The 72,089-nt window shown below is 43.4% G+C and overlaps 1 protein-coding gene and 1 long non-coding RNA gene across 2 annotated transcripts; one reads left to right on the forward strand and one right to left on the reverse strand.

Annotated features, from left to right (window-relative positions):
- Positions 1-18,363: 18,363 nt before the first annotated feature.
- LOC143769251 (uncharacterized) lies at positions 18,364-26,217 on the forward strand. The gene is made up of 5 exons (XM_077257779.1): positions 18,364-18,520; positions 18,628-18,690; positions 18,866-18,950; positions 25,281-25,357; positions 25,590-26,217. Exons 1-5 carry the CDS (start codon positions 18,439-18,441, stop codon positions 26,117-26,119), a joined length of 837 nt encoding a protein of 278 aa, XP_077113894.1. The 5' UTR covers positions 18,364-18,438; the 3' UTR covers positions 26,120-26,217.
- A 362-nt stretch (positions 26,218-26,579) lies between these two features.
- Positions 26,580-51,188, reverse strand: LOC143766063 (uncharacterized). The gene is made up of 3 exons (XR_013213514.1): positions 51,163-51,188; positions 48,512-48,641; positions 26,580-26,988 (listed from the first exon to the last, which is right to left on the reverse strand). It is a non-coding gene; the product is annotated as an uncharacterized LOC143766063 (long non-coding RNA).
- Between the last annotated feature and the right edge of the window lie 20,901 nt (positions 51,189-72,089).

The following is a 72,089-nucleotide window of genomic DNA, read 5'->3' on the forward strand; positions in this document are numbered from 1 at the left end:
CTAGGAATGTCTCCTAAAGAGGATTCAGCCACAGGATTGGTTCAACACCAGTGCAGAGCTTGCTCAAAGATGGCAGCAGGCAGGTGTTAATGCATCTGCATGCACATTGAGCCTAAGGCTTTTGGATGCTCACCTGACATCAAGAAGGGCAGAAAAGAAGCTGAACTTTACAAAAAAAATCAAAGAACAGCCTTACAATCTGTAGAAACGTAAAGGAATTGAACTGCAGGGGACTGAGGCAAGGTTATTTTATCTGATAAAGCCCCTTCAGGCTATTTGGGACATCTAGAAGAATGATTGTCCAGAGAGGAAATGGTGAGCCCTACCATGAGTCCTGTGTCTGCCAACAGTAAATAAAGCGACCTGAGACCATTCATATGTGGGGGCTTTTTATCCTTGGAGGGGGATCACTCACAATTTCGCATAAGAACACTGCCATGAATTAAAACTGTGATCTAAGCATCCTCCGAAAGCAACTTCTTCCAACAATCCACAAGCAATTTGGTGATGATGAATAATGCTTTTTCCAGCATGATACACAAAGTAAAAGTGATAACTAAGTGGATCGGTGAAAAAAAATATTGAAATTTGAGGTCGATGGGAAGGAAACTCCCAGATCTCATAAATTACATGTATATTATTGACTATAAAACAGACACAGTTGGCATTGCATATATCAGCAGGACTCCTCTGGTGTAGTGAAGGATGACACTACACTGTTTTCGTACATAACATTTCAGATATTTCATCTTTGTCGAATGCTGTTTGCATAGGCCGATACATGCAGGTTATAGGCATGAAATCATAGAGTTCCAGAGGGTGTGACTGTTTTCACTGTATAACACGCTCTGATCACAATAAACACTCGCTGAATGGACTCGCTCACTGTGATGGACACATATGTTTGTCAAGTGCGGAAAAGTTGACGGGTCTCTCCGTTCCAGTTTCCTTCACTGAGTAGCGGTACGAGCGATACTTATCTTATATAAATTAAGTAAAAAAACCCACAATATCAGTGTCAGTATGTGAGAAGATGCCTGGGGCATATAACCTCGGGCAGTGAGAGGAGTGATTGTGGTAAGGGCCAGTTGGTGGCGGTGGATGAACAGCAACAACAAAAAAATTACTTGTGCCCAACCTAGTATCATTTACTATCTCACACTGAATATATATTGTCCCTTTACATTTGTTGTTGCAGAAATAAGGTGTTCCTGCACCTTTCACTTCCACATTGCATGGGGCTGACATGACATTGATGACCACTTGCCAGGTCTCAAAACGAAACCTGTTAAGTGGCTATCGACGTCGACATCAGTAGACCGTCTCCCCTCCCAATAATCTCTTTGACTATTCTGAAATTTAAAATTCTTGATCCTTTGTTCATGAAGGAGAGTCAGATATACCTGGCAGCTGCTCATCTCTATCTCCTTGTCGCAGCGTTTCTCAATTGAGGTACCTCTGAAATACCCAAGAGTTACCATGACATACCAATTAAAAATGGTGGTTGCAAATGATTTATTCAATTGTTTCCACATCTTCAGGAGACTGCAGTGTAGTTATAGCAGGTGAAGAGGTAGCAATTGTATTTTGACTCTATACACAGATGAGAGCACAAAGGTCCCTCTGCCACCAACATAGTAGTCTCTGTTCCAGACTTTGCATTGGGGCCTAGCAGCTACAACTTATGACCCCGTTCCTGGGAAGAGCTGGAGTTATGTTGGATTCAAGGCCCCTAGTTAATGGCCATTTTTGCCCTCACTATTGTCCAGTTTTACATGTGAAGGATACAGATTTCTAGCTTAGAAATGTTTGCCCTGAACTTAAAAATAGTAGCTGTCCTAAAGAAAACTTTGTTAGATAAAATAAGGATTGGAGCATATAATATCATACTTTTCCTGCCTTCTGATCCAGTGGCTGCCGTGACATATTATAATATTATAAAGCTGGCCATACACATTAGACTTATGTCGACAGAACCCGCTGATATTGACGGGTTCTGGGGATGGTTTAGCGTGTATGGGGGTGCCGGCCAACTGATGGTCGGGAGAGATGTCAATCAGGCATGTCCGATTTTGGACTGCATTGTTCTCTCTGAGATAAGCCAATGTGTGAGTTGGGGGCATTCTCATAGCGAACACTGGAGCGCTTGGCCGAACGAGTGTTGCACTACCATAGATTATTATTAAACAATGCTTACCAATAGTTTCAGCCTTACAAAACATCTTATATGTTATCATGAAAGCATACCAGGATGAAGAGCGTCCCACTCTGGACTCCACACATATGGTCATGTTGACCTTGTGTCCTACACACAGACCTGAAACTGAACAGGTTGCCAGGGCAGGAAATAAGTGTGTTTACATAAAGTGATCACATCCCCTCCGTGGACATCTCATTTCTAGTGCAAATAAATACTTTCTTCATAACTGAAATCTAAAATTCACTTGCATTAATCCCCACATGATTCAGTTTACGACATTCGCACATTTAAATTAGTAGGAAATTACAAAATTGAAAAATCATTTTTTTCCCTGAAATGGTCAGCAAATTTTACCTGAATTTTGCTTAAATCTATAAGGCAAATGAGTGTAAGGAACGGTGTAGCATATCTGAGAAATTTGTGTTTACCCCAAATCTTAACCACTTCTACCCCATCACCCTGCCTCCTGAATTCATCATTTACTTTGAAAAAGCATTCACTCTCAAAACCATCCTATATGCAGCAAGAACTGCTGGGTCAGGGAGGGATCATATTACAGCAGCTTATTGAAGTTTATGGGTAGGAGGAATTGAGAGATGGCGTTGCAGCTTTCTATTAAATGTTCATCTCACCCCAGTGCTGAATTCACAGATACACTGCTCTGTATCACTGTGCAATGTCCTTCTTGCTTCTACTGCTTCTGAACATGTATTCCTGAGGGACAGGAGAGCATGGATCCCTCATATCTGTGTGCACTGTGAATTGGAGACATCACAGCAGCTATTCTCCACTAGCTCAGAGACAATTAAAAATGATAGAACTTACAAAGGGGATGCTAGTTGCTTGTCCTGGCTTAAGCACTGGGCTTTGCTCCCTTCTTCTATGGTTGTCTCCCTCTGTTAGAGTCTGTGCTGGATTATTGTGGCAACCTGGCAAGAACTCCGGATGTCATGTGTCTAATATAGGTAAATAATTGTATTGAAAAGGGAAACAAAATGTAAAATCTATTTCAGTGGTCCTTTATGGTCACAAAAAAAGAAAGAAAGGAAAAAAAGGTGAAAAACAATAACATTCCTTTTAATTTCCCAATGAAATTGCCCAATATCAGCAAAAAGCAGATTGTGAAAATAACAAAAAAAATAAGCTCTATGTATCACGAAAAAAAAGAAGCAAAAGATGAGAAACTTTTAGAGATCTTTAAAACCCATGTTTGAAAGAAACCAAAAATATGCCTGTTCAGGAACGAGGGTAAATGGCTTGTTCTTCAACTGGTTAAGGAAGAGGTTTTCTTTTTTGGTGGTTTTACCTTATTACAATTGGTTGATCAACAGCCCATTACCACGCCGGTCAAGAGGCCATTATCACGCTGGTCAAGAGGCCATTACCATGCCAGTCATGAGGCCATTACCATGCCAGTCAAGAGCCTATTACCACACCGGTCAAGAGGCCATTACCATGCCGGGTAAGAGGCCATTACCATGCCGGGTAAGAGGCCATTACCATGCCGGGCAAGAGGCTATTACCATGCCAATCAAGAGGCCATTACCACGCCAGTCAAGTGCCCATTACCATGCCGATCAAGAGCCCATTACCACGCCGGCCAAAAAGCCATTACCACGCTGGCCAAGAGACCATTACCATGCCAGTCAAGAGCCCATTACCATACCGGTCAAGAGGCCATTACCATGCCGGACAAGAGGTCATTACCATGCCGGTCAAGTGTCCATTACCACGCCGGTCAAGAGGCCATTACCATGCCAGACAAGAGGCCATTACCATGCTGGTCAAAAGCCCATTACCACGCTGGTCAAGAGGCCATTACCACGCCGGTATAAGAGGCCATTACCACGCCGGTCAGAGGCCATTACCACGCCGGTCAAGTGCCCATTACCACGCTGGTCAAGAGTTTTGTTTTGACTAAAGCAATATTTCTAAGTAGTGAAATAAGCAGAAAGTTTCACAAATGTATACACTAAATACAGACTGCTTACGATGATTGCAAGGAAAGTTCATAACTGACTGTAATAAATTGCCAAGGATAAGAAACAAGAAATCTGTCCCCCTCAACAACATCACTCTTTTCATAGCTTGCATTTGGAATTCCAGCTCACCCCAATTTGCATCAAACAGAATTAGTTGCTGTACCAGATAAAGTTCTAGGACATGTTACCCTGTTTTTGTAAAAAAAAGTAGACCCTGTTATATAATTTTTTTTATAACTCCTTTAAATGACTAAATATAATTCCATATCTTTCCTATGGACCAGGGGTCTTGAACTCGGCAGGGTAAATGGGGCGCACATAAAAAAAAACTTCGAAGTTGATGAGCCTTATACTTTGCGGAACTAGACGATGTTTCCAGTGAAACCATTTTTTATATGACGTTTTGATCACTATTTATTCCGTTTTTTTTGTGTGTCAGTCTAAAGAAACAGCTTCACCTTTGGCCTGTTTTTTATTTATTTATTTTTTATGCTGTTCACCTCATGTGTTATAGGACAGTTTCACGACTGGGATTGTTCTAGTGTCGGTGATACCTAAACGTGTACTCTTATTATTTACTTTCGATTTTACATAACAATGATTTGAGTGGCAAAATATTTTTCCGTTATTTTTTCATACTTTATTTAGTTTTTTTTTTTAATTCATATTATTTTTCCCCAAATTTTACTTGCCTAATTGTTGGCGTAATATCCTGAAATTTTTCTGTACAGCAGGATATTAGATCTGTCAGTTGTACACTAACATTTCACCTGTTTGACACAGCTTATTGCAGGGTCTTACAGGTCACCAAAGCTGGCTGACCCCAAGGCGATTACTTGGCTTTGGTTTGCCGGGACAACAACCGGAACCCCTCGATCTCGAGATACCAACAGACTTAAAGAGTGAGACACCACCTTAAAAAAAAAATCTAAGGAAAACCCCTTTAAGTGGTGTTTTATAAATTCACGTGCCCTGTTGCAGTATCTGCAGAAGACTGAGCAATTAAAACAACAGTAGGGAATGAGCTGACTACGAGCTGTTAAGAGAAAACACGCAGAGAACTTTCCATTTCAAGAACAACATTAGAGAATATGAGGTCTGCTGAAATGTCCGGGAGAGGCTGGGGGTCTCTTTTATTCTCCTGCACCACTTTCATCGTGACCAAACAAACTCAAGATTCGTCTGTCGCAGGCCTTACTCCAAAACAAACATTTAGATCCAGTTTCAGGAAACTCAAGACCCTGGCGAGAAGTGTCTTCTTGGGGACTGATAGATGACAGAGACAGCGGGCCGGCAACCAATGCAGATCAGTATTGGATTGTGGAATTAATCATTCTGACAGGCGGCTGAGCAGTGGCAAATTACTGAGTGTTGGTCTGCTGTTTGCAAGGTCACTTGTTCACGTCCCTGGAGGGTACATACACGTGTGCAGTGGCACACCAAGAGTGGCAGGCTGTTAAAACAAACTGGGAACCATGAAATAGTCTCAGACTCCATGTAGTATTATTAGCCACACTGCTGTCTGCAGAAAACACTAGTATGTGGTCAGGAACAAGAGCGTCTTGCTACGATTGTAGAGGCTTTTTTATGTTTCAGATATGTGAAATAAAATCCACATAAAACTTGTAAAAACATTACCTATCCTGAACCAATCCTAAGTTACTATTAGTCAATGATCAATAAAATAAAAATGTTTAGGGACCCCTGTCTATCTGCAGCCTCCTGGACCTCTGCTACTAGTTTACCGCGTACTTCAACTATCTGCTGCACTGATGCTCATGGCCCATGAGCCCATCCAGAACTTGGGCTTTGAGAATCCACCTCACCTAGTGAGCCTGAGAGAATACCAAGACCATGGATCCCAAAGATGCAGCAACAACAACACTGTTCCCATGAGTTATGGACTCATTTGGGAGGGATCCTAGGAGGGTGGTACGGTTATGTCATGCTGGGTGAGGGAGAAGCAAGGTGCATAACAACAGGGAGAGGCAGGGTAAGCCCAAACACTAGGGAAGGGGGGAATTGAAGACCCCTAGGCATATCTCACAACACCCTGTCTGCCCTTAACATCCCTAAATAGGTTCCGCACCTATCGCCAAGCCGGAACCTAATCCCTGTCTGACTCTAGCGATAGGCCCTGGATAGGGAGGGGACGAGGTGTGCGCTAGTCAGCCCTCACTTCAACTAAAGACAGAGAGGGTGGACAAACTACGGGATACACTTAGCTTGAGAAGACTACTGAGATATCACACCAGCAATCCTTCAAGAATACTCTAAGAAGACACTAGCTTCCATTTGAGTTACACAACTGTTCCAGATCTGTGCTCTACTCCCCTCACCCTTGTCCGCTCAACTCTGTTGTGCTTCACATCAGGCTTAACAGATGGGCCGGTGTAATCCCATATGATCATCTGCCTTGTCCCATATAAGGCCTACCTAGACACACACCAAGGTCTTGGTTTTAACACTATAGGGGCTCTACGCCTGTACAGGCTGCATGCTACCGATTACGTATCCTGTACTGATCCTGAGTTACATCCTGTATTATACTCCAGAGCTGCACTCACTATTCTGCTGGTGCAGTCATTGTGTACATACATTACATTACTTATCCTGTACTGATCCCGAGTTACCTCCTGTATTATACTCCAGAGCTGCACTCACTATTCTGCTGGTGCAGTGATTGTGTGCATACATTACATTACTTATCCTGTACTGATCCTGAGTTACATCCTGTATTATACTCCAGAGCAGCACTCACTATTCTGCTGGTGCAGTCACTGTGTACATACATTACATTGCTGAGTTACATCCTGTATCAACCAACAAAGCAGTCTGTGATTAGAAGGCCAGAGGGAAATGAGGCTGGCTTTTATGTTGACAGGGTGAAGCCTTAAAGACTAACAATCATTTTATTATTTTTTTTTTTCAGTAAATCAAATAAATGGGATAATAAGAAACTTTGTAATATACTATATCAGAGAGATCCACTTCTTTTTTCTTTTGGACTGATCTTTCATTCTCAAAATCCTCAATTTATTGGTAAAATGTGTCTTCAGTGAATACAGACTTTCCCATTACCGAGATAGTAGTTGACAGTTAGTTCTCATAAAGTTCTATGGAGATTGTAACTGTCATTTCAGGAGAACTTGCAGCAGAATGTCTATGTCGGTCTCTAGCTCCTCCCCCTCCATAGAACTTTAAAAGCACCAACTGTCATCTCCTATCTCATTATTAGGAAAAATTGTCTTCATTGAATACAGATGTTACCCATGAACTGAGAATGAACAATCAGTTCAGGATGAGAAAGAAGCAGATTTCCCTAATAAGATATGTTACACAATTTCTTAGTTTTACGGTGAGGCTTTGTCCATCAGACACCTTAAATCATTCAGATCGAGATAAGGCATTCAAGGTGGCATCTAGTGAGTGTCTGGTGCTGTAGCTCCACATCTCCTGTAGGTGCATTCAAGGTGGCATCCAGTGAGTGTCTGGTGCTGTAGCTCCACATCTCCTGTAGGTGCATTCAAGGTGGCATCTAGTGAGTGTCTGGTGCTGTAGCTCCACATCTCCTGTAGGTGCATTCAAGGTGGCATCTAGTGAGTGTCTGGTGCTGTAGCTCCACATCTCCTGTAGGTGCATTCAAGGTGGCATCTAGTGAGTGTCTGGTGCTGTAGCTCCACATCTCCTGTAGGTGCATTCAAGGTGGCATCTAGTGAGTTCCAGACACTCCCTTGATGCCACCTCGAGTGCAGCTACAGGAGATATGGAGCTGCAGTGCAAGACACTCACTAGATGCCACCTTGAATGCCTTATCTCCATCTGGATGATTTAAGGTGTCTGATGGACAAAGCCTCACCGACCATGGCATTCAGCCATATGATGTTATTTACCCACAATTAGCGAACAGCAATAGAGGGGACTAATGTTATGCTGACAGAGGACTCAGCCGGATGGGTGTCATAAAGACGCTATTGAAGTTTCAGGTCTACGGAAAGAAAGACTCCTTTCAGACGTGTTTGGGACACAAGTACAAGTTCAGAGCTCTGTGCCCTGCAGCTGGGTATCTTTCATTGGCAAAAGCATCCAAGACTGGCGCCTCTGTCTGAATACTAACACTGAGGATCTAGTTAGCTCTGTGTTACAAGATCCACACAATATACAGAGAGGACGACCCAGGGGGAGGCCATTGTACCTACAATGGTATTATATATGCAGAAACATTTAAAGGAGTCTGCTTTAAGGACAGAGAATCACTTTAGTCTTATGTTATAATATATTTTAAGTGTATAAATGTTTATGAAAAGTTAACTAGAGCTCATACTCCGATTCATATGCGGCCTATTATTCAAGAATCATCACTGATGACATCATCACCAGTAGCCCTGTCCCCAGACTGTGCAGCCAACATGATTAAGTGTTTTGGTTATAGGACAATGGACTGTATGTGCCTTTGCATCTTAGATCCATTCACTTGCATGTCACTGACATGTTTAGGAAGAAATTAGCTATTTTTCTCTAATCTCATGAACCTTTTTATATTATACTAGCTGAAGAGCCCAGCGTTGCCTGGGCATAGTAAATATCTGTGGTTAGTTATAGCACCTCACTTCTCTTATTTTCCCATCACACCTCTCATTTTCCCCCTCACATCTCTCATTTTCTCCCTTACACCTCTCATTTTCCCCTCACTCCTCTTATTTCCCCCCTCACTCCTCTCATTCCCCCCTAACACTTTTCATTTCGACCTCACATCTGTCATTTTCCGATCACTCCACTATTTTCCCTCACTCCTCTCATTTTGCACTCAAACCTTTTCATTTTCACCTCACACCCCTCATTTTCACCTCACACCTCTCATTTTCCCCTTAGTATATACATGTTTGTCATCTCCCTTATATATAGTATACACCTGTATGTCATCTCCTGTATATAGTATATATCTGTATGTCATCTCCCCTGTAAATAGTATATACCTGCTGTATGTCATCTCCTCCTGTACATTGTATATACCTATGTGTCATCTCCTCCTGTATATAGTATATACCTGTATGTCATCTCTTCTGTATACACTATATACCTGTATGTCATCTCCTCCTATAATATATAGTATATACCTGTATGTCACCTCCTGTATATAGTATATAGCTGTATGTCATCTCCCTTCCATATAGTATATACCTACTGTATGTCATCTCCTCCTCTATATACCTATGTGTCATCTCCTCTTTTATACATTATATACCTCTATGTCATCTCCTCCTGTATATAGTATATACATATGTCATCTCCTCCTGTATATAGTATATACCTGTAAGTCATCTCCTCCTGTATATAGTATATACCTGTGTGTCATCTGCTCCTGTATATAGTATATACCTGTGTGTCATCTCCTCCCGTATATAGTATGTACCTGTATGTCATCTCCTCCTGTATATAGTATATACCTGTGTGTCATCTCCTCCTGTATATAGTATATACGTGTGTCATCTCCCCTGTATAAAGTATATACCTGTGTGTCATCTCCTCCTGTATATAGTATATACCTGTGTGTCATCTCCTCCTGTATATCTATATATATAACTAGATGGTGGCCCGATTCTAACGCAGGGTGGCCTGTGCTATATACTATGTGGCTGCTATATACATACATACATACATACATATTGTAGAATACCCGATGCATTAATACAGGCCACACAGTATATAACACAGCCCACGCAGTATATAGCAGCCTCGCAGTATATAACACAGGCCGTGCAGTATATAACAGTGGCCATGTAATATATAGCACAGGCCACGCAGTACATAACACAGCCCACATAGTATCTAACACTGGCCATGTAGTATATAGCAGCCACGCGGTATATAACGCAGCCCATGCGGTATATAACACTGCCCATGCGGTATATAACACAGCCCACATAGTATATAACACTGGCCACGTAGTATATAGCAGCCACGTGGTATATAACACTGCCCACGCGAGATATAATGCTGCCCACGCGGTATATAACACTGCCCACGTAGTATATATCACTGCCCACGTAGTATATAGCAGCCCACGCGGTATATAACACTGCCCATGCAGCATATAACACTGCCCACGCGGTATATAACACTGCCCATGTGGTATATAACACTGCCCATGCGGTATATAACACTGCCCACGTAGTATATAACACTGGCCACGTAGTATATAGCAGGCACGCTGTATATAACGCAGCCCACGTGCTATATAACACTGCCCACGTAGTATATAGCAGTGTGGGCACATATCCGTGTTAAAAAAAGATAATTAAAACAAAAAAAAAGTTATATACTCACCCCCTGGGATCCAGCGAAGCTGTACCTATGCGCGTGGCTGCCGCCATCTTCCGTTCCCAGGATGCATTGCGAAATTACCCAGATGACTTAGCGGTCTCGCGAGACCGCTAAGTCTTCTGGGTAATTTCACAAAGCATCTCTGGTAACGGAAGATGGCGGCAGCTGCGAGCGCATCGTCGGACTACGGAGTGAGTATAGCAGGTTTTTTGTTTTTTTATTATTTTTAACATTAGATTTTTTTAAAGCGCTTTACAACTTATAGAGGGCTTGACTCCCCGCAGTCAGTGCCCGGCGTCCGCTCCCTACTCCCCTGCAGTCAGTGCCCGGCGCCCGCTCCATACTCCCCTCCACTCACCGCTCACACAGGGTTAATGCCAGCGGTAAAGGACCGCGCTATGCCACGGGTAAAGTTACCGCTGCTATTAACCCTGTGTGTCCCCAAATTTTTACTATTGATGCTGCCTATGCAGCGTCAATAGTAAAAAAAATCTAATGTTAAAAATAATTAAAAAACAACAAACCTGCTATACTCACCCTCCGTAGTCCGACGATGCGCTCGCGGCTGCCGCCATCTTCCGTTACAAGAGATGCTTTGCGAAATTACCCAGAAGACTTAGCGGTCTCGCTAGACCGCTAAGTCATCTGGGTAATTTCGCAATGCATCCTGGGAACGGAAGATGGCGGCAGCCGCGCGCATAGGTACAGCTTCGCTGGATCCCAGGGGGTGAGTATATAACTTTTTTTTCGTTTTAATTATCTTTTTTTAACACGGATATGTGCCCACACTGCTATATACTACGTGGGCAGTGTTATATAGCGCGTGGGCTGCGTTATATACAGCGTGCCTGCTATATACTTCGTGGCCAGTGTTATATACTACGTGGGCAGTGTTATATACCGCGTGGGCAGTGTTATATACTGCGTGGGCTGCTATATACTACGTGGGCAGTGTTATATACTACGTGGGCAGTGTTATATACCACGTGGGCAGCGTTATATATCGCGTGGGCAGTGTTATATACCGCGTGGCTGCTATATACTACGTGGCCAGTGTTATATACTACGTGGGCTGTGTTATATACCGCATGGGCTGCGTTATATACCGCGTGGCTGCTATATACTACGTGGCCAGTGTTAGATACTATGTGGGCTGTGTTATGTACTGCATGGCCTGTGCTATATATTACGTGGCCACTGTTATATACTGCATGGCCTGTGTTATATACTATGTCGCCTGTGTTATATACTGCGTGGCTGCTATATACTGCATGGGCTGTGTTATATACTATTTGGGCTGTGTTATATACTGCGTGGCCTGTATTAACGCATCAGGTATTCTACAATATGTAGTATATAGCAGCCACATAGTATATAGCACAGTGTTATTGACCTGGTGGTTAGGAGCACCTGGAATGACCTGATGAGTAAACTCAAAAAACGGAACTAGCTCTGGGGAAGTGGGAACTCTGCTGACCGCAAACTCTACTCCTATCGCACACACTAGAAATAGCCGTGGAGCGTACCTAACTCTCCCTAGACGCCTCTTCACAGCCTAAGAGCTAACTACCCCTAAAGATAGAAATAGAAGCCTAACCTTGCCTCAGAGAAATTCCCCAAAGGTAAAGGCAGCCCCCCACATATATTGACTGTGAGTTAAGAGGAAAGTCACAAACACAGGAATGAAACAGGTTTTAGCATAGGAGGCCAGACTTACTAAATAGTCAGAGGATAGAAAAGAATACTATGCGGTCAGCATAAAAAAACTACAAAACCACGCAGAGTATGCAAAAAGACCCCCGCACCGACTCACGGTGTGGAGGTGCAACACTGCACCCCAGAGCTTCCAGCTAGCAAGGAAACATCATGATAGCAAGCTGGACTAGAATTTAGCAGTGCTAAGAAATATATTCAGGCAGCAGTGTAATGACCAGAGGTCCGAATAAGATCCAGTGAGTCACAAACCAAGACTAAGGCAGAAATCTCCAAACGGTATTTACTCAAAGGCAAAATAATAAAGGTAATATGGAGAATATTAAAGTAGATGCACCCCAAAGATACACCAGCTCAGCATCAGCTGAAATCACTGTGCCACTCCAAGGTCTCCTGAGAACTGTATGCTACAAAAGACTAGTAAGAAATTTACCTAACAAGGAAACTAAAACAGGAACAAGTGTAAATTGATTGTAATGTTATAAAGGGAGTCCCTGGAACGGCACACTGAGTATAACTTACACAACTCTAATATTAGATACACATCTAAAGTAACAATTAAACACTCTGCGCAGGGATACCCGGGTATCTATGACTATTGGTACCGTATCCTGAGATGGATCTCCTCTCAGGTAAGAATCCGCACAGGCTGCAGCCAGTCTATATCTTCAGCGCCAATAAGTTACAGCAAGCTCCTCTTGTCTGATCGGCGGATGCCGAGCCCAAACGCCGGGGACTTAGTTAGTGGCCTCACGATATTGTCTCTTCTTCTGTAGCTCCTAGGAATGCTTCCACGACAACCCGTCAGTCTCTGTATCAGCAATCGGTCAGACTTGTTTCTCCAATCAATGCACAGGGAATCACAGACTCTCAAACACGTAGTGGGTCTTTAGTCAAGTCTCAGTCTTTTTAGATAATGGATTAGCTCTTCTTCAGAATACGCTGGCAACGAAGTCTCTCAAAGGTTAACAAAAGATTGGCTCTTCTCCAGGGGAACGTTAGCAAGACTAAGTCTCTCCACAGCTTCTTTTCTCTACACACTCGCAGTAAAGTCCACACACTGACTCCTTGCAATATCACCGCAGCTTCTGTCTTCTCTTCCCACACTTTTTCTCTCACTTCCTTGTTTCATTTTTACACAGAAGACACCAGACCCCACCCACCAGCCCAGATTGTCTCCGGGATTCTGGCAGTATCAGAATTTGTCCCTTGCTGCAGCAGGCAGAAACCACAGGGTCCTAGTGCTCTCTCAGTGTGACTACAGTTCACCCTCTTACAGCAGTAACAACAAATGAACTAGCAGGGACTTAGCTTCTGCTGGAGTAGACAGGTCCTCAGAGAAGTCCAAGAGAGATCTGAACCAATTCTGATACATTGACAGCTGGCATCAGGTAACGATCTGAGTGGAGTTAAATAGGGAAGCAGCATAGCAAAATAACGAGAGCAGCTGATAAAGCCAACCTAGTGATCAGCAGTTCTGCTCGAAGCCACCAGAGGGAGCCCAAGAGCAGAACTAACCAAAGTACCATTCATGACCACAGGAGGGAGTCCGAGAACGGAATTCACAACAGCACAGGCCATGTAGTATTTGTCTGCTATATACTACATGGCTCCTATATACTACATGGCCTGTGCTATATACTATGTGGCTGCTATATACATACATACATACATATTCTAGAATACCTGATACGTTAGAATCGGGCCACCATCTAGTAGTATATATCTGTGTGTCATCTCCCCTGTATATAGTATGTACCTGTATGTCATCTCCTCCTGTATATAGTATGTACCTGTATGTCATCTCCTCCTGTATATAGTATATACCTGTGTGTCATCTGCTCCTGTATATAGTATATACCTGTGTGTCATCTCCCCTGTATATAGTATATACCTGTGTGTCATCTCCCCTGTATATAGTATGTACCTGTATGTCATCTCCTCTGTATATAGTATATATACCAGTGTGTCATCTCCTCCTGTATATAATATATACCTGTGTGTCATCTCCCCTGTATATAGTATATATGTGTGTGTCATCTCCTGTATGTATTATATACCTGTGTGTCATCTCCCCTGTATATAGTATATATGTGTGTGTAATCTCCCCTGTATATAGTATGTACCTGTGTGTCATCTCTCCTGTATATAGTATATATCTGTGTGTCATCTCTCCTGTATATAGTATATATGTGTGTGTCATCTCCTCCTGTATTAGACCTCGTTCACACGTTATTTGGTCAGTATTTTTACCTCAGTATTTGTAAGCTAAATTGGCAGCCTGATAAATCCCCAGCCAACAGGAAGCCCTCCCCCTGGCAGTATATATTAGCTCACACATACACATAATAGACAGGTCATGTGACTGACAGCTGCCGCATTTCTTATATGGTACATTTGTTGCTCTTGTAGTTTGTCTGCTTATTAATCAAATTTTTATTTTTGAAGGATAATACCAGACTTGTGTGTGTTTTAGGATGAGTTTCATGTGTCAAGTTGTGTGTGTTGAGTTGCGTGTGGCGACATGCATGTAGCGACTTTTGTGAGATGAGTTTTGTGTGGCGACATGCGTGTAGCAACTTTTTGTGTGTCGAGTTGCATGTGACAGGTTAGTGTAGCAAGTTGTGTGCAGCAAGTTTTGCGCGTGGCGAATTTTATGTGTGGTGCGTTTTGAATATGTGCAAGTTTTGTGTGAGGCAACTTTTGCATGTGTTGCAACTTTTGTGCATTTGGCAATTTTTCCGCGTGTGCAAGTTTTGCGTGTGGCAAGTTTTCCATGAGGTGAGTTTTGCACATGTGGCGAGTTTTGCGTGAGCCTAGTTTTGCATGTGGCGAGTTTTGTGCGTGGCGGGTTTGAGCGACGACTTTTGTGTTTCGACGTTTATGTGGCGAGGTTGGTGTATGTGTGGTAAAATGTGCGCTGAGGGTGGTATATGTGTTCAAGCACGTGGTAGTGTGTGGCGCATTTTGTGTGTGTGTTCATATCCCCATGTGTGGTGAGTATCCCATGTCGGGGCCCCACCTTAGCAACTGTAGGGTATATACTTTTTGGCGCCATCGCTCTCATTCTTTAAGTCCCCTTTGTTCACATCTGGCAGCTGTCAATTTGCCTCCAACACTTTTCCTTTCACTTTTTCCCCATTATGTAGATAGGGATAAAATTGTTTGGTGAATTGGAACGTGCGGGGTTAAAATTTCGCCTCACAACATAGCCTATGACGCTCTCAGGGTCCAGACGTGTGACTGTGCAAAATTTTGTGGCTGTAGCTGCGACGGTGCAAATGCCAATCCCGGACATACACACATACACACACACACACATTCAGCTTTATATATTAGATAATTCTCACTTCCAAAACCCACCACTAGGAGGAGCTCACTGAATACTGTTTTTCTTTATTGTGCTCAGTGTATACATGTATGCAATAGGATCCATCTAGTGGTGACAGCCAGACTTGGAATATTTTACTTTATGGCTTTGGTGGACATTGTGAGTTCAGTAGCAGGAAACTGAGTTCTGACCGCCACAAAGCTACAGTAAGGTCCACAAATATTTGTACATTGACACACGTTATAGCATTTAAGAAGTTTATCAAAAGACTTTCAAGATACAGTTCTATAATCAATATTGGCTTACTGTGCAGACCCTCAACTTTAATTTGAAGGTATTCACATCGTAATTGGAGTAAGGGTTTAGGAATTACAGCTCTTTAATAAGTAGCTAACTAGCTATCTCTTTTTAAAATGGACCAAATTAATTGCTTAGTTATCTCAAAAGTCCTTTAATAGGCTGCATGGGCTATTGCCTTGTTAATCCATCATCAATTAGGCAAGTTAAAGGTCTGGAGCTGATTCCAGGTGTGCCATTTGCATTTGGAAGTTGTTGCTGAGAACCAACAACATGAGGTCAAAGGAGCTCGCAATTTAAGAGAAACAGACCATCATTCGGCTGAGAAAAAGAAGAGATCCATCAGACAGCAGAAATGTTAGGAATGGCCAAATCCACAACTTGGTACATTCTGCAAAAAATAGAGCGCACTGGTGACTTTGGGAACTCAAAAAGGCCTGGATGTCCACGGAAGAAAACAGTGGTGGATGATCACAGAATCCTTCTCATGGTGAAGAAAAACCCCTCCACAACATTCACCCAAGTGAAGAACACTCTCCAGGAAGTAGGTGTGTCAATATCTAAGTCTACAATAATGAGAAGACTTTATGGGAGCAAATGCAGAGGGTTCACCAGAAGGTGCAAACCGCTAATCAACCTTAAAAATAGAAAGGTCAGTTCTGGAAAAGCATTCTTTCGACAGATGAAACTAAGATCAACCTGCACATAAATGATTGGAAGAAGAAAGTGTGGAGAAGGCTTGTAATGGCTCATGATCCAAAGTAGACCACATATCTGTAAAACATGGTGGAGATAGTGTGATGGCATGGGCATGCATGGTTTCCACTGGCACTGGGTCACTAGTGTTGAAAAAGCAGCTGTGAGAAACGCGCGTCGCAGGCCGCAAGTAGTGCTTCAGCGCTCCGGAAATATTATGGGTAAGCAAGTAATAATTTGAGACAGCTCATGTATTTAATGTGCATGGTGTACTACCTACCCATTAGGGACTTTGTCCAGTTACTTTTGAGCCCCTAAAATAAGGAGGCTTTGTAGAAAACTGGTTACAATTTCTAAATGTTTCACAGGATATTTGTGTTCAAACCCTTTAAAAATTAATTATATAAACCTATATAGAAAAGAAATACCAATGGTAAAAATAAGTGAGAAAATAGGATACTAAAAAGCACAAGAGAATCCCAAAAAAAGGAAATAAGTATCCAGAGAACAAAATTACAATATATAAACTTTATTAAATGGTGACATATACACAACATGGTTGTACAACATAGTAAAAAAGCATGTATAACATGCTACAACAAAATATAAAATCAATCAGTGAAAAAATAAGTGTGTGTGTGTGTGTGGGGGGGGGGGGGGGGGGGGGGTAGGCGTGTGAACCGGCCAGCAAAAAGATGATTATTCAAAAAATATAAATTTGATAATTATAAATAATCACAGAAACTCATAATGATAATAATAAATATCAATTATACTGGGTAGGTAATCAATGCATATGTGATGTATAGATACAATTCATATATAAATCTATATCTGATAGAAATTAGTTCAATGCATAGTGCAGTATAGAATAGTTTAGAAAAATAATATTAATTGTACCAACAAAAAGTTGGCTAAATATAAAATGGAAGCATTATTTTTCCCCAGTACATGATAAAAATAAATAAATAATGATTACCAGATAACATTAATGACTGTGGCATAGATGACAATAAAATAAATAAATATCAAATCCATATTTACAAAGTGAAACAATGCATAATGGAAATAATAATAATGGTTGCCAAAAAGCATTGATGAATGCAACACCAGATAACAATAAATTAAATAAATATCAATTCCATATTTGTAAAATGAAACAATGCATGACATGAATAATAATGTTCATCATATAAAATAAGGTAAGTAAGGTAAAGCTGGTGGAACAATATATCCCAATGTTACCATTATTCTAATACTGACCAAGGTGCACAAACCGCCCCCTCACAGCACTCCAACCTGCGTTTCGCTTTCACCGATTGATTTTATATTTTGTTGTAGCATGTTATACATGCTTTTTAACTATGTTGTACAACCATGTTGTGTATATGTCACCATTTAATAAAGTTTATATATTGTAATTTTGTTCTCTGGATACTTATTTCCTTTTTTTGGATTCCTTTAAAAATTAAACCTGAAAGTCTACACTTCAATTGCCTCTCAGATATTTCATTTAAAAAAAAAAAAAAATAGTGGCCTGCAGAGCTGAAATCACAAAGATCCGGTCACTGTCCAAATATTAATGGAGCTAACTGTATATTGATAAATTAACTTGAGTGCTATTTTGGACCAATTTAGGTGTGAAATATTATTTGTGTGCGAACAATCACTCTAAAGCAATGATAGAATGTATTTAATGTATATATGATTTCTCAGAAATATAACTAGAGGCTGAATGTCACTTTTATCATCTTCCCATATACGAGGAGTCAATCAGGCCATATCTCTGATGACATCACCAGTATCCCCGCCCCCAGTAGAATGATGACGCTGGGTGACATCACAGTGCTGTGTCCAGTGTTCTATGTATTAGAGTAACTAGCCTTTTGAGTGTTATGGAGGTGCGGAGATTTATTCTAACATTGTTGGTGATTCACTCATGTTTAGCAAATGAGAACATCTCAGAGACAGCGGCAGGTAACGGATATTATCTCTCAGGGTTATGCAAGTTTTTAGGGTTACAGTATTGAGGTCATCAATCATGGGTTTCATGTCCTCATTTCACTCCTTTCTCTTCTGGTCAGAGAATCTCCATGCATGGAAGGAGACAATCCCCCAATCGAATGACATCAGTGACAAAAAGAACAGTGAGTAGTCAATTCCTTCCCAACTTCTACTCCCATCTTGCTATACCACGTCCTGACTGTAGTGGAGGAAGATTGGTCCTATAAAGTGATGTGTTACTGGAAATGTAATGTGGTGCCTTTGATCTATGCAATATTTTATCTGTAAAAAGAATAACTGACCTCTTGTTTTCTTTAGTTCCAGGCCTCATCATGCTTCAATATATCCTACCTGTATGTTTTCCTATAATATTCATGCTAATGATGGTGATGTTGCTCTGCTGGTGAGTTTCCATATTCTACTCTTCATATTACATTTTTCTCCATGCGTTACACTGCCTGTCCTACAGGGGGTGCAAAAACTACTGCAGCTGGGTTATATTACAGGGGGAGGTCAGGCTCTGCTATAATCATATAGCCACATCTCCCTTTCCTTGTGCTGTAGTATTAAGATATATATCATGGAATCATAGATTGTTAGAATGGAAGGGACCTCTAGGGTCATCGTGTTCCCCTGCTCAATGCAGGATTCACTAAACCATCTCAGACAGATGTCTGTCCAGCCACTATTTGAAGACTTCCGTTGAAGAACTCACCACCTCTCGTGGCAGCCTGTTCCACTCATTGATCACCCTCACTGTCAAAAAGTTTTTTCTAATATCTAATCTGTATCTTCTCCCTTTCAGTTTCATTCCATTGCTTCTCGTGTTTCCATGTGCAAATGAGAATAGTAATGATCCTTCTACACTGTGACATCGCTTCACATATTTGTAGCCAGCTATTAAAGGGAACCTGTCACCCCCTCCCAGGCGTTTTTAACTAAAAGAACCACCTTCTGCAGCACTAATGCTGCATTCTGCCAAGGTGGCTCTTTTAGTTCGGGTTCCTGCAAATGCTGAAATAATCGTTTTCATAATGTGCCCCTCATACCTGTAGTTTGTCAGGGGGGCATGTCTTTTCCCCCCTGACATAAACGCCTCCCAGCCGTCACTCAGGGCCTCTGTGCATCGGGCGCCGCCTCCATTTCCTTCCTGAACATCCCCTGCGCTGTAAAGGTACCGTCACATTAAGCGACGCTGCAGCGATAGCGACAGCGATGCCGATCGCTGCAGCGTCGCTGTTTGGTCGCTGGAGAGCTGTCACACAGACCGCTCTCCAGCGACCAACGATGCCGAGGTCCCCGGGTAACCAGGGTAAGCATCGGGTTGCTAAGCGCAGGGCCGCGCTTAGTAACCCGATGTTTACCCTGGTTACCAGCGTAAAAGTTAAAAAAACAAACAGCACATACTTACATGCGTCCCCCAGCCTCTGCTTCCTGACACTGACTGAGCTCCGGCCCTAACAGCACAGCGGTGACGTCACCCCTGTGCTTTCACTTTCAGTTTAGGGCCGGCGCTCAGTCAGTGTCAGGAAGCAGAGGCTGGGGGACGCGCTGGTGAGTATGTGCTGTTTGTTTTTTTAACTTTTACGCTGGTAACCAGGGTAAACATCGGGTTACTAAGCGCGGCCCTGCGCTTAGTAACCCGATGTTTACCCTGGTTACCAGTGTAAAATATCGCTGGTATCCTTGCTTTTGCTGTCAAACACGGCGATACACGGCGACCTAGCGACCAAATAAAGTGCAGACCTTCTAGCAGCGACCAGCAATTTCACAGCGGGATCCAGATCGCTGCTGCGTGTCAAATACAGCGATATCGCTATCCAGGTCGCTGCAACGTCACGGATCGCTGGCGATATTGCCTAGTGTGACGGTACCTTAAGTTTTTTGGGGGGCATGCGCAGTTTGCGCTGCCCTTCGACTCCCATCACATGATGGGAACTTACAGCGTGGGCGCCGGGGATGTTCAGGAAGGAAATGGAGGCAGCGCTTGGCGCACGGAGGCCCTGAGTGACGGCTGGGAGGTGTATATGTCAGGGGTGAAAAGACATGCACCCCTGACAAACTTCAGGTATGAGGGGCACATTATAAAAATGATTATTTCAGCATTTGCAGGAACCCGAACTAAAAGAGCCACCTTGGCAGAATGCAGCATTAGTGCTGTACAAGGTGGCTCTTTTAGTTAAAAACGCCTGGCGGTGTGACAGGTTCCCTTTAAGTCTCCTCTTAGCCTTCTTTTTTGCAAGCTAAACATTCCCAGCTCCTTTAACCGTTCCTCGTAGGACATACTTTGCAGTTCGCTCACCATCCTGGTAGCTCTTCCCTAAACTTGCTCCAGTTTTTCAATGTCTTTTTCAAAATGTGCTACCCAGAACTGGCTTGACCAATGATGAGTAGAGGGGCATAATTACTTCATGTGATCTAGACTCAATGCTTCTTTTAATGCATCCTAGAACTGTGTTTGCCTTTTTTGCTGTTGTATCACACTGTTGTTTCATGTGCAGTCTGTGATCTATTAGTATACCCAAGTTTTTTTCACATGTGCTGTAACTTACTTCCATTCCTCCAATTCTGTAGATGTAATTTTCGTGTTTTTGGCCCAGATGTAGAATCTTGCATTTCTCTGTGTTAAATACTATTCTAATAGTCGCTGCCCATTGTTCAAGCTTATCTAGATCCTTCTGAATCCTTTCTCTGTCTTCTCTAGTGTTTGCTATCCCTCCTAGCTTTGCATCATCTGCAAATTTGATTAGTTTACCTTTGGTTCCCTTATCTAGATCATTTATAAAAATGTTGAACAACACTGGGGCCAGGACAGAGCCTTGTGGTACCCCACTTGAAACATTCTTCCATTTGGATGTGCAGCCATTTATTACCAATCTTTGAGTGAAATCAACGAGCCAGTTATGAATCCACCTAAACGTAGTCTTATCAATCCCATACTTGATCATTTTTTCAATAAGGATAGTATGAAATACTTTATCAAATGCTTTGTTGAAGTCTATATATAATATATCTACCGCATTTCCCTGATTCACCCGTTCAGTGATTCCATCATTGAAGGAAATTTGATTAGTCTAGCATGATTTGTTTGCTACAAATCCATGTTGGCGTTGCTTAATTACTGTATTCTTATCCAAGTACTTACATAAATACTGTTTAATAATTTGTTCAAAGATCTGTCCTGGTATAGAAGTAAGGCTCACTAGCCTGTAACTTCATGACTCATCATCTATCCTTTTTTGAAGATAGGGTCAACATTTGCCTTTCTCTCCAATCTTCTGAGACTTCTGTTCTCCAGGATTTTTAAAAGATTCTGGCTAGTGGTTCTGCAGTTTCCTCTGCTAACTCTTTCAGTACCCTAGGATGTAATTCATTTGAACAAGGAGATTAAAATTAATTTAAATTAGCTAAGTGTTCCCTCACCATCTCTCTGTTTATAGATAGTGTTGATGTTACAATTGCTTTCTTAGAGAAAACAGATGCAAAATAGGAATTTAAAAATTCGGCCTTCTCAACATTACTTTTGACCACTTCACCCTTTTCATCCTGTAAAAATCCTGTAGCATCTTTGACTTTTCTTTTGCTTTTGACATACCCCCCAAATCCTTTTTTACTGCATTTGGTCTCCCTTGCAAGCCTCACTTCATTACTGGCTTTAGTTCTTCTAACGCTTTCCTGCACCCCTGCAGACAGCATTGTATTCTTCTTTATACATGCCCCCCTCTTTCCATTTAATATTCTTGTCTTTTTACCTTTTTAACAAGTGATTAAATTCTGTGTTCATCCATCCTGGTCTCTTTAAATGCTTCCAATTCTTCCTTCTTTTCGGGATTGTTACCGACTGTGCAGCGAGAATTTCATTTAGCAAAATCTCCCATCCTTCTTTGACATTTCTGAACTTTAGAACATCCAGCAATTGAACCTTTCCTACTCTCTTTCTGAGTCCAACCTTAAAGTCTAAGTCTTTGCTGTTCTTCCTCCTCTTGTAATCCAAAATTTTTGGATAACATGATAGTTGTCTCCTAAATTCCCAGCCACCTTTACTTCCTCAACCATTTCCTCCCTGTTGGTAAGAATTAGGTCCAAGATTGCAGATGCACTGGATGCCATATCCTTCTTGCTTGGAATACACTGGATGTCATATCCTTCCTTCCTGGTATACAATGGATGACATATTCTTCCTGTAAGGTATACACTAGATGCCATATCCTTCCCTCCTAGTATACACTGGACACCATATCCTTCCTGTCTGGTATACACTGGATGCCATATCCCTCCTGCCTGGTATACGCTGGATGCCATATTCTTCCTGTCTGGTATGCACTGGATGCCATATTCTTCCTGTCTGACATACACTGGACACCATATCCTTCCTGCCTGGTATACACTGGATGTCATATCCTTCCTGCCTGGTATACACTGGATGCCATATCCTTCCTGTCTGGTATACACTGGATGTCATATCCTTCCTGCCTGGTATACACTGGACACCATATCCTTCCTGCCTGGTATACACTGGACACCATATCCTTCCTGTCTGGTATACACTGGACACCATATCCTTCCTATCTGGTATACACTGAATGCCATATCCTTCCTGTCTGGTATACACTGGGTGCCATATCCTTCCCTGCCTGGTATACACTGGATGCCATATCCTTCCCTGCCTGGTATACACTGGATGCCATATCCTTCCTATCTGGTATATACTGGATGTCATATCCTTCCTGTCTGTATATACTGGATGCCATATCCTTCCTGTCTGGTATACACTGGATGCCATATCCTTCCTATCTGGTATATACTGGATGTCATATCCTTCCTGTCTGTATATACTGGATGCCATATCCTTCCTGTCTGGTATACACTGGATGCCATATCCCTCCTGCCTGGTATACGCTGGATGCCATATTCTTCCTGTCTGGTATGCACTGGATGCCATATTCTTCCTGTCTGACATACACTGGACACCATATCCTTCCTGCCTGGTATACACTGGATGTCATATCCTTCCTGCCTGGTATACACTGGACACCATATCCTTCCTGTCTGGTATACACTGGACACCATATCCTTCCTATCTGGTATACACTGAATGCCATATCCTTCCTGTCTGGTATACACTGGGTGCCATATCCTTCCCTGCCTGGTATACACTGGATGCCATATCATTCCCTGCCTGGTATACACTGGATGCCATATCCTTCCTGTCTGTATATACTGGATGCCATATCCTTCCTGTCTGGTATACACTGGATGCCATATCCTTCCTATCTGGTATATACTGGATGTCATATCCTTCCTGTCTGTATATACTGGATGCCATATCCTTCCTGTCTGGTATACACTGGATGCCATATTCTTCCTGTCTGTATATACTGGATGCCATATCCTTCCTGTCTGTATATACTGGATGCCATATCCTTCCTGTCTGGTATACACTGGATGTCATATCCTTCCTGTCTGGTATACACTGGATGTCATATCCTTCCTGTCTGGTATACACTGGATGCCATACCCTTCCTGTCTGTATACACTGGATGCCATATCTTTCCTGTCTGGTATACACTGGATGCCATATCCATCCTGCCTGGTATACACTGGATGCCATATCCTTCCTGTCTGGTATTCGCTGGATGCCATATTCTTCCTGTCTGGTATACACTGGATGTCATATCCTTCCTGTCTGGTATTTGCTGGATGTCATATCCTTCCTGCCTGGTATACACTGGATGCCATATCCTTCCTGTCTGGTATTTGCTGGATGTCATATCCTTCCTGCCTGGTATACACTGGATGCCATATCCTTCCTGTCTGGTATTCGCTGGATGCCATATTCTTCCTGTCTGGTATACACTGGATGCCATATCCTTCCTGTCTGGTATTTGCTGGATGTCATATCCTTCCTGCCTGGTATACACTGGATGCCATATCCTTCCTGTCTGGTATACACTGAATGCCATATCCTTCCTGCCTGGTATACACTGGATGCCATATCCTTCCTGTCTGGTATACACTGAATGCCATATCCTTCCTGCATGGTATACACTGGATGCCATATCCTTCCTGTCTGGTATACACTGAATGCCATATCCTTCCTGTCCGGTATACACTGGATGCCATATCCTTCCTGTCTGGTATATACTGGATGCCATATCCTTCCTGCATGGTATACATTGGATGCCATACTTTTGTTTTTTCTAGTGTTTTACAGACATCCTCATCATCTGTGTCTCTGACTCACAATTTAAATTCCTTATCAGTATGTCTTTCAGTGTTGAAACACACGCAAACATGTGGAGAACATAGAAGCTCCTTGCAGATGTTTTCCTTGATGGGACTTGAACCTAAGGACCCCAGTGCTGCAAAGTGACAGCCCTAGCCACTGAGCCACCATGCTACCCATAGCTTCCAACCTGACATACACTGGACACCATATCCTTCCTGCCTGTATACACTGGATGTCATATCTTTCCTGCCTGGTATACATATATATATATCCTTTTTGCATGGTATACACTGGAAGCCATATCCTTTTTTCTTGGTATACACTGGAGGCCATATCCTTTTTTCTTGGTATACACTGGGACACCTTATCTTTCCTACCTGGTATACGCTAGACCTTTAAATCTTACTCTCTGTAGTGGGGGAGGGGATCAAGAGTGTATTGTGATTGGTAATGGGATATTATTCTTTGTATCAGATTATATGAAGACATTTCTTTGTGTCACAGTTACATGTATAAGACTCAACATCGTTGTGCCAATCCGGACCAGAAAGAACTGGACGAGGTAGTGGTGGAGTCACCAGGTAACTATTACTATATAATAGCATATAACCGGGGTATGGGCAAAACTTTGGTATACTTGTCATTACTGGGGATATCACACATTGGTGTCCTTCTATTACAGTGGAAATCAGCAGAATGCAGCCGTGAGATAACTTGTGTCTGCTGATGGGCAGCAGCGCTACAATATTGCAATGCAGATATTCTTATAGGGATAGATTCTGCTACATCTGATAGTTTCCTTTTATTTTGCAGCTATTGAGGAAACTGTGATTCAGATAAAAAACAAACCAGAAGTGAGATATGTGGAGAGTACAGAAGAGGTGGAGGAGATAAATGAAGAAACACCAACGATAAATGAAGAAAAGGCGAGTATACAGGAGGTGATGGAAATAAATGAAGAAACACCAGCGATAAATGAAGAAGCGGCGATTATACAGGAGGTGATGGAGATACGTGAAGAAACACCAGCGATAAATGAAGAAAAGGCGAGTATACAGGAGGTGATGGAAATAAATGAAGAAACACCAGCGATAAATGAAGAAGCGGCGATTATACAAGAAGTGATGGAGATACGTGAAGAAACACCAGCGATAAATGAAGTATCGACAAGTATACTGGTCATGGTGGAGATACATGAAGAAACACCAAAAATAAATGAAGAAAAGGCACTGGAAACCACGAATACCGAGGAGAAAATCATCAGAAAGGAGAAGATGATTCAGAAATGGCTGAAGAAGAAGACAAATAGAAAACAGGAGACAAAAAATAAGGGGAACATTTAAGTTCCAGTTCCCCCTACACTGGTCCAGATGCCATTTCTTTAGGGATACTGCGTGTGTAATCAGGAGTTTAACAAGAAAAATATATAAAAAGTTCTTCCTAAACCTGAGCAGTTTTACTATTATATGATGTGTACAGATTATGGGGTCATTTAATCAGGGCTGAGGTCTCTGTTACTTTCTTATGGTTTCTTGGGGGGTTTGTGCTTCCTCTCTCAGACCCAATAATCCCACTTGAACTTAGATATGTGACAAGTCAAAAGATGCCCCACATTTTTTACAGTGTTGCTCACTGTGGGATAGATTTGACACATTATGTTGCCTCTTATTAGAAAAATTAATGTGGTATACAGCATTTGCACCCAAAAAATTGCCAGCGAAGCTTCTGTTTAATTGAATCTTTATTGTAAGGTTTTTTTTACATTTTATAGAAGTAACAAGTACAAATAGATGTCAGTGGTTTTCAATCAAAGTAATTTACAATTTTCCAAAATACAAAAGAAGGGACTTGTTTAACATATAGTGCTATGTCCACAGTGACTATCAGGAAGCAATTCGGAAAGGGTCTCTCCCCAAAGAGGAAAGAATCATTAATTGGAGCACGCCACTTTTTAGATGCCCCTGATTCATTAAGAGGCATGTATCTCTTAATGAATCAGTGACCTTAAGACCGATGTTCTAGTCTTCATGAATATAGGCTATAGAGTCTTGACGAGGGTGTACTGGCCACGCCGATCGAGATGAAGGGGCATGCTGGAGTCAGGTGCCTGATTCATTAGGAGCTGAATGCTACTGTACTCTCATCTCTGCTGGTACAAATACTTGTTACAGACTCTTCTCTGCTAATACTCTTGCTGTTCACACCATTGTTTCTGCAAGCAAGTTATCAGTTTGTCAATACGTTACTGCTATCCTGTGGTTAACCATATACCTGCTATAAGCTCCTGACAGCATACATCATATGATTTCTGAAAGGTCCTAAATGCATATGTATCTGCTATTAATCATTTGCTTGCTGCAAGAGCTGGATTGCCTATGTTTATTGTTTCCTTTGAGTAACTATGTCTTTGCAAGCAAGTTAGAAGATTGCGTATAAATCTACTCTGCCCATGTGTATTCGCATATCTTGCTCCACTTCTTCTGGTGCTTCCTGCTCCACTTGTCTGTCTGCCATCCTGCATAACCTACTATCCTGGTCATTGTTGATACACGTACCGTTTGGCAAGACACCCTACGCTGCACCGCTGCCTATGATCCATACTTCTCACCCTGACCTACGATTATAGAATTCACCTTACCTGGTGAGCCTTTAACACTTTCACATAGCAGTGCATAAAAAGCCCACCTGGTCTTTAGAAATCAAGTTTGTAAGTATAGGGCCAACAACTTTGAAATGATATAAAGATCAGTATTAAAAGAAAAAGTAGGGTGGTAATTAAGACGTTCTGATGAGTACATTGCCCAATTTTGGAACAACTTTTTCTGTACAGAGACATTTATAAATGACTTACAGTATAAGTATGTAAAACCATTCCTCCTCAGAGACTTCTCATTTGATAATTCTTTGACGGGTTTTGTTAAATCTTTTATAGTGAATGTTGCATTACAGGTTTGTAGTGCCACAGAGGACAAAGAGAGAAGATGGCATACATCTAGATATGATTTGATTTAAGTTGTCAATCTCAAACCACATAGTTTATCTCTACCCTATGACCAACAATGTTGAAACTCACCCTTGGCATGGAGGAATGCAAAATGCAGCATGGGTTTTGGTACCGTAGCCATTTAGATAACGTGCATTAGAGAACTGGTTATAGGCAATGGTTGCCCCTTTTATTTCTTTTCTGATGTGTGTTCAGCAGTATTTTCTTTCTTCTCTAGCAGAACCAAGAAAAAAATGCCTCCTATTCCCTCTCCCCTAGTGAAGATGGGTTTGTATTACATGATTTAGTATTCCTAGTTGGTGGACTGCATACTGCAGAGACAAGTTCCCAGTCACACTTGTCCTGACTCAAGGGCAGCGGAGATGTATAATAAAGCCAATATGACAGATTGTAGATTGCAGCACAGATGCCAAAGGATCCCACGCCCTGCACACCAATAAAAGTGCCAGTCACACAAGCAATGATAGCGTTGCTGCAGAGAGATGGTTGTCCTGGTGAACACTGGTACATTTCTATACAATAAATACCACTAATATAAAGTCATAATTCTCCAGAGGTAAGGCTGTTACCAGTGGCGTAACTTGAAACTCATGGGCCACGATGGCAAAGCTCCAACGGGGCCCCCAAATATTTAAAATCTTTAAGCGCAATAGTCTTTTTCTATAGGCCAAAGGGACTTTTAGGGCCCCCAGGCTCCAGGGCCCGGGTGCGATTGCAACCCCTGCACCTGTTGTAGTTACACCCCTGGCTGTGACTAAAATATAGGTGACTACTAGAGGCACCCAGTTATTTTCTTCTATTTTGAACAGAAAAGTAGAAAAGCCATCCAACCAAGACAAGGTGTACCCAATGAGGATGGTCCTATCTTTAGAATTTCACATTTCTTCTCTATAGACAAGGCCACAGTGTGAATTGCACATATACATATACCAACAAGTATGACAGCCCACTTCTTTGTTTTTTCTTTTGTTCCTTGTACTTTGTGCGGCCCCCTTCATGAGCTGTGCATCTTGTCTATGTAGCTTTCCGTGAGCAGGTGTAAAACAGTCAGGACTGGGTCCTGCTCTGCTCCCACCCATTCATGAGCCCTAATGGACTGGAATATAGATTACACAGGAGCATTCATGGGAACAGAACGATTGGCAATACGATCATTCTGTCCCCATACAGCACCATGTTGTTCATAGCATGTCCCTGTTTACATAGTTATGGGAGTTGCCAAAATATTTTTTTTAGATTGGATAAACGATCTGTAGATGAAAATTTAGTTTGTTTGTCATATGATGACTGGTTGATGATCTGAAACACATGTTCTTACAAATACTCCTTTACCATTTTTTGGCCCAACTGTAAAGGCAGTCTTAAGCCCCCATACACTTTAGATAGCTGTCAATAGTTCAGCCAGCCGATACCTCGGAGAGTGAGCACTCCTGCATCCTCTATGAGAAAGCCGCTGCCAGACTCCTCTAGCGGTGGATTTTTCTTAGAGGACAAAAGTATTGTTAGTCCAAAATCAGACATGCAGGATGCTTATCTGCCCCCGATATTGTCTATCGGGGGAGCCCATTTACATGTCAGACGATCCCCATCAATATCGGCCTACTTTAGTCTAGTATGCATTGGGGGCAATACAACCTTGTTTATTATGAATGCCACGTATAGTCTTATGTACACATCGCTACGGAAGATTGTCATCTTGTAGTTTATCCGGAGAGAGATGTAAAGCTGAGATTACAACACCGAGAACTTGAATTTCCAGTTTATTATAGGAAGATGACAGAGGTGACACCTATGTGTGTTATTATCCTCTCTATTCGTATTCAGTTTGCGGTAGAGCGAGCTTCGTGTGTTTTATATATATATATATATATATATATATATATATATATATTGTTATTATTGTCTTTCTACAGCTCAGAGCTCATTCAACACATATCCAATCTATTTAAAGAATATTTACCTACAGATCTGAGATATGGCACTCTTCAATAACAGATCGTACCACACAACAGTACAAATGCCTCCATAGTGTCTGCCAAGCCATGTCGGACTGCCAAGGGTCCACCAGTGAACAACTCCAGGACCCCACTTTTTAGCTATATGCAAGTGTGACATTATCCTCAATCACAAATGTGTATAACAATGAACAGGGAAGATTGTTAAATGAATAAGATGCTGCCTTTATCTGTACAGTATATTGTATATTGTGCCAAGTACTGCTCATATAAGAAACTGGCGGCCCACCGGAGGATTCTCCTGCTCTCCTGTGGGCCAGTCAAAATCTGCTGCTAAGTGCTTCTCCATATAGGCAACTCAACAGGGGCGTAACTACAATAGTTGCAGGGGTTGCAATTGCACCTGGGCCCTGGAGCTTAAGGGGCCCAAAAAATCCTTTTGACCTATGGAAAAAGAGCATTACTAAGAGCATTTGCTATAATAGGAACTCTGTTGGAGCTTCTGCATTGAGGACCATGAGCTTCAAGTTGCACCACTGTAACTCAATAAACAGACCATCGTTATCAGTGTCCAATTTCTGGGGGTCTGACCACTACCTGGGGGGCTGGGACCACTACCAGAAACTAGCACGATTAGGTGAGACTCCCCAAAACTTTCTCCCATCAATTTCATGCTTGCATTATATTCCTAATAACCAAATTGTTCCCTTTGAGATTTATACAGAGCAAGAGAAGCTGCAAGCAAATTCCATGCAGCATCTCTCTAGGCAAGGGGCGGAAATAGTATTTGTGTAGGGGCCCAAAAGGTAAAAGGGGGTCTCTTCCATCTCAATGCAGCAAAAGGCTCCTGTCCGATATGCATTATTGGACTGCAAAGGGCCCTTATACTGTTCTTGCACAGGGGCCCCCTTCTGTCTGTGTCCGCCTCTATCTCCAGGTGTTGGCGGACAGACTACAGGCACCATGTATGACACTTGAATTTAATCTGATTGATCTAAACTGATAGAAAACCTTATGGCATCCGTTTGCATCATTTTTTTCTATGAGCTTTAATGTGAAGTGAGGCAGTGAATAATGCCACATAAGTGCTATCCTCAGAAGCTGAGTGCCCATGCGTTTCAGATTTGGGCGCTAACCCCTGTTCCCCAGGCTGGGGTGTCTTTTCCTCGAAGCTTATCCAGTTCAATAAGAATTATAGATATTGGCAGCAGCCACAAAGAGGTGTTGACAATGTATTGTTCACATGAATAATAGCTCTGCCCTCACATACTAGTTCTTTGCGGTTGGCAGAGATTAGAAGCATTTCCGATGCCAGCCTCCCAGCGGGCAAAATCTTTCTGCTTAGGAAGAAAGCTGTTTGCTAGTCTATCGGAAGATCTCACAAAAGCTTCTCCCAGAGCAAAGAGCGCCAACCCCCATTTGTTACAGCTCCGTGTGTACTTAAAATGCCAGGCACTACCTGAGTCCCATCTATTTGCATGTGTGCATCTAATTAATAAAAACATACCGGCTTAAGAAAAAAAAAATATATTTTTTATTTTTACATTTTGTAAAGCATGGAAAGTTCTGAAACTTTTCAAATCAACTTTTACTGTCTTCATTTCTGTAAGAAAATGGCTTCCAAACCCCAACTTTTCCACAGTCTACTTGCCTACAGCTGCATTGATATCAGAACGTACTCCTCTGGAGTACAGATGATGGCAGTGATGGGTCAGCTCACACCCGTGTCTCACTAACTCTGGGGATAAGCTGCTGCACGAGATTATTCTGGCACAACACTCAGTGGAGGAGACTGGAGCTGACCCATCACTGCCATCATCTGTTCTCCAAAAGGAGTACGTTGTGATATCAATGCAGCAGAAAGCAGGCAAAAAGACTGGGTAGAAGCTAGGGTTTGGAAGCCTCTAAGGCTAGTTTCACACTAGCGTTTTGAGGAGCTGCGGAGGGCTGCGGACTTTCTCCATGAAGCCCCGTCCCTCGGCCGCACCTCCGCCGCTAGCTCCGCCTACTTCTGCATGCGGCCTGCGTACCTATCTTTAACATTAGGTACGCAGGTCGTGCGGCTGTATGCGGATGCTTCCGCATGCGTCGTTTTCACGATGTGGAGAAAAAAAAAATTGCTACAAGCTGAGTCCTACGCTGGTCGCCGCATCGTCAAAACGACACATGCGGAAGCATCCGCATACAGCGGCACGACCTGCGTACCTAATGTTAAAGATAGGTACGCAGGCCGCATGCAGAAGTAGGTGGAGCTAGCGGCGGAGGTGCGGCCGAGGGCGGGGCTTCACTGAGGAAGTCCGCAGCCCTCCGCAGCTCCTCAAAACGCTAATGTGAAACCAGCCTTACATGCAATTTTTTTTACAGTAATGAAGACAAATCTAATAAAGTGATTTCCAAAGTTTCAAAACTTTCTATACTGAACAAAACAATACGTTGAGATTCTAGCCATCACTTACTGATTGACCTGCAACTGGTTACTATCAGAAACTTTGCATAAATCGATAGGACAAGCGAATATAAGAAGTTTCTTTCTTCACCTCTCTTAGTTCCCCCTGAATTCAGCATTCATTCTTAAACACTGCCAAAATCTATCCTGTTCAAGTCTAGGAATGCCTCTTTACTGATGGATCAGATTGCAGCTGCCTATCGAAGTCTGTAAAGAAGGGAGGAGAAGAAAAAGCAGAGAGATACTAAAAAGCATCAGCACCTTGGGGTGTTTTATGTCACCCTAGAACTGGATTCACAGCTACACTGCTTTGTGCTGCTGTATAATGTCCTTCATGCTTCTGCACAAGTAAACTACATAGAGACAGGAGAGCAGTAGAGATGAGCAAACCCAACTGTAAAGTTTGGGGTTCATACCGAACATCTAGTGCCCGGTGCCGAACTCCGAATACAAACTTCTCCTGGAAGTTCGTATTACAGTTCGGAGTTCGGATAGGATAGGCAGAGAGAGAAAGAAGAGAGAGAGAAAGAGAGAGAGTTTCCAGCTTCAAAGTTTGGATCCCCATTGATTTATATGGGGTTCGGTTTCAGGTTCAAATTCAGGTACAGTTCTGGTACCCGAAACCACTGGCGTAGCTAGAGCTTTTGCCGCCCGGGCTGATTCCGAGTTTGGCGCCCCCCCCCATTGCCGTCACTCAACGCCGGGCACCGCCCCCTCAGCACTGTTTACCCATGAAATCCGGCGCCTGCGCTGTGTATTGCTGTTTGGTGCAGGCGCAGAGAGCTCTGGACGTCTGACGTCACAGCCAGGCTTGCAGACTGCGCCTGTGCGGCCACCCACCTTGGTAATCCCAGCCCCACAGTGTGTTATACATTATGCAGAGTGCGGGGCTGGGATTCACAAGCAGGGCGGCCGCACAGGCGCAGTGTCCAGCATTGCCCCAGTGTGTCCAGCAATCTGCCCCAGTGTCCAGCATTGCCCCAGTGTGTCCAGCAATCTGCCCCAGTGTCCAGCATTGCCCCCAGTGTCCAGAATTGCCCCCAGTGTCCAGCATTGCCCCCAGTGTGTCCAGCATTGCCCCCAGTGTGTCCAGCAATCTGCCCCAGTGTCCAGCATTGCCCCCAGTGTGTCCAGCAATCTGCCCCAGTGTCCAGCATTGCCCCCAGTGTGTCCAGCAATCTGCCCCAGTGTCGAGCATTGCCCCCAGTGTGTCCAGCAATCTGCCCCAGTGTCCAGCATTGCCCCCAGTGTCCAGCATTGCCCCCAGTGTGTCCAGCAATCTGCCCCAGTGTCCAGCATTGCCCCCAGTGTGTCCAGCAATCTGCCCCAGTGTCCAGCATTGCCCCCAGTGTGTCCAGCAATCTGCCCCAGTGTCCAGCATTGCCCCCAGTGTCCAGCATTGCCCCCAGTGTCCAGCATTGCCCCCAGTGTGTCCAGCAATCTGCCCCAATGTCCAGCATTGCCCCCAGTGTGTCCAGCAATCTGCCCCAGTGTCCAGCATTGCCCCCAGTGTGTCCAGCAATCTGCCCCAGTGTCCAGCATTGCCCCCAGTGTGTCCAGCAATCTGCCCCAGTGTCCAGCATTGCCCCCAGTGTGTCCAGCAATCTGCCCCAATGTCCAGCATTGCCCCCAGTGTGTCCAGCAATCTGCCCCAGTGTCCAGCATTGCCCCCAGTGCGTCCAGCAATCTGCCCCAGTGTCCAGCATTGCCCCCAGTGTGTCCAGCAATCTGCCCCAGTGTCCAGCATTGCCCCAGTGTGTCCAGCAATCTGCCCCAGTGTCCAGCATTGCCCCCAGTGTCCAGAATTGCCCCCAGTGTCCAGCATTGCCCCCAGTGTGTCCAGCATTGCCCCCAGTGTGTCCAGCAATCTGCCCCAGTGTCCAGCATTGCCCCCAGTGTGTCCAGCAATCTGCCCCAGTGTCCAGCATTGCCCCCAGTGTGTCCAGCAATCTGCCCCAGTGTCGAGCATTGCCCCCAGTGTGTCCAGCAATCTGCCCCAGTGTCCAGCATTGCCCCCAGTGTCCAGCATTGCCCCCAGTGTGTCCAGCAATCTGCCCCAGTGTCCAGCATTGCCCCCAGTGTGTCCAGCAATCTGCCCCAGTGTCCAGCATTGCCCCCAGTGTGTCCAGCAATCTGCCCCAGTGTCCAGCATTGCCCCCAGTGTCCAGCATTGCCCCCAGTGTCCAGCATTGCCCCCAGTGTGTCCAGCAATCTGCCCCAATGTCCAGCATTGCCCCCAGTGTGTCCAGCAATGTGCCCCAGTGTCCAGCATTGCCCCCAGTGTGTCCAGCAATCTGCCCCAGTGTCCAGCATTGCCCCCAGTGTGTCCAGCAATCTGCCCCAGTGTCCAGCATTGCCCCCAGTGTCCAGCATTGCCCCCAGTGTGTCCAGCAATCTGCCCCAATGTCCAGCATTGCCCCCAGTGTGTCCAGCAATCTGCCCCAGTGTCCAGCATTGCCCCCAGTGCGTCCAGCAATCTGCCCCAGTGTCCAGCATTGCACCGTGTCCAGAATTGCCCCCAGTGTCCAGCATTGCCCCCAGTGTGTCCAGCAATCTGCCCCAATGTCCAGCATTGCCCCCAGTGTGTCCAGCAATCTGCCCCAGTGTCCAGCATTGCCCCCAGTGTGTCCAGCAATCTGTCCCAGTGTCCAGCATTGCCCCCAGTGTCCAGAATCCCCCAGTGTCCCGCATTGCCCCCAGTGTGTCCAGCAATCTGCCCCAGTGTCCAGCATTGCCCCCAGTGTGTCCAGCAATCTGCCCCAGTGTCCAGCATTGCCCCCAGTGTGTCCAGCAATCTGCCCCAGTGTCTAGCATTGCCCCCAGTGTGTCCAGCAATCTGCCCCAGTGTCCAGCATTGCCCCCAGTGTGTCCAGCAATCTACCCCAGTGTCCAGCATTGCCCCCAGTGCGTCCAGCATTGCCCCCAGTGCGTCCAGCATTGCCCCCAGTGCGTCCAGCATTGCCCCCAGTGCGTCCAGCAATCTGCCCCCAGTGCGTCCAGCAATCTGCCCCCAGTGCGTCCAGCAATCTGCCCCCAGTCTGTTTTCAGCATATTGCCCCCAGTCTGTCTCCAGCATATTGCCCCCAGTCTGTCTCCAGCATATTGCCCCCAGTCTGTCTGAGACAGACATAAAGATAAAAAAAAAAAAAAATAAAATCCTCACCTCTCCCGTTCCCAGCGCAGGTCCCGTGAACTCAGCGTCTCTCCGGCTCTGCAACGCTCAGGACAGAGAGGCTGAGCGCGCAGTGATGACGTCATCGCACCCTCTGCCCTGAGACGTCGCAGAGTCAGAGAGCGCGGAAGACGCTGCAGCTGCCGCAGGAACCAGGAGAGGTGAGTATTAAAGGGGGGCCCAATGCCAGCGCTGGCACCGGGAGGGGGGGGCCTGGTCGTGGCGGCGGTCGGCGCCGCCCGAAGATTTAAAGGGCCCGCGTCTCTTTTTTTTTTTCTTCCTCCTCCTCTCTGGGTCGGAGCCGCCCCCGGCATTGTGCCGCCCGGGGCGGCCCGCCCCCCCCCGCACCCCCCTTCCTACGCCACTGCCCGAAACTAAAGTTTGGTCGAAGCCAAAAAAACTCGAACTTCCATGGGTCCGCTTGTCCCTAGAGAGCAGGAATTCCTGACTGTGTGTACTGTTTATAGTAGCTAATCTCTACCCACTAGCTCAGAGACAAGTGAAAGTTAGAAATACAGCCAGTAGAGGGAAAAATTTACAAAAATTAAATATTCAAGTCTGTAAATAATGACCTATGGCTGGAAATACTAAGTTATGTGGTCGAAAGACACCAGGAATAAGTTGTGGCCACAGTTTCTGAACCCCTAAACTTTTACAATTTTTACATATGCAGGAAGATAAATGAACCATCATTTCTGAGTGAACCTCCATGTCAAGAGTGTCCGATCCTATAGGATAACCAATTTGTTTAAAGGTCACCTGTCAGATGTATGATGACATGATGAGGGATGAGATCACTGAACCACGTCAGTGGTCAATGCGCAGATGCGGGATTTCAAGCAGTTGATTGGGTGGATCATCATGTTAATTGGGAGGAGGATCTAGGAAAAACATTAGGTTCATCTCTTCAACTCACATCACTAGCATGCCCGACGGGAAATGTTTAGGAAGAAAAGTGTCTCCTATAACAAGTTATTAACAGATTTGCGGGAAGTTTTATAGGCTTGTTTCACAGTATATAGTTAACTATTAAGGTTAAATGAGGATGACAAATTATTTTAGTACTTAGTGGGTTCAGCATCCATTAATACATCTATTATGGGGATGCTCTAAAATGACAGTTAAATGCTATTTTTTATTTTTTAAAAATGCCTGACATTTGAGTAAAGTACTATACTGATTAAGTAAACTAGATAAAAGTAAATAGTAAAAAATAGGATAACCCTATGTGCAACTTCCTAGCAGTTTTGGTACTTTAACAATCAAAATTCAGTGGTGACACTCCTTTTGTGTCTGCACTGTCGTCCAATATTACTTATGAATCATATAATCATCTAATTGTTGAAAATGTAATATTAATATCAGAATTACTTTCAATATAAGCAGAAGCAATTAAACAAGTAAACATACACGGCACCCACCTGCCATTGCCAGCAGGTTACATAGTTACATAGTTACATAGTTAGTAAGGCCGAAAAAAGACATTTGTCCATCCAGTTCAGCCTATATTCCATCATAATAAATCCCCAGATCTACGTCCTTCTACAGAACCTAATAATTGTATGATACAATATTGTTCTGCTCCAGGAAGACATCCAGGCCTCTCTTGAACCCCTCAACTGAGTTCGCCATCACCACCTCCTCAGGCAAGCAATTCCAGATTCTCACTGCCCTAACAGTAAAGAATCCTCTTCTATTTTGGTGGAAAAACCTTCTCTCCTCCAGACGCAAAGAATGCCCCCTTGTGCCCGTCACCAGGTGTTTATATGTGCAGGAGGAATTGGCCCATGTTATTTAAAGGGTAAAACAGCAAGTGCTTATGAAAACAACTTTACAATTAAAGGACTTAATGATAAAGGATTACGTCCTGAAACTGGCCAATGTAATGTATATGCACCAGCTCCACTGTCTCTTATGTAATGTATATGCACCAGCCCCACTGTCTCCTATGTAATATATGCACCAACCCCACTGTCTCCTATGTGATGTATGCAGCAGCCCCACTATCTCCTATGTAATGTATACACCAGCCACACTATCTACTATGCAATGTATCCACCAGCCCCACTGTCTCCTATGTAATGTATGCATCAGCACCATTGTCTCCTATGTAGTGTATACAGCAGTCTCAGTGTATCCTATGTAATGTATACAGCAGTCTCAGTGTATCCTAAGTGTTGTATATACAACAATATTGGTGTCTCCTATTTGATGTATATACAGCTGTCTCAGTGTTTCCTATGTGATGTATATACAGCAGTCTCTATGTCTCCTATGTCTTGCATACACAGCAGTCTCAGTGTATGCTATATGATGTATATACAACAGGCTCAATATCTCCTATGTGATGTATATACAGCAGGCTGAATGTCTCCTATGTGATGTATAGACAGCAGTCTCAGTATCTCTTATGTGATGTATGTACAGTAGACCTTCCACCGCTTGACTTCTATAACTGTAGAGTGAGCAGTGATGAATGTTACACTTTCAGATGCCGTCCGCGAGCAGTCTGATATTTGCCATACACTCCTTGACTTGCATGGCTGATTGCAATCTGAATATTGTATCAAATTCGGAGATGTGTACGGCCCCATAGAATAACATTGATTCAAATGCAATTCAATGTTTTGTCAGAACGCATATAGGTCGAAAATACACTTGCCTGCACCTGCCCTTATGGTGAGCAAACATATTGCATTTACTGCGATACATTTATTTTGATGATTAAAAAAGAACGAAGTCTCTCATTATATCGAGAAAAAGTTGTTTCCTTTTTGTAACTTTCTATGAACTCTTGAAAAAAAAAAAGTTTATGTTAGAAGAGAGAGGGCCATTAGGAGAAGTAGCTTGAAGTGTGGGCTGTTCCCAGAATGTGAATCTCTTCCAGAGACGAGTGTACCTGAGTTTACATTAGAGCTGAAATGGTTTCAGAAAGTAACTCAATAGCTCAGAAGTGGCTTGTTGCAGGGACACAAACTTGTAACCTGGAATTGTCAAAGCGCAACCCCCACCCTGCACTTCAGCTACGTGCTGGGAAAAAAAAAAAAGTTACAAAAGGTAAAGTGAGTAATGCGAAACCCTCTGAACCTGCCTAATCCTGTTTCCCCGATTCAGTTGTGTCTGGGAACAAACACCAATCATCATCCTGAGGAGGGGGGAGGGGAACAGGTAATGAACTTGTCTTGATTGCAGTGTTCCTCTGAGAAACGTGTCAACACAAAGCCGGGTGACGAGGTCACCAACACCTCGCTTATTACAGATGCACTTATTTCATGCTTTGTAGAGGTAATGCCACCTCACCTGCATCACCTCCACCTTTAGGTCTAGTGTGACAAGATGTCCGCCGGAGACAGAACCGCTTTCCTCATCTTCCTGGAGGTAGCAATGGACAATGACATGAGGGCATTAGGTCTTGCGAAAAGAGATTAATTGATGGAGAAAAAGCTTGAAATGTATAATAAACAGAACAAAATTGGGCAACAGTCAGGCGATGTGACTCGAACAGGGTCTTCAGATGTGTGCAATATGCGAAAGGCCAAATCGGACCCCTACTGCCCCCTGATCCTCGTGCCCTTTCTAAACGGAAGTACCGATCATTAAAGTACTATCTCCTCTTCACGGTGGATTTTATTGTTTCAAATCCACAGCAAAATCTACAAGGTTTTGAGAAGTTGTTGCAAATTTACATGTGGATTTATAGAGGATTTTGCATTCATGGTAAAAATTCACACTATAAATTCACCGATTTTTTTCGGCAGTGCATGGCTGAAAATATGATGAAACCTCATCCACTTTGCTACTACTGTAATCTGAATAAAAATACCAGCCCTTAAATCTGGATGGAAAGTGCACACCATCTCCAACACGAGCCCCCAACGTCAACTGGCCATTTATGAAGCGATGATGAAAGGGGTCATGGTCATGATGGACATTTATGGCATATCACCATGTCCTGCCAAAAATGTCGAATATGTGCAACTATCCCTCTTTAGAATGTGGGTCCTTTTATCCACGCTGACCGCAGTAAGAGGCGGGGTCATGACACTGGCGGACACAGACAGAAAAGGGCCCCTGTTCAAGAACAATATATGGGCCCTGTGCAGCCCAAGGACTCCTGCACCTGCTTTGGCGGTAGAAATGCCCCCCCCCCTTGCCCCCCCCTTGCCCCCCCCCTTACCTCTTGGGCCCCTGTGCGGCCACACAGGTTGCCCCAATGAAATGTCTGCCCCTTGGTCATGATGCATGTGGGGGCTTTCTCCATTCACTGCTGTGGTCATTCTCAAAATAGCTAGGCAAGTGCAAGAGCTGTGATGGAGATAGGTGGGACCAATGTTTTTGGGCTATTCCCATCATAGTAAGTTATCTCCAAGCCAAAGGATAGGGGATAATTAATTCATCATGGCTGAATGTCCCAGTCGTGAGAACTGTGGTCTGAATTTGCACTTGAACCCGGAACATGACCTTTGTAGAGCCTCCTCCTGAATGGAGCACAATTGTGCCTGCTAGGCCTCCACTCCATTCATTCTGCATGGGACAACCGGAGAAAGACAAGCACAGCACTCAGCAATTTCTCGCAGTCTCATAGACAATGAATGGAGCAGAGCAGGAGCATGTGCACTTCTGCTCCATTCAAGGTGAAAAGCCTCATGTTCCGGATCCCTGGGATCACATTTGGACCCCCAGAGATCAAATTAAATTATCCTTTATCCTTAGGAAAGGGGATAACCTACTATTTTAAGAGTAACTTTTTAAGGCATATCTTGTTTATTTGCCATTAATTGTCTGTCGTGAGATGACAACCTTAAGCCCCAGCTATATAATTTAGGATAATTGACGATAGGCCTATAAATATTATTACGTTTAGAATGATGTACTGTACAAGCCAGGGCTATATTAATGAGAATTCAGATTTAAACTTGTCTCTCCTATATACACTCACCGGCCACTTTATTAGGTACACCATGCTAGTAACGGGTTGGACCCCCTTTTGCCTTCAGAGCTGCCTCAATTCTTCGTGGCATAGATTCAACAAGGTGCTGGAAGCATTCCTCAGAGATTTTGGTCCATATTGACATGATGGCATCACACAGTTGCCGCAGATTTGTCAGCTGCACATCCCAAAGATGCTCCATACAAGGCAGGATGGATCCATGCTTTCATGTTGTTTACGCCAAATTCTGACCCTACCATCCGAATGTCGCAGCAGAAATCGAGACTCATCAGACCAAGCAACGTTTTTCCAATCTTCTACTGTCCAATTTCGATGAGCTTGTACAAATTGTAGCCTCAGTTTCCTGTTCTTAGCTGAAAGGAGTGGTACCCGGTGTGGTCTTCTGCTGCTGTAGCCCATCTGCCTCAAAGTTCGACGCACTGTGCGTTCAGAGATGCTCTTAGGCCTACCTTGGTTGTAACGGGTGGCGATTTGAGTCACTGTTGCCTTTCTATCAGCTCGAACCAGTCTGCCCATTCTCCTCTGACCTCTGGCATCAACAAGGCATTTCCGCCCACAGAACTGCCGCTCACTGGATTTTTTTTCTTTTTCGGACCATTCTCTGTAAACCCTAGAGATGGTTGTGCGTGAAAATCCCAGTAGATCAGCAGTTTCTGAAATACTCAGACCAGCCCTTCTGGCACCAACAACCATGCCACGTTCAAAGGCACTCAAATCACCTTTCTTCCCCATACTGATGCTCGGTTTGAACTGCAGGAGATTGTCTTGACCATGTCTACATGCCTAAATGCACTGAGTTGCCGCCATGTGATTGGCTGATTAGAAATTAAGTGTTAACAAGAAGTTGGACAGGTGTACCTAATAAAGTGGCCGGTGAGTGTATATTTTAGCCCAAAACATCTCAGGATAGGATAGTGGATGCAGTTTGATCTTTAGAGCAGAATCTGCAGGAAACCCCAGGAAGAAGCGAACAGGCGAAACCCAGGTTCAGGTAGAAGCTGATGTGTCGCATGTTTGACAAATTATTTTTTTTTGTGTATTTAACTTACTCTTGGAAACTTGTGAGTGTATTGTTGGCAGTGAACCTATGTGGAACTATTGGTCTCAGCAGGACTGATGGCAGTGTCATTGGATGAGTACACGGATGTTGGAAGTGTGTCGAAAAAGGAGGATTTCAAACTGTGTAGATTCTGCTCTAAAGCTCAATAGTTAACCCTTGCTGACAGGTGGAGTTCTATATTGTAAAGGAAGAATTTGCAGAAGTCCTAATTCAATGGCTGCACAGAGCGCCCACTGAAAGTGCAGTACATCAACCACCAAATTCTGGATCAGGGGGCTGGCCGGTGGCGATATCTATAGGTCATCGGTTGCAGTACTACTTGTCTTCATAAGCCAAATGCATGTAAGTATAAGTGTAGGACCCCTCCTCTGGGGCGCTGAGAGTTTATTTGGTCCCCAGGCGGTTACCGGACGGCCGCAGGACACAGTGACACCCGGATCATCTTCTTTCTTTCATTCTTCTACTTGTGACAAGCTAGTAGGAAGTTGTTTTTTGGCTGGAGACTTGACGAGCAGATGCTGCAGGCGAGGAAGGAACAAACTTAGTGGAACAAGTTTTTACCAGCCACTTAATGATTCTCTTGACAGCTGGAGTTTGACTGAAAGCTGAAGTGCTCTGTGCAGAGATTCAGGGCCTGCCCGTCTTACTTAGGCTCTTGGAGGAGAGGAGGGAGGCAGAGAGGAGAGCGCAGCCAGTGCAGAAGGGGTGAGCTGTTAAATTCTTCACCTGCAGATAACCTCTCCATCCCTGCTGGTGTCATCTTTAGCTGTCACTCCCCTGAAGGCTCCAAGCTTAATGCTCGCTCTTATATTAATGGTTAGCAGACACTGACAATATAATAATGCCCGTGTCATCCGAATGCTACACGTAAGCGGTATCAAGCTGTTCTGGAACTACAACTCCCAGCATGCTCGGGCAGACTGCCAACCCTAATACAGAACTTGGGGCTGCTGTAGATATTGCAGTCTTGCATTACTATTAGACAGTTCTCATGGCTGAAAGGTGTGGCCAAGCAAGTAAAACTGCAGTGTAAAGCATGGCGGGGAGACAAGCAAAATGAGTCACTAATGAGACTATTTCTAGTACTAAAAAAAAAATGGCTGCCTTTTGTCCGGACATCTGGGTTGTGTTTGGTATTACAACTCCACTTCATTGCTGTAAAGGAGGCAAAGCTGCAATACCGCACACAACCTGTGAACAGGTCTGGCGCTGTTTCTAGATGAAAGCAGCCATGTTTATACTCTATTCAGACCAATGTGTCTCCATATTTATAAACTCTGGACCATGTCCGCTGGGTCTCATCCTGCAGTGTACTTACTGGTAACACACATTGGACTGCATAGGAGCTGTATACTCAAAACGGGAAGATGTTTCTTTTCAATCGAGACTCTTCATAAAGCTTAATCATTATTTATTTGACATATGGGGGAAAATAAAAATGGTTGGAAAATTGTGGATGCCCTATTGTCATCGTGAATATTCAGTAGGGGGGCAAAAATCATTGACTGGGCACACAGCAGTGGGCATGGCAATATATGGTGCCCATAGGCTTTAGATACCTGACGTCCAACGGCTTTCTTTCCCGATATTACTGACACACATAACCTGGATCATTTCTATCTATGGAGGGAGTATCCGTAAATGCATGATAATAAAGATCACGGCACACGGCACACACTGCACCGACAATACAGCAATGATGGGATGAAGCGGAGCGACACGACCCTGCTCCTCCTTCCGACACCATGGGAAAAAAGAATCTGCGGCCGACAAGGAAAAGTGTTTCTTTTTTTTTGTTGTTGGATCCAAAGTATTTTACCTTTCATCTCGCCGAGCGCCAGGGATCCTTCACTGTGTGCCGATAAATATGGTTTATCCTCATGCATTATTGAAATATCCAGTGGGGAAAACTCTGCGTCTTACAGGAGGAAATCCAAGATGAAAGTAAAAAAGTATTGAGTTCTTGGGTCGCTCGTATTAGACTCTGTTTCTCCATAACATCTCAGTGTGAAGTCGCTCCATTTTAATAAAACATTTGGATTTAAGGAGGTGAAGGCTGGGGGTCTGTAGTAATGGGATGGTTATTACTTCTAGACTTTTATTTTTAATTGATTGACCGTCCAGACCTCTTGGTTTTCCTTTATATTGGCTTGTAGAGCAATTAGAATCAATGTTTCAGAATTTCTAACTTTTAAAGGAAATATGAAAAATATATAAAGTATCCAGCATGTCCTAATCTCTTTCTTTCCTTTGGTCGTATTTTGTCTCATATTAGAAAATCGAATGAGGTACAGTTAATATAAAGAATCATCTACTGTAATTGTTTCAGAGGAACTCAGCCATGTTCTCTTCTCGCTCTTTCTCCCTATCCTATGTATGTCTGTATAACAACTCTCTGCAGAAGGAGCCTCCCCCTCTGTCTACAGTCGGAGCCTCTCCCCTCTGTCTGCAGTGGGAACCTCCCCCTCTGTCTGCAGCAGGAGCCTCCCCCATCTGTTTGCAACAGGAGACTCTCCCCTCTGTCTGCAGGGGTAACCTCCCCCTCTGTCTGCAGCGGGAGCCTCTCCCTCTGTCTGCAGTGGGAACCTCCCCGTCTGCCTACAGTGGGAGCCTCTCCCCACTGTCTGCAGTGGGAACCTCGCCCCTCTGTCTGCAGTGGGAACCTCTCCCCTCTGTCTGCAGTGGGAACCTCTCCCCTCTGTCTGCAGCAGGAGCCTCCCCCATCTGTTTGCAACAGGAGACTCTCCTCTCTGTCTGCAGGGGTAACCTCCCCCACTGTCTGCAGTGGGAACCTCCCCCTCTGTCTGCAGTGGGAACCTCGCCCCTCTGTCTGCAATGGGAACCTCCCTCCTCTGTCTGCAATGGGAACCTCGCCCCTCTGTCTGCAATGGGAACCTCCCCCCTCTGTCTGCAGTGGGAACCTCCCCCTCTGTCTGCAGTGGTAACCTCCCCCCTCTGTCTGCAGTGGGAACCTCCCCCTCTGTCTGCAGTGGGAACCCCCCCTCTGTCTGCAGTGGGAACCTTCCCCTCTGTCTGCAGTGGGAACCACCCCCCTCTGACTGCAGTGGGAGCCTCTCGCCCTTGTCTGCTGTGAGTGCCTCCTATGTCTGTCTGCAGTGGGAGCTTCTCCCCCTCTGTCTGCATTGTGAGTCTCTCACCTCTGTCTGCAGGGGGAGCCTCCTACGTCTGTCTACTGTCTACAGTGGGAGTCTCTACCCTCAGTCTGCAGTGGTAACCTCCCCATCTGTCTGCAGCAGGAACCTCCCCATCTGTCTGCAGCGGGAGCCTCTCCCTCTGTCTGGGAACCTCCCCCTCTGTCTGCAGTGGGAACCTCGCCCCTCTGTCTGCAGTGGGAGCCTCTCCCCACTGTCTGCAGTGGGAACCTCCCCCTCTGTCTGCAGTGGGAACCTTCCCCCTCTGTCTGCAGTGGGAACCTTCCCCCTCTGTCTGCAGTGGGAACCTTCCCCCTCTGTCTGCAGTGGGAGCCTCTCCCCTCTGTCTGCAGTGGGAACCTCCCCCTCTGTCTGCAGTGGGAACCTCCTCCCTCTCTCTGCAGTGGGAGCCTCCCCCTCTGTCTGCAGTGGGAGCCTTCCCCCTCTGTCTGCAGTGGGAGCCTCTCGCCTTTGTCTGCAGTGAGTGCCTCCTCTGTCTGTCTGCAGCGGGAGCTTCTCCCCCTCTGTCTGCATTGCGAGTCTCTCACCTCTGTCTGCAGCGGGAGCCTCCTACGTCTGTCTACTGTCTACAGTGGGAGTCTCTCCCCTCAGTCTGCAGTGGGAGGCTGTGAAAAAGAAAGGTTCTGGTTTAGCTATTTCAAGCAGTCAGCCAGCCCCCTTCATGCACGCAGTTCAGGTCTTGTTGCCATGAATAGGTGCTGAGCCATAGTACTCAAGAACAACCATGTATCAGTGTATTGAGCTGTGCTGTTCTAGTTGGTCAGTTGGGTTTCTGGGTATTTTATCCCCCCGACATCAAAGTAAACAGCCCCATATAATAGACCTTTCCCGCCATGAATAATTAGAACAATTTAGATCTATTACTTCTTCTTAAAGTTGGCCACTATACATGAGATGAGAGTCATCCAAACCCTGGAATTCTAGCGATGTGTATGGGGTCTTACGACAGTCGCCGACAAAAAAAGTCGATGGAAATGGTATTTGGGCATGTAGGATGTTAACAAGGTGGATCCCTCATCACCATGGAAGATACTCTGCTATAGGGGTTGGATAGCTTCCTTAACCTCCCATCCCTCCGAAATACCCAAACAGGCTCTGCCCAGTAACGAACGTCCTCTATTGATGACTAATTTGGGTAGTTCACCTATGCTGACGCACTTGGTGTTGGAAAAAAAAGATGTTGCTAAATAACAAATATTATTTTCCTATGATGTTATCTCCTTTCTGGAAAACATGGGAAGAATCCCACTGCGAGGCAAAGACGTCTTGTGCAGGTTGGGACTTTTCGGTTAGAGAAGCCATCCTCCCAATGTCAGGGGTGACTAATAAACATCATCTTCCTTCAGAGTTAAGTTCACACAGAAGCTAATGCCCCGACTCCTTCATACTTAATGGGAGGAAGATTAGGGAGATAGACAGGAGGGAGGGGCAGGTGAAAGTTTGAAAGACAATTTTTATCTTCAGTTTATATTGCAAGGATTAAAACGGCTAATCCCAAGAGAGCGGGACGGGATAATGTGCACAAAATTAAATACAAAGCTTTGGGTGCTATAAAATAGGCACCTTTTATATGTTCCCTTCCCAGGGTGTCAGAGAGCTGCCGACATGGTGGACAGTTCCCGATTCCTTCAAGAAAACCAAAATGAGGCCAAAAACAGAAAAAAGGACTTCTAAAAGAGGTTCTACTATATAGAGGTCAGACGATGGAGAACTACAAGCCTCATGGACACAATATAGGAATATCCTACCGTACATGAAAAAGTTATTCAAACCTAAGAGTAACCAAAGTCAAGGAGCTCCTGGACATGTATTTAGCCCGGCTCGGACAAATTCCCTTGTGGCACAAGATAAAAGGACAACGACAAACCATGGTACCCATGCAGGTTATTCTTCCCGAAATGAGAAGGACCCACCTAGACACAAGGATCCTGAGACTAAGGCGTTACATATTCTTGTGACTGCTTCTATATTCACCTCTGTAGAGAGTGATCACTCATGTGAGAACCGACACCGAGGATCCCTTGATCCGTGCGCCGGTGGGGATCTGACCACTACGATCATCACTGATCGCAATATGCAATAAATATTTTTAAAGCCCTGATAAATTCAATTTTCTAAATTCTGCACACGTTGGCTAATATTTATGAATCAGTTTTCACTAGATTTTGCAGAGTCTCATGAAAAATTGCAATTTGAGCTAAAAGTTGGAAATTTCACCAAAACCTTCACTTTTTCTATCCACTTGCCAGGTGTCCAAAATGTAGATAAAAGTGTGTATGGTCATCAGTGAAGACGTAATATTAAAGCCATAAATGGTGCGAAAAATGGTGTAAATCTATGTCTGACTATAGCAGGAGAAAAACTCAAGGGGATTTGTTAAAGGGATTGTCTACTTTTGAAGATTATTGGTCCAAAGACTCTGGAAAGCATAGCAAAATAAAAACAAAAATCAGGCTTTTCCTCCCCCTCCTTGGTCCTGCACTGCCTTTCACTGCTGTCTGGTCTTGATTGGCTGCAGTGGTGATGTCACATCAACAGTTTGTGTGGTTTCCTCCGGGTTCTCCTGGTTCCTCCCACACCCTAAAGACATACTGATGGGGGATATCAATTTTGAGCCCCAATGGGGACAGTGATGATAATGTCTGTAAAGTGCTGTGGAATTAATGGCGCTATATAAGTGAGCATAATAGATAGCAGCCCTAAAGGAAATCACTGAGCTCAGTGGTTGATGACGTTTACATCGACAGGCCTGCTAAGGTCAGTGATTGGCTGCAGCGCTGTTGAGGTGATGTCATCTCTGAAGACGAGAAATAGAGTCCAAAGCAGTGGTTAGAGGCAGCGCTGGACACAGGGAAGGTGAGCAAAAGTTCAAGGAAAATCCCTTTAACATCTTAATACTCCATGACGGATATATACCTTTTTATTAGCAGACATGACAGATTCCCTTTAATTCTCTGCACACTGCAGGTAAATGCATCAGCTGTTCCGTCCCTTGTAGCGCTGATCTCTCCGGATTACTCTCCTTCATAAGTCCCGCCAACCTCCTGCCGCTCCTGCAAATCTCCATGAAAGCATCGTGCCTTACTTATCTGTAACAGTTGGAGACCGGACTGCCGTCCGACAGCAGAAAAACACTAAGTGACTTCTTATACTGGCGTCCAATGCAGGAATCCGGTAGATAGAACTTTTTGAGGACTTTTTTTCATTTAAATGCATGTAATTGAGGCTAAAAATCATTTTTGCAATTGGGTTTCATTACAAATTTTGCAGGTTTTGCCTCTTAGGGCTCCTACTCACTTGCGAGCAACTCGGATGAGTCTCGCATGATTAAAACCCGGCTCTGCTGCCGGCACTCAGATCGGAGCGTGCGGCCGCATAGGAATACATGGAGCCGCACACTCCGCTCCTCTGTGCCGGCAGCAGCGCCGGGTGTTGCAGTGCGAGACTCATCCAAGTCTCGCACAAGTGAGTAGGAGCCCTTATAGTCACTATGTTGCTCTGTCTATTGCTGGCTGCAGAACGAGGTAACTGAGAAGCTGTCAGTCAGCCTGCTATGATTTTTATCCAAAATACATACATAAAAAAATTGTCTCCAAAGTTCTCTGAAGTCAAAGTGATCGGTCCCATCTACAAGAACATAGGAGACGCAAGGCCCGATGCCTTCAGGCTCTGATGGGGGAGAGGAAGTGGTTAAGTCCGCTTTCCAATATTCCGGAATGCAGCGATACGTCCGGCTGTAGCTCATTGCATCGTATCTCTGCAGGTTTCCCAATCAGAGTCTGCAGCAGAAACCTCTGGGCCCTAATGCAAAATAAACAGCGCCACCATTGACACACAGGCGGTGTCCGGTACTGCAGCTCTGACTAAGTGAATACTGCCATGTTTAATGCAGAGCCATTTTTTCTTTATTCACCTCCCACATTGATGTTGGTCATTTCAGGGCTCCCATATCCAACTCCTGTGACCATCCTCACCTGGAAATATTGCTGTGACTGCCTGTGGAACTCCGGAGAGTCGTGCTCCGCCACCGCGATGACCATATGACACTTCCCAGCATCCATCTGTCTCACATATTGCATGGGGCTGTTCTTTAGCGCCACCTCCCTGTGAAAACAAGCATCAGGTAATCGCTTTCTGTCACGTTGCAATAGCATTGGCTGTCTAGAACTTGAAAAACATGGCAGAAACAGAGCCTCACTTGTCCATGGGTTGTGTTTGGCTTTGCAAATCAGTTCGATTAACCCCTTCACTTCTCGACTTTTTGCGCTTTTGATTTTTTCTCCTCTTTTTCTAAGAGCCATAATTTTATAATTATGTCATCATATTATATATTTTTATATATACAGTATGTAAGTGTTACATTTTTTTTACATTTTTTTATTCTCACTAAAGGACTTGACCACGTGATCGCCTGATCACTTGTACGGTAAGCTGCAGTACTTAATTTCCTCATCCACGACAGTTATGGTCGGATGTCAGCTGCACAACACAGCCGGCGCCTGTGGTGTGTGAAAGGGGTTAAGCTCCTGTTCCCGCTTTCAAAAACTCCTTCATATTCATATTCACTAATATGGTGGATTTCGAGCATAGATTTTAATGAAAGCCATGACTCAGTTTTCAAAGTTATCAAAACTTTATTTAACTGTTTCTTTTAAGAAAATGAACAAGAAATAAAAAAGATGAAAAAAGAAATGCAATCTAAAATCAGCCACTTTCAACATGGACTAAAAACCGAATATTAGAGAAAAAGATGGAAATGAATAGATCAGATGCAGAATCTGATGGATGGCCCTAATAGCAAATTATTAGTAAATTATTTGTTTCGACCTAACAAAAATGTAATGTACATGTGTAAACCCAACCTTCGACCTCGCATCAATTAGCAGTAATTTGTCAAAAACCCATCACTATGCATTAAATTCCCCTGCAGTGCCCCCACAGGGGAAATTAGGAATTACACAGTGCCACTTTAAATCAATGGAATGTCCATATAGTATACGGCATAGTTGTGCCGGGTCCTCCAAAGAATATGACATTCTTGGTAGCTGCTCTTCACTCCAGCTAATAGACGAGGGTGCTGAATGGGATACTTTCTTCTATCAACTCCTAATTTTCTATACCAGACAAGCCCTTTAATCATCTAGTCACAGTAAAGAGTTAACGCTTTATCATTGTCTATGTCTGTGGCACTAAGGCCAGGCTGGACTGTCAGCACCATCCTATTAATATGTAAATGAAGGGTTTCTGGTGAATAGGACATGATGAGATGCCCATAATGGAGGAGACTATAGGAGAATGCAGGAACAGGAATTTATTAACTGCTAGGCTCCACTATTTAGCATGCTGAGAGTCTTGGGGTTATGGATAAAGTAGGTGTCCAGGTATAGTATAGCAAATTTACCAGGATTCTATAAAACCAGCTAATCGATCTTGACTTTGTAAGGTTACATCAATACAAATCTCAAAGAACAAATATAAAATGTAGATACTGTATCTAGTAGTAATCATATATGGCATGAACTAAAACTTTGAAAGAAAAAATTCTCCAGAAGTTCGTACCCAATGGACTCTACTACAGATAATGGTCTTATATTGAGAACTGCATAAGAATGCTAATTATTGGTCACAAAAAGGGGATAACTGAATAATCGACACCTTCTAAATGTGGTGCTGGAGAAGGATGTTATCAATACCATGAATGGCAAGAAGAACAAACAAATCAAGCCAGACATGTCACTCGCAGCAAGAATCACCAAGCTATGACTTGCCTACTCTGGACACATAATACAAAGAGAGAAATCACTGGAGAAGGACGTCATGGTCGGAAGAATAGAAGGAACAAGGTGAAGAGGAAGACCAGCAACCCAATGGCTTCATACTATCAAGGCAAAGATGGAGAAGACCCTGGTGGACCTATCTAGGCTTGCACAAGATTGATCTAGAGATCGTTCATCGATCAAGTCTCCATGGCTTGAGATCGTAAAATAATAAAATATGAATGACTGTCCATCCCACAATAATACGGAAAATTTAGGAGACTGTGGGTAGTGGGCAAATTTGTGATACCCCAACTTTGGACACCCATACACATTAAAGTCATTCTATCCCACCGTTTTTGTGGGACCTGTTGTTCATCCAATGTGTATGGGTGCCTCTGACAGATGGTATAGGGGAAAAGAGTAATCAACCTACAGCAATCCTTTTGTTTCCCTTGGGAATATGAGATGTCTGGCAGTGGTTTCCTCCATTCTTACCATTGAAAACCCAAGAAAAATCAGCAGAGCCTGTTTCTGCTTCTGTATGAGGGAGTTGGAAGAGATAGTTGAGCAAAGATTAGCTTGGCCAACCACTATCTAGGGTGTGTGGGTCCAGGCCAATCACTAACTTAAGGTACCTTCACATTAAGCGACGCTGCAGCGATAGCGACAACGATGCCGATCGCTGCAGCGTCGCTGTTTGATCGCTGGAGAGCTGTCACACAGAGAGCTCTCCAGCGACCAACGATGCCGAGGTCCCCGGGTAACCAGGGTAAACATCGGGTTACTAAGCGCAGGGCCGCGCTTAGTAACCCGATGTTTACCCTGGTTACCAGCGTAAAATGTAAAAAAAACCAAACAGTACATACTTACATTCGCGTCCCCCGGCGTCCGCTTCCTGCACTGACTGAGCGCCGGCCCTAACAGCAGAGCGGTGACGTCACCGCTGTGCTGTACTTTCACTTTCACTTTACGGCGCTCAGTCAGTGTGGGAAGCGGACGCCGGGGGATGCGAAGGTGAGTATGTACTGTTTGTTTTTTTACATTTTACACTGGTAACCAGGGTAAACATCGGGTTACTAAGCGCGGCCCTGCGCTTAGTAACCCGATGTTTACCCTGGTTACCAGTGTAAAACATCGCTGGTATCGTTGCTTTTGGTGTCAAACACGACGATACACGCCGATCTGACGACCAAATAAAGTTCTGAACTTTGTTCAACGACCAGCGATATCACAGCAGGATCCTGATCGCTGCTGCGTGTCAAACACAACGATATCGCTATCCAGGACGCTGCAACGTCACGGATCGCTAGCGATATCGTTTAGTGTGAAGGTACCTTTAGTTGTATGGCTCTGACATTGCTGAGAAAATATAGTTTGAAAAGTGGACCAGGGGCTACAGGGAGAGACCCAGCTGATTGTCTTTCCCATGTGTGTAGAGCTGTCAATGATCAGGAGTGGAGCAGGGAGAAGCTGTCTATTGGTCTGTTCTGGACTAGTCAGGTTTCTCCCTATAGTTCCCGAGACAGCTCTTCAAACTAGGTTTTCTATGGAGCATTTCAGAAAAATATATACTTGTCTGCAATCGTGAAGCCAGGCTCCGATTCAAGAGGGCAGTATGAATTGAGTGACAGGGTCCAATATGGAAGCTTGCCTTGCTCATGCTAAGCCTTGAAAACCCTTTAAATGTTACTTTCACATGCTAAATTTGTAAATATACTTGTAAAAAACTTTACAACTATTAAACCCAGCAATAATATATTTGTATTTATAAAAATTCGACCACACAAAATATTGTAAAAGAGCCTAGCAAGCGTGACTTGTTGTTTCAGTATATCTAGGCACTACTTCTTAAGACCATCACTTTTGCACATAAGAATGTAGAATATCATTAAAGACCTGCATCCCCTATATTGCTGTCCTTACACAAGAATATCCACATCATCTATCCATTAGAAATTGCTTAAACTCGTAACGCCCAAGTCGACCGATCAGTAGTCCTGACGAGTGTGAAGAGAGGAAATAAACGGAAATCAACGTTGATGACTTTCCAATTATTGTGGTTGCCGAAAACATTAGGATTTTTCCATTCCGTTGAATGACAGCAGAATAGGAAGCTCCGTGTTAATTGCTGACCTCCGACCCCCTCACTTATATGGATGTTGACCTCTTCCTGGCCCTTTAATTCTTGCAATGAGAGCAAGATACATTTACCCTCGTTGACGGCTTTACCACACAAGAACTCCTGTCTGACAATGACAGGCTGTAAGATTTCATTATCAAACACTGGCAATTTGATGAATATTTTGATACACACTGAATAATGACGATTTCGGCTTTAGCGCATTAGCGTGGCTCAGTAGGCTTAAGATCCAAGATTCGAGAATAGAAAAGTCCATTCTATTTTCATGTAAATAGTCTAGTTTGCAAGCAAGAGGTACTACTAGCTATTTAAGGTCACAAAATGCCACGAACGGAAAAAAAAAGAATCTCTGCTCAAAACATAAATATGATAGCCTCCGAAGCAATAAATGAGAGAGAAAGTCATGAAATGGCACCATCTATTGAGGGCAAAAACCCTAAAAAAGTAAGTGTATCCTGATAGGGAATTTACTTTCCCTGGCAAATTCTTTGTGTAGTAATTATCGTTATCGCTTACACAATGCCACGGGGCTTTGCGATATACATCAAATATTGTCAAGAGGTCTCCAGAAGAGCGTTGGAAGCATAAGCCCATATGCCTACAAAAGCAACGGCTTGCGATAAACAAACCTAACTCTGCTGGCCAATCGGGGCTAGCAAGGAGTTAACGTTCTTCAGAACAGAATTCCATTAAGGACCCAAGCAATGACACTCTCTCCATGTAACGTTGACCGTGCCAACCCTAAGACTCATTTGCATCACAATGATGAGGTCCGTGTTACCATTAGCCGACCTTCTGCTATTATTACCTAATGAAAATGTAACCATATTTAACCCCCCAGGGACGCAGATTAGTGAGAAAGGAGCCTAAGTGGATCCTGAGCCATTGTGTGACATGCAGGAGACTCGGTGACAATTGTCCTGCCGACCCCCTCCCTCCACTTAGAGAACTTCAGAACGGCAAAACTCAATCCTCTCAGCTGTCCCCAAACCACACAATGGTCCAGCACAGCTTTTGTAGCTTCAACGGCTCTGAGGAGGGGAAGAGGAGGGGGTCGAGCGGCTGAAGAGGAGAAGAACAATGTGTGAGAAGCAGAGGCTGTGCTTTTCCCACACAGCCCTAACTGCACCCCCCAGTCTAACACCCCCTCGGAGAGAGGAGTAGCCCCTAAATACAGCTGATCTGCCAGTAGTTGACTTTTTTAATGCCTATAAAGCCCCCCAACCTCCGTTTTCCTCCTCTTTTTCACTCCTTTACTCATTGTGTGCTTAAGGGGTGAAAATCCTTTTGGCGCATTAAAAGAGGTGTAACTTTGAGAGTCATGCCAAGCTTCCCTTGTCGGAGACTTGGGCACATAGTATACTCAATGGTCAGTAGACTGGATACCATGATGAGCTGGCACAGTGTTTTTGAGAGCGCGAACCATATGGTGTTCAGTACATATCTTTGGCTCCGAATGGTCAAAGCCAATGTCACAAACGCAGGCATGGACATGGCTCCACGCCAATGGGACATTTCAGAGCCTTGTTCTAGTAATCTATGAGGGTCTCAGCTGTAGAACCCCCATCAATCTGCAATTTATCAGTCATCCTTTGGTTCATTGATAAAGTGCTAATCCCACTACTACTGATGATCAATAGCTAAAGGTGCTTCTCGAATTTCAACAAACTTGGCCAAAAGAAATAACTCATCCCTTGAATCCCTCTCCCGATGTTACATCGACACCACTCTAATAGTTCCTGGCATCCTGTTCACCATTTGTGTGACTGTTACAGGCTGATACTAGCCTCAGCAGTCACTTGTCACACATGTAAATGTCATCTCTGAGGACAGTGATTGGCTGCAGCCATCAAATAATTGGAGGCCAAGAAATAACTGCTACTCATCCCTTGAATCCCTCTACCGCTGTTCCATCACCACTGCTCTAATGGTCCTTGGTATCCTGTTCACCACTTATGTGACTGTTACAGCCCCAAACTGGGCTCAGCAGTCACATGTCACACATGTAAATGTGATCTCTGAGGTCTGTGACTGGTTGCAGCAGTCAAATAAATGGTTGCCAAGAAATAACTACTAATCATCCCATGAATCCCTTCCCCACTGTTCCATCAGCAACACTTTGATGGTCCCTGGCATCCTGTTCACCATTTATGTGACTGATACAGCCGCACATTGGCCTCAGCAGTCACATGCCACACATGTATAGTCATCTCTGACGCATGTGATTGGCTGCAGAGTCAAATGAATGGTGGCCAAGAAAGGGGTCTTCCCATATGCGGGGTAACTTACTGATCACTAGTATATTCAGCATTCCTACGGACCAGTCTGTAGACCCCCATTTTGAACTAAGTTAACGCTCCAGAGCAGTGGGGTAACTTGAAGCTCATGGGTCCCAGTGCAAAAACTTCAACAGGGCCTCCAATTATTGCAAGTCTTTAATAGTAATGGTCAACTCTTTTCACATAGGCCAAAGCAGTCTAAGGGGTAACGTTTCTCCTTGTGGAGAGTGACATACCAGCTGGCTTGTCAAGGTAAGGAGGCTTATTCGCCGTGCAATGCTCCTCTGGGAAATTAAATATTCAAATTGCCTCTTCTGAGAAAAAGAGGACTTAAACTCTATAGCGCCACCTGTTGGAAGTAGCGATCAATTGTGACTTGTAGGATCGCTACTTCCAACAGGTGGCGCTATAGAGTTTAAGTCCTCTTTTTCTCAGAAGAGGCAATTTGAACACATAGGCCAAAGACACTTTTGGGGTCCTTGGGCTCCATGGCCTGGGTGCAATTGTAACCCTTGCACCTATTGTAGTTGTAACTCTGCATGAGAGATGGGCTTGCTTGTACTTTCTCTGGCTGTCTCATGTCTTGACTTTTTTTTGTATGGCAAATAAAAATTGGTAATTGATATAAAAGAAGTCTATTCTAGGGCAAACAATAACAAAGTCAAGACAAATACTCCAAAAAAAGAGGGGAAAAATCCTAAAACCAAAAATATTATTATTTTTTATTTTTTGGGAAGTGAACAACAAGAAAAAAAACATTTCTTCCTGCTCACTGTGCATGCTGTTCCAATAGAATAGTAATTAGCACATTCTGTCTCGGTACGTTGGGACTGTTGAATTGCGAGACGCCAGCTGAGAATCATTTTTTTAGTGAAGTGATCCCTTGACTAGGCTGAATACAGAGCACGTAAGGAACCTCTACATGATGCTTCACATGCCCATGGGCTACATGGGGTAACTAAATAACCTGGCCCGGGACATCTGTGGGAATATAGACTTTCCCTCGTCTACTTGAACAGTGATAATTTTCTAAGCCTTCAGCTGAGGGCTCTTAGCTCTTTATCAGAAGAGCAATCTTGAGCCGATCAGGGATACTTTGTTCTTCATGATAAGAGTCTCCAGCCAAAATCCCTCTACAGATTTGCCCAGAACCAAAAGGGAGGGCAGGGGGCTACTAACCTATACAAAAAAACCTTCATGCATAAAATCCACAGTTTTGTGCTTTCCTGTTGACCCAGTTTTCTCGATATTAATTTAAACAGTTGTATTTCAACCCCCCCCCCTAAATAAATCGTACAATTTACTTATTTTCTTTGAATTTGTAAAAGAAGTTAATACTCTGAACATCACAAGGTTTAATTAGAAAATTTTGTAAAAAAAAAGAATGGCATAAATTTTCCAAATTGTTTGATTCCTTAGGGAGTCCTAATATCTATTGATTCTTTCCGTCGTGGGTATGCTTGCTAGTTGGATTCAACAGGTGGCGCAAGCAGGGGTCGCGCTCTTGGGGGTGTTACGTTTTTGGGCCATTTCTTGGCTTCGGAACATATGATATAAAGTAATTCATACATTTTATTTTAAAGTTGGGGTTTGTAAGAATGGAGGAGTGGGGATGGATTAGGCATCCTCGTACTTCTGGATTTTTGTTCTAAATTATGCAATATCTACAAGTAATGCGCTCTTGATAAAGGGGCCACACACTTGTATCATCAGTTATCAGACTGCTCTTAAAGGGTTGTCCACTTATTTCCAGGCATTTGTGGCATCAGTACAAACTACTGGGGACTGTGTACATGCGGGAAACGAACCTGTGGGGCACCTGTGATGTTGAATATTACTTATTCTTTTATTATTAACTGGCCTTAGCCCTTTAAGAATAATTTTAATCAGCTGGAGAACACCTTTAATGCCAACCATAACAGCAACAAAACTATCCCAGATTAGCAACTTGTATATTAAAGGGGCTGTCCGGTCGAAACCAATGAGTTTGCAGTGACTGCAGACCTATGAATCCCCCCAGCGCACGCACTGTGCGTTGCAGGGATTTGCTAGTTTCAGACCAAGGACCGGAGGGTATGCATGACTTATACAAGACCTCAGGTTGGACGTCATAGAATCATTATTTTTGCCAGGAGAAGTCCGTGTCCATCACGAACCAAAAACTTTCCAGTTCGCTTATTTCTAATAATCCCATGAGGAAATAAAAAATAAAGTGAAACATAATAAAAACTTGTTAAAAAAAAATATTTATATAAAAACAAACAAACTACAATTTGTAATCACCTAATTTTCCCCATACAAAAATAAAGAAAAACTAAGCATAATTGGCATGGTCATGTCTGTAGAAAGCCATTCTGTTAAAATATATAATTATATAAAATGCATAAAAAAACACATTGAAATGCCAGAATTACATTTTTACATTTTTCGTTTGCCATACCTTGTCCCAAAGGTACTTCAAAAATTGTACCAATAAAAATGACTTCTCGCCACACAAAAAAACAAGCCCTCACACAACTCCATTGAGAAAAAATTTAATAAGTTAAGGATTTTGGAAAAAAAATTGACACAAACACATTTCTTATCTTACAAAATTCAGATTTTTTTAAAGGCCATAAAACATTTAAAAAAGAATCTATACGTTTTGCATTGGTGTAATCGGTCTGATCTGAAAAATTATGTTCCTGGGTCAATAGAGTTGCACACTTTTTAACATTACATCTCATTTGGAATGTTATTTCAATTTTTCAGCACATTTTATATGGTAAAATGAACAGTGTCCTTCCAAACTGAAACAAGGCCTTGTATAGCTACAATGATCGAAGAGTAAAAAAAAAAAAAGTTAAGAATCTTGGCAAAAAGGAGGAAAGGTCAAAAACAAAAACTGGCGTTGTCATTACGAGGTTAAAATGATTAAAAATTGGAATTATAAAAAATAAAAAAATAAAAATAAAACAGGACAAAAGACAAAGAAAATACAAAAAAGACAAATAAAAAACAAAAGACAAACAAATGTCAAAAGACAAAGCAAAACAAAAAAACACCAAAAGACAAAGAACAAATTGCTTTATATAAGAAGGAAACATGTCCGGATACACATAACCCTCGAGTTCAAGTTTTTAGTTCATGATCTTGGGATGCAAAAACCCTATTTTTTAGACTTTTATTGAAATTTTACTAACTTTTTTATTATGCAGATGCTTAGTAGATTCTTGTATGTATACTTTTATATGATTTATTTTGTACTTGTTTTTTTTTACTTATCATCATTACCTATTTGATAGTTAATATGGAAGGTGTGGGATTTTTTTCCCCGCATCCCCTGCCACATCCTACTCTTTTTCCTCTGCGCCTGGCTGGCGTCACTGTGGCAACTCTGACACGGGATGCTCTGCCATCCATTTGTCACCAATTGTCCCCGTTTTGTTTTGCCTTGTGTGTGTGCGCTCAGTTGTGTCAGGAGAGGCGAGCTGAGCAATAGGGGTCGGCTTAATAGGCTGGGGATCCCTACTGTGGGGAAACTGGGAACTGTCTATAGGGAGATCTTTGGGCCTCCGCTAGTGACTTAATCTGCCTGTCTCCCTCCGGGCTGGTGGGAGGAAGCATTACATCAATGCAATCTCGACTCAACACAACATTATTATTTCAGCTTTCTCCGACAGATGCATTGCTTATGGACCGCTACTTTCCCTTTTTTTTTGGCCTATTTTGTCTGGCTCCCTGATAAAAAATAAGATTATCGGAGAACATTTGCGGCTTCTTCTGAATTCCAAACCCTTTGGAAGCAATCAAATTAAGAATCTCTGGGGAAATAAATGATAAAGTCGTTTACCACAATCCTAGTTTTTTGTTAGATTTATTTTTTTTTGTCCTCGAGAAGTTGAAAGTCAGAGTTTAATTACGGTATTACGTGGAGAACTGATATATGTTCTGTTACAGTGTGTGGGGCGTTCACAGCACATAAAACACATTTTTACAAAGGGTAAATATATATTTCGCATAAGAGCAGATTTTTCTTTCAGTGTTTTTGCTGCAGATGCAAATTTTTGCAGAGTTTTCTTCACACTTTTAAATCATCTATTGAAAATATTAGCTGCCCAGTAATTACATCATAGGAATTATAGTGTCACAGTTTTTTTTTTAAATTTCATTAGAACAGGTTTCTTTTTTAAAATTTGACAAAAATTAGGACATTTTCTAAAATACAGAAATAAGCATTACTTATTAACCCCCCCTCGCCCCGTGCAGGCACGTTAGAGGTCCCAACGGTATTGGCTGTTACGTCACATCTTAAGGCCGGGATCACACGTGCGAGAAACTCGCATGAGTCTCGCACCTCAATACGCGGCACTGCCGCCGGCACTCGGACCGGAGTGTGCGGCTACATAGAGACACTTGCAGCCGCACGCTCTGGTCCCGAGTGCTGAGTATTGAGATGCCAGACTCGTGTCAGTTTCTCGTGCGTGTGATCCGAGCCTAAGTCAGGGATTGGCTGCAGCAGTCAGGTGACTGTGGATGGATGGGACGTCACCACTTGGTACAAACAAACACTACTGGTGCAGTGGCCTGGAAGTGGTAGAGGATCATAGAAATTTTCAAAGTGAATTTCCATATTTTATTTAGAACGTTTCCTATTATTTGCCCAATTTTAAAAAATTCCCGAAAACCCCTTTAAGAATTCAAGTGTTTTTAATGGGGAGAGAGAAGAAAACTTCCGCTAGACATTTCTCAGCTTATCTTCCCTGAAAGGAAGAGGATTACGCAATGAAGTGACAACTGCCAAATCTTTTTCTCGCTCAACATCATCTGTTGGGAAAGAATTGGAGTCCTCTATCTAAATCAGATGGTCGCCAGTCTCACCAAAAACATCGGGTTGGGCTGACTTTTTTCTAACATGTATGCAGGTGAATCGGAAAAGTAGGGGAGAGCAAATTTCTGCAGTGTGCAAATGCCGGCTTCATATCTAAGACATCAGCTCCCCGGATGATCAGTAGGGCATCTCTGATTCAACTGCGCAGGCGCAAGACTTCAAGCACAGTGTGGATGACGTAGAAGACGTCACCCACTTCCATAGGGACAGAAGGGGTCTTGAGTTCAGCCACCTCAAGACTAGTTTGTCTTTGGCTGGGAGGCAGCTTTCTGCATCAGCAACCTACCTACATTGAAGATGACAGAATAAAAACAAAAAACTGCAGGTATAGCTGCCATCCTACAGGTTGTGTAACCCCCCAACCTATGGTACATAAAAAAGCAAAGAAAGTGGGCAGCACTCAATAGCAAATTCCATGCAAAAATGCTGGTGAGGCAAAAAGCAAGTGAACCTTTGCCATGCTCGATAAAGGCTCACTTGGTCTTGAGCTGAAACATTGCCTCCTGTTCACATAGGCCAATAAAGACACCAGGTTTTTTTTCCTTGGAATTGAGTGCTGTTCACTTTTCTTGGATTGCATGGTATTATCTTGCTGACAGGTGATGCTTCATTTCTATCTTTCTTTATAGATAGATAGATAGATAGATAGATATTGCGTAGATAGTTAGATAGATAGATAGATATATAGATATTGGGTAGGTAGATAGATAGATAGATATTGGGTAGACAGATAGCTGATGATCTCCTGATTGCACTTTTCCAGCTCGTGCCCCCTCTTTGCTCGCAGATGATTATACTTTCTGCACAGTAAGGAAACAATACGAGGTTGGATGGAGGATGCTCTCTGGCAGACGCACGTAATCAGCTTTCACAGATCAAGGCAGCTGTCCTCGTCTGGCACTGTATCTTATGTCCCTGATTCACGGGTGTGCAGCCACATGGTCCAAACTGATGAGGCACAGACCTAATGGGCAGATGGCACCAGGGTGTGTGGGAATTCCTCCTACTAACGGAAACTCATCCTAACTCTCCCCTAATGGGACATCTGCTCCTTCCTATCTGGTGGCGCAGACTAGGCGCTGAGTTCTCTCACGGAGGAGGAGAGGATGCTCGCATCATGCCTGGATTTTCATCTTCCACATAATTTGGGTGCAAAGTATTAGTTATTGCAGTTGATTTTACATTCCTATTTTCCCAAAAGAAAATCTGCGCATTATGGAACCAATGTAATGCGCAGGAAAGAAAATCTGCAGCGTAATTTGTGCATTGCGGCAGATTGGACATTACTTTATGCAGAGGATTTTCACTGCATGAGAATCCTCAGAAAAATCCATACCATTTATAGAAAATGCATGGAATATCAACCAAGTCCATTATATGAACAGAAAAGTGAAAATAACGCAGCATCTGATCCATCACAAGCAGTGACTAACCCTGCCAGACTCCAGCTTGGTTTGGGTGGCATGAACGTCAGGTTCCCTTTAACTATAATGGAGTCCTTTATGCTTCTGTGAAGTGTCCATCATTTTACTATTTTGTTCCGGCATTTTTTTTAAAGTGGTTGTTCATGGAGTGAAATGCATTAATGATTTTTTTAAATGCTGTAAATTAAGTAAACAAATAGAAAAATCAAATTTCACAAATCCCGTCTTCTCCTTTTCTGACGCTATTTTTGGCCCTTGACGGTCTCTACTACAGGATTCAGAGATGAAGCTTTACCAAGGAGACATGTGACTGATGCAGTAAGGACCCCTGACGGTCTCTAATTCTGGCTACCAAGATGAAGCTTTGCCAAGGAGACATGTGAGTCGCCTACCAAGGCCTGGGGATACTCGGTACCGGGACCGGTCGCAATTAAAGGGGTGGTCACGGTGGCAGCGACCCAGTCCGTGGCCCTGGGCACCCAATTAACCCCTTAAGCCCCGAGGGTGGTTTGCACGTTAATGACCAGGCCAATTTTTACAATTCTGACCACTGTCCCTTTATGAGGTTATAACTCTGGAAAGCTTCAACGGATCTTGGCGATTCTGACACTGTTTTCTCGTGACATATTGTACTTCATGTTAGTGGTAAAATTTCTTCGATATAACTTGCGTTTATTTGTGAAAAAAATGAATATTTGGCGAAAATTTTGAAAATTTCGCAATTTTCCAACTTTGAATTTTTATGCCCTTAAATCACAGACATATGTCACACAAAATACTTAATAAATAACATTTCCCACATGTCTACTTTACATCAGCACAATTTTGGAACCAAAATTTTTTTTTGTGACGGAGTTATAAGGGTTAAAAGTTGACCAGCAATTTCTCATTTTTACAACACCATTTTTTTTTAGGGACCACATCTCATTTGAAGTCATTTTGAGGGGTCTATATGATAGAAAATACCCAAGTGTGACACCATTCTAAAAACTGCACCCCTCAAGGTACTCAAAACCACTTTCAAGAAGTTTATTAACCCTTCAGGTGTTTCACAGGAATTTTTGGAATGTTTAAATAAAAATGAACATTTAACTTTTTTTCACACAAAATTTATTTCAGCTCCAATTTGTTTTATTTTACCAAGGGTAACAGGAGAAAATAGACCCCAAAAGTTGTTGTACAATTTGTCCTGAGTACGCTGATACCCCATATGTGGGGGTAAACCACAGTTTGGGCGCATGGCAGAGCTTGGAAGCAAAGGAGAGCCATTTGACTTTTCAATGCAAAATTGACTGGAATTGAGATGGGACGCCATGTTGCATTTGGAGAGCCCCTGATGTGCCTAAACATTGAAACCCCTAACAAGTGACACCATTTTGGAAAGTAGACCCCCTAAGGAACTTATCTAGATGTGTGGTGAGCACTTTGACCCAACAAGTGCTTTACAGAAGTTTATAATGCAGAGCCGTAAAAATAAAAAATCATATTTTTTCACAAAAATGATCTTTTCACCCACAATTTTTTATTTTCCCAAGGGTGAGAGAAGAAATTGGACCCCAAAAATTGTTGTGCAATTTGTCCTGAGTACGCTGATACCCCATATGTGGGTGTAAACCATTGTTTGGGCGCAGGGCAGAGCTCGGAAGGGAAGGAGCGCCATTTGACTTTTCAATGCAAAATTGACTGGAATTGAGATGGGACGCCATGTTGCATTTAGAGAGCCCTTGATGTGCCTAAACATTGAAACCCCTAACAAGTGACACCATTTTGGAAAGTAGACCCCCTAAGGAACTTATCTAGATGTGTGGTGAGCACTTTGACCCAACAAGTGCTTTACAGAAGTTTATAATGCAGAGCCGTAAAAATAAAAAATCATATTTTTTCACAAAAATGATCTTTTCACCCCCAATTTTTTATTTTCCCAAGGGTAAGAGAAGAAATTAGACCACAAAAGTTGTTGTGCAATTTGTCCTGAGTACGACGATACCCCATATGTGGGTGTAAACCATTGTTTGGGCGCATAGCAGAGCTCAGAAGGGAAGAAGCGCTATTTTACTTTTCAATGCAAAATTGACTGGAATTAAGATGGGATGCCATGTTGCGTTTGGAGAGCCCCTGATGTGCCTAAACATTAAACCCCCCCACAAGTGACACCATTTTGGAAAGTAGACCCCCTAAGGAACTTATCTAGATGTGTTTTGAGAGCTTTGAACCCCCAAGTGTTTCACTACAGTTTATAACGCAGAGCCGTGAAAATAAAAATTATTTTTTTTTTCACAAAAATGATTTTTTAGCCCCCAGTTTTGTATTTTCACAAGGGTATCAGGATAAATTGGACCCTAAAAGTTGTTGTCCAATTTGTCCTGAGTACGCTGATACCCCCTATGTGGGGGGGAACCACTGTTTGGGCGCATGACAGAGCTCGGAAGGGAAGGAGCGCCATTTGGAATGCAGACTTAAATGGATTGGTCTGCAGGCGTCACGTTGCATTTGCAGAGCCCCTGATGTACCCAAACAGTACAAACCCCCCACAAGTGACCCCATATTGGAAACTAGACCTCCCAAGGAACTTATCTAGATGTGTTGTGAGAACTTTGAACCCCCAAGTGTTTCACTACAGTTTACAACGCAGAGCCGTGAAAATAAAACATATTTTTTTTCCCACAAAAATGATTTTTAGCCCCCCAAATTTTTATTTTCCCAAGGATAACAAGAGAACTTGGACCCCAGAAGTTGTTGTTCAATTTGTCCCTAGTACGCTGATACCCCATATGTTGGGGTAAACCCCTTTTTGGACGCACGGGAGAGCTCGGAAGGGAAGGAGCACTGTTTTACTTTTTCAACGCAGAATTGGCTGGAATTGAGATTGGACGCCATGTCGCGTTTGGAGAGCCCCTGATGTGCCTGAACAGTGGAAACTCCCCAATTCTACCTGAAACCCTACCCCTAACCTCACCCCTAACCGTTTACTGAACATTTTCTGACAGTCATAAGTGCCACGTATATAAGTGCCAAGTATATAAGTGCCACGTATTTAAGAGCCACGTATTTAAGTGCCACGTATTTAAGTGCCACGTATTTCAGTGCCACGATATTTCAGTGCCACGTATTTCAGTGCCACGTATTTCAGGCACTGAAAAATACGTGGCACGTAAATACTTCAGTGCCACGATATTTCAGTGCCACGATATTTCAGTGCCACGATATTTCAGTGCCACGATATTTCAGTGCCACGTATTTCAGTGCCACGTATTTCAGGCACTGAAAAATACGTGGCACTGAAATACGTGGCACTTAAATACGTGGCACTTAAATACGTGGCACTTAAATACGTGGCACTTATATACGTGGCCACTGAAATATCGTGGCACTTATATACGTATATACGTATATAAACGTATATTTCAGTGCCACGTATTTCAGTGCCATGTATTTCAGGTTAGGGGTAGGGTTAGGGGTAGGGTTAGGGGTAGGGTTAGGGTTTTTTGTTTTTTTCTTGTTTTCTTGTGTTTTTCTATAAAAACGCATGCGTTTTACCGCGTTTACATGCATTTTTTCACACATGCGGTTTTTAAAAAAAACGCATGCAGATAAAAACGCAAGTGTGAAACCAGACTAAAAGACGCTTTTTATAGCAAAAAAGTTTTTGCGTCTCCACATTTTGAGACCTATAATTTTTCCACATTTTGGTCCACAGAGTCATGTGAGGTCTTGTTTTTTGCGGGACGAGTTGACGTTTTTATTGGTAACATTTTCGGACACGTGACCATTTTTTATCACTTTTTATTCCGATTTTTGTGAGGCAGAATAACCAAAAACCAGCTATTCATGAATTTCTTTTGGGGGAGGCGTTTATACCGTTCTGCGCTTGGTAAAATTGATAAAGCAGTTTTATTCGTCGGGTCAGTACGATTACAGCGATACCTCATTTATATCATTTTTTTATGTTTTGACGCTTTTATACGATAAAAACTATTTTATAGAAAAAATAATTATTTTGGCATCGCTTTATTCTGAGGACTATAACTTTTTTATTTTTTTGCTGATGATGCTGTATGGCGGCTCGTTTTTTGCGGGACAAGATGACGTTTTCAGCGGTAACATGGTTATTTATATCCGTCTTTTTGATCGCGTGTTATTCCACTTTTTGTTCGGCGGTATGGTAATAAAGCGTTGTTTTTTGCCTCGTTTTTTTTTTTTTCTTACGGTGTTTACTGAAGGGGTTAACTAGTGGGCCAGTTTTATAGGTTGGGTCGTTACGGACGCGGCGATACTAAATATGTGTACTTTTATTGTTTTTGTTTGTTTTTTTTAGATAAAGAAATGTATTTATGGGAATAATATTTTTTTTTTATTATTATTTATTTAGAACCTGTGGTTCTCGTTCAGAGGGGACCGGTGCTGCTTAAAGTGGTCCTCTGGGGTGATGTTACTGCAGCTAAGATGGTGACACTTCCCACAGGTGAAGCAGGGTCCCCAGGGGTCCAAATGTGTTGGGCAGGGATGGTGTACGCCGGCAAATAAAGGGAGGATACAAAGTTGTAACATCTTTACCTGGTTTACTGGTTGTAAGCAGGCCACAGTCCATGGTACCAGGAACAGGTGATGATATGGTCCAGCCAGCCTGGAGGCAAAGGTGATCCCTCTCCCAGGTGAGGTCCGTAAGCCTTCCTACTAGTGCTCATATGCGAGGTCCTTGCTGCCTGTGGCTCTCTCCTCTCTCTCCTGTCCTGGGACAGTTACCTGTATGATGGGCAGTGTGAGCCTTTTTATAGGGTCTCTATCACGACCTGGGCTCTTGGTGTACTGCTGCATCTTCAGGTGTGGGTGCGGGCAAATTACATAAAGTCCTATGCCCTCCGATTCTGCCGTGTGACCTGGAGTACAACACAGCCTTGGGCTCCCGGTGCCCAGTTCCTGCACTTCGGCTCTGAGGGTGCCCGGTCACAGTTCCCCTCTAAGCCCTTCCTGCTCCTATGCTCCATTCCTCTGATGCTCACTGACATGCAACCCCTCAGGTTCCCTTCCTCTTCCTGGAGCTGCAGCTCACACGTGGCTGCACAGCCCCACAGTCTGCTCTCAGTCCTCACTCTTCAGTGTCTCTCAACAACTAGCTAACTCCTCCTCCAGACCAGGATATAACTATCTGAGGGAAGCTCCCCTGGATCCGGGTTCAGAGCTCCCCCTTCTGGCCTGGATTCGAAACCTGGTAAAGTGAATCCTCCTTGCCTCCAAGCATGATATCGCCCTCCCCGAAAGGAAGGCAACATTACTGTAACAACCGGTTACATGGGGTGTTATACATGCAACAACTGGAATAAGGGCTACTGATGGTCTCTTCTTGCTGCAGAGATGAAGTCTTGAAGAAATCGCAGGAGCGCGGGATGTCGTCATGGACAGGAGGCAGATCAAGAGTTAAAAGTTTTATTTAACAATAAGTGCACTCCACACAGGGAGTAATAGGTGGCAGGGTAGTGATAAGGAATGGGACAGAACTGGGAGAGTGGCAGGTTTGGACAGGGACGAACGATAGTTCAGTAATTAAAGAGGTGAAACTTATCAAACTGTAGTCTTCTTGTGTGCAGCGTCTCAGGGTTCCAACGGTGGCACCGAGAACAGCGGCACGTGACGTATCGATGAAGTCTGTGACCGACGGGAATCCAATGGTGGCACCGAAAACAGCAGTGCGAGACGTCTTGACGTAGTCTTTGAGGAGAGAGTAACTTTCCAGTGCCCACGTGTGTCTGGCACGGTAATGAGTCCAATGTGTGGAACTGCCGGAACAAGACCTCGCTCCACGGTGCACACGAATCCTGGGTAGCAGAGCACTGGCCTAGCCATCTGTCTCTCACGGTGTCGTACACCCTGTGCAGTCTCTGGTGTCAAGTCTGAGTCACCTCCAGGCTCGCAGGATAGCGGGGGATTGCCGTTTAGTCGTCCACCAGTGGTGGACCTGTATGCATGGGTACTGTCAAGTCGGCCTGCGCAAATGGATCGCTCTGCCCTCACAGTGGACACAGCAACCGACTCACCACTCAGCTTTTTGGCCCAGGCTCTGGCTCTTTTCCCGTGCACAGCGCTATTTATCTCAGCCCCGCCTACTACAGCCACATGCAAGGGTTCGTCCTGGAATGAAAGTCCTCCCCCTTGCAACATGGGTGACAGCCCCGGCAGTTCCGGAACCGGTGTGAGAAAGGTACCCCCATTCTTGTTCTTCCTCTTACAGTCTTGCCAAGGGGACATGTGACTGTTATACTAAGGAACCCTGATAGTCTCTACTTATGGCTACAGAGATGAAGCCTTGCCAAAGGGACATGTGACCACTGCAGGAAGGTCCACTGATGGTTTCTTCTTGCTACAGTGATGAAGCTTTGCCAGAAGACAAATTAGTACTGCAATAAGGGCCACTGATGGTCTCATATTGCTTCATAGATGAAGCTTTGCCAAGGGGACATATGACTGCTGCAGTAACGACCACTAATGGTCTCTACTTCTGGCTACAGAGATAAAGCCTTGCTAATGGGACATGTAACCACTGTAGTTGTGACCAGTGTCGGACTGGGGTGCTAAGGGCCCACCTGTAACATTGACTTTGTGGGGGGCCCACTTTTCACCTGCAAACAAATATTACACTACACTCATTCACAAACTTACCTATATCTCTATATAATAATAAACTGGGTAGTTTAGTTAATAAATTATGACATGCTATTTTTTTCTATACAGAGTGAATCAAGGGAATTATGCCTAGTACTGCACACACAGTGGGATTGGGGGCCAAGATCTGCACAGGGGCCCACCGGGGAATTCCCCTGTTACCCTATGGGCCAGTCCGAGTCTGGTTGTGTCCACTGATGGTTTCTTCTTGCTACAGAGATGAAACCTTTTCAGAAGACACACTGTAATAAGGACCCTGATGGTCTCTACTTCTGGCTACAGAGATATAACCTTGCCAGAAGACATATCACCATTGTGGTAAGGAACACTGATGGTCTCTACTTCTGGCTTCCGAGATGAAGCCTCACCAAGGAGGCTTGTCCCCGCTGCAGTAAGTTGCTGGTCATATTGGTGAAGCACTGAGCAGTTTATGTCTACGTCTGAAGCATAACAAATGGTACTATGGCAGACTGACGACGGGAAGAAATATACGCGTCATTGCATGAAATGCTGGAGTGCTGTCTTTCACTTGTGGATTGAAAAAACACATTGCATTGGCCTAAGAGAATTCATTCATTTTATTTTCTACTTGGCATGTAAAATTTTCATATTAAAACTCATACTTGAATTATAGATATAGACAAAGACTGACTGACATGTTTAATTGTTTTTTTCCCTTCTCTCCTGGGTGACTTTCTGCACTTTCGCTTTTTCCTTCCCTTCTTCCAAGAGCCATAACTTTGATTTTTTTCCTTGACACAGCTGTACGAGGACTTGTTTTTTGTGGGGTGAGTTGCAGTTTTGAGTTACACCATTTGCTTTACCATATAATATACAGAAAATGGGAAAATAATTCCAAGTGGGGTGGAATGGTGAAAAAAACCCAAGCCATTCTACTATTATTTCTTATTTTTTATGTCATTAATTGTGCATTAAAAATTATCTGACAAGATTATTCTTCAGGTCATTGGGATCACAGCGATCGCAAACTTGTAAAGTCTTTAGTGTTTTTTATGGGGTTGTCCAGGCTTGAGGCTTAAGTTTGCAGTCACTCTGTGTGAGTAAAGACTTGTGAATCCTCACATTGCACACATTCGGGATTCACTGAGCAGGTGGTCATGTAACCGCAAGAATTTGATTTGCATACTTCCTGCCACTTTCCAACTAGACGTGACAATTCACTTGCATTAAGCAAGGCCTCGCGCGTCTAGTCGGCACATGACCACATGTATGAAAATCACACAATTGTGGTCACTCAACTGCCTATACTCGAGTTACTGGAGAGAGTGCACACTGGGCAACCCCTTTAAGTTGTAAAGAAGAATTCTGAAATGTATGAAAAAATTGATTTGTGTCTCCATTTTCTGAGTCTAGTAAAATTGTAATTTTTTTGAGCTATTATGATTTATTGTTTGCCAATTGAACTGAAATCTTTATTGAAACAATTTTCAGGGTATATAGGATATTTTGACAGTTTTTTATTGCATTTTTGAAGCTAGGTTCGATGTACAAAATTTGTCAATTCTGAAGTTTTGGCATTTTTTGCTTTAAAGTATCTACCTTTTGTTAGATCAAACATTTATGTTTATTTTTTTTACTTTTTAACCCCTTAACGACTGCCAATACCCCTTTAAACGGCGGCAATTAAGGGCACTTAATGCCTGAGCGCAGCTTTTTAACGGCCTAAGAAAAAAGGGTATAGCGACCCCCAGAGTTAGAATTTCTCTGGGGTTTTGGCAATCAGGGGTAGCTGAGACCCCAGAGAACATGATTCAGGTCGGGTTTTACTGACTCCAGTGTTGCGGTCACCGTTATTTAATGGAATAACGGCAATCGCAAAAAAAAGTCTGATTTCCGATTTAATTTCTCTCTCCTCTGATGTGATTGCACATCAGAGGAGAGAGAAATGGGTCCCCCGATCCCCCCCAGTACCTCTGGAGTCTTTGGAATGCCCCGTGAAGTCCCCCAGGTCGCCGGCATCTTCTTCCAGGAAGAAAATGGCAGTAACAATAGGGTTAGGGTTGGGATAGAGTTAGGGCTAGGGTAAGGGTTGGGGCTAGGGTTAGGGTTGGGCTAAAGTTAGGGTTGGGCTAAAGTTAGGGTTGGGGCTAGGGTTAGGATTGGGCTAAACTTAGGGTTGGGCTAGGGTTGTGGTTATGGTTGGGATTACGGTTAGGGTTGGGATTAGGGTTAGGGGTGTATTGGGGTTAGGGTTGTGGTTAGGCTTATGGTTAAGATTGGGATTAGGGTTAGGAGTGTGTTGGGATCAGGGTTGGAGTTAGAATTGGGGGCTCCACTGTTTAGGTACATCAGGGGGTCTCTAAACGCGACATGGTACAAACTTCTTGAATGTGGTTTTGCGCACTTTGAGGGGTGCAGTTTTTAGAATGGTGTCACTTTTGGGTATTTTCTGTTATATTGACCCCCCAAACTCACTTCAAATGTGAGGTGGTCCCTAAAAAATGGTTTTGTAAATTTTTTTGGAAAAATGTGAAATCGCTGTTCAAATCTGAAACCTTATAACGTCCTAACAAAAAATGTTTTCCAAAATTGTGCTGATGTAAAGTTGACATGTGGGAAATGTTATTTATTAACTATTTTGTAAGGGTACAAAAATTAAAATTTTGAAAATTGCAAAATTTTCAACATTTTTGCCAAATTTCCATCTTTTTCATAACTAAACACCAGTTATATAAAAAAAAATTTACTACTGACATGAAGTACAATATGTCATGAAAATAAATTCTCAGAATCAGTGGGATACGTTGAAGTGTTCTAGAGCTATAACCTCATAAAATGACAGTGGTCAGAATTGTAAAAATTGGCTTAGTCATTAAGTACCAAGTTGGCTCTGTCACTAAGGGGTTAAGTTATTTATTTTCAAACTGAAAAAACCAAAAGATTCATTTTTTTCTGTATTTTTAAAAATATTTTTAACCTGCGATAAAATTGTGTTCAATTGTTTTTATATACTACAGCACCACTGGTATTACATTACATCGAACAAGCAATCAAGGTTTGATTGCAGGTTGAAGTCCCCTGAGAGGACTAGAAAAAGTTTCTTTAAAAATAAAGTAAATATCTAATATATAATTGCCAATCGGCTCTGTCACAGCTGCCGGCGATTGTGTTGCTACCACAATCCACCGCGGCTGGAAGCTGTGACCAAAATGGCACCGCTATTCCATCGGGAGATCAGCGATGCTAACCGCTGATCTCCCAATGGTAGCCGCGGCTCATCTCCCGGCTGCTCGCATCGGAACTTCGCCAACCGCCATATTGGAACACCCAAGTTATGCGGCGCTGTCCGGGGCTGTGTGGTGCTGTCCAGGGGTCTGCGGGCTGTCCGGGGGGTCTTTCGCTGTGTGTGTGCAGGCATCGTCAGATGGGACTGCAAGTCCCATCCGACTATGCCTGCTACAGTGACAGTGATTGACACATTAGCCAATGATGGGACAGTAGTAGTCCCATCATCCGGCTAATGTGTTGAATGTAAAAAAACAAACAAACCATACATGCATATACAGTACATACAGTACATACTACATACAATACATACAGTACATACAACATACAGTATATACTTCGTACAGTACATACTACTTACAGTACATACAGTACATACAACATACAGTACATACTACATACAGTACATACTACATACAGTACATACAGTACATACTACATACAGTACATACAGTACATACTACATACAGTACATACAACATACAGCATTCAGTACATACAACATACAGTACATACAACATACAGTACATACAGTGCATACAACATACAGTACATACTACGTACAGTACAGTACATACTACATACAGTACATACAGTACATACTACATACAGTACATACAACATACAGCATTCAGTACATACAACATACAGTACATACAACATACAGTACATACAGTACATACAACATACAGTACATATTACATACAGTACATATAGTACATACTACATACAGTGCATACAACATACAGCATTCAGTACATACATCATACAGTACATACAGTGCAAACAACATAGTTACAGTACATACTACATGCAGTACATACTACATACAGTACATACAGTACATACAACATACAGTACATACAACATAGAGTACATACAGTACATACAACATACAGTACATACAGAAAATACATATATACATACAGTACGTACAACATAGAGTACATATCACATACAGTACATACTACATACTACATACAACATACAGTACATACAACATACAGTACATACTACATACAGTACATACAGTACATACAACATAAAGAACATACAGTACATACAGTACATACAACATACAGTACATACAGTACATATAACATACATACAACATACAGTACATACTACATACAGTACATACAGTACATACAACACACAGTACATGCAACATACAGTA

This window comes from Ranitomeya variabilis, chromosome 4 (assembly GCF_051348905.1).
Source record: "Ranitomeya variabilis isolate aRanVar5 chromosome 4, aRanVar5.hap1, whole genome shotgun sequence".
NCBI classification, from domain to species: Eukaryota; Metazoa; Chordata; class Amphibia; order Anura; family Dendrobatidae; genus Ranitomeya; species Ranitomeya variabilis.

Coding starts and splice junctions, on each gene's coding strand:
- LOC143769251 (XM_077257779.1), top strand. CDS start 18,439: ATGGAGGTGCGGAGATTTATTCTAACATTGTTGGTGATTCACTCATGT. Junction 18,521..18,627: donor CATCTCAGAGACAGCGGCAG/GTAACGGATATT, acceptor TCTTCTGGTCAG/AGAATCTCCATGCATGGAAG. Junction 18,691..18,865: donor CATCAGTGACAAAAAGAACA/GTGAGTAGTCAA, acceptor TGTTTTCTTTAG/TTCCAGGCCTCATCATGCTT.